Raw genomic sequence first — 72,089 nt, 5'->3', positions numbered from 1 at the left:
GAATCAGGGAAATGTGCAGGTACAACTTGGGACAGGGTGACACCAGGGGTCAGTGTAACTCACAGTTCAGTCAAATTCACGTTCATTCTAAAGTGAATTTGAATAAAGTTTACATTATTATATTGCCTTAAAGGGGAAATCCACCCATTTTCAATATTTAACTATGTCATTAATATAGCATAAAGGAGTTGTGTGGAAATAAGAAAAAAGTTCCCCCCTTTCTGTGTTGCCTTGAACTGGAGGATTGATTGTGGGTTTAACATTGCAAATTACAACATGATGACTCATCATGTTGTAATTTGCAATGTTAAACCCAAAATCAATCCTCCAGTTCAAGGCAACACAGAAAGGGGGGAACTTTTTTCTTATTTCCACACAACTCCTTTATGCTATATTAATGACATAGTTAAATATTGAAAATGGGTGGATTTCCCCTTTAAGAATGAAGTCATTTTGTAAACTGGATTTCTCTTTGCAGGATACACAATGTACAGGCGCAATGGTGAGTGTTCAAAAACCTCCCATTTCCACTGCTGCTAATGTGGGGAGACCAGAACCCAGCCAACTATAATGAAACATGCAGAAGTGCGCAGCGACAGCCTGCACTGCCTGCATCGCTTTGCCAGAGTAAGTGATGCACATGAACACACCAGAAGGAGTGGTCATAATCGTATTACCCCTAAACACAACTTAAAAAAACATTGGAAAAACACATTGTACAAATACTGCTATAATTAATCTATCCACTGTCACCTTTGTAGCCTCCACGTGGCCTACTCAGCCTGCACTGTCGCCCCAGCAGCCTGCACTGTCGCCCCAGCAGCCTGCACTGTCACTCCTGCTGCCTGCACTGTCACTCCTGCTGCCTGCACTGTCGCCCCAGAAGCCTAAGCCGTCACCTATGCAGCCTCCCAAATTGCCACAGCATCTGTAGCCACCACTCCACTCCAAGCCATCAGTTGCAGCAAAGTAGTACAGTCAAGGGCCAAAAGAACAACATGCTCTTTTTGTATGTCTCTCTCAGGCCTTCGCTACACGTACATGGATCTTTTACTAAACGGATATTTTAGTCCTCCGTTTTTAAAAAGAATCCCTGGCCACATGACAAAGATAAACAAAAATCCCTGTCCACACGTAGACGCAGAAACGCATTGATCAGCTGCATGTTTCAATTTTATATCAGATTTTATATTTACATTTTTTTTATAATTATATATATGAGGGGCCAAATACAAATACATTTGTAATCACATGTTAAGGCCCAATACTGCAATAGCTGCATTACTTTAATAGCATACGTGAACAGCATACGTGAGCATAAACGAAAACAACATTATTAGGGCGCAGCTGCAGCGCAAACAGTAGCCATGGTTCACATGACGCTGTCGAGTCTCTGGTTTATAGTGGTGTTCGTTTTTTTTTACATTGCCAACTCTCACATGTACATAAACGTTCAGATTTCAAATATAAAGTGCTTACCCCTGAGCCACGGATGTTACAAGGCAATCCGGACCGTGATAAGTACCCGTATCTCCCGTATTGTTCAATAAAAAGCATTTTAATCCCATCGCCGGCCATTTTCTTTTTCTGTTCTTTTATTTTGGTAATGTATCAGAGTGCAATACACCTTCCAACCATTGGTGTCGCATGGTTGAAAGCACGTCCGTGGCTCAGGGGTAAGCACTTTATATTTGAAATCTGAACGTTTATGTACATGTGAGAGTTGGCAATGTAAAAACATCGTACACCACTATAAAGCAGGGACTCTCGGCACCGGGGCGATTGTGTTTTAGGACGACAGACCCCACATTCAATCTGTGTGCGCGCCGTGTGTTCTACTTGGCGCAGAGAAAGAGGGTTTTCGTCACACAGTGAATGAGCTACTTTTCCCACCACTGTCTTATTATTAAGTATGACATTATTTAGCCATAAATGAGCGTGCCTTGTTTCATAGACTGTAAGTTTTGGTCATTATTATAATGACCATGAGCGGTCCGGTGTTTGTATTATTGTATTATTTATTATTATAATGACCATGTGCGAATGCGCGATGACGTCATCGTTTCTCAAATCTCCGGATTACATGTCCACACAGATCCACTGAAACGCATGTTTTGGAAAACCTTCACTTATTTATCCGTTTACAAAAATATCCGTTTTAGCGGCCAAAAACACCGTTTGCGTGTGGCTGAAAGGCCCAAACGCACACAAAAATGTGCGTTTAGAAAAAGATCCATGTACGTGTAGCCAAGGCCTCAGAGTCTCATTCCAGACATGTGAAAAGTGTAAATGAATAAGTTACACTTTTGTAACTTGACTTTCTTTTCAAATGTAAACCTTACTGTTCATGTCCTAAGGTTATAATGTGTTTTACACTTTTTGTTTATGAGTGCACAAACACATGTGTCATAAATGAGTGTTTAATTGAGTGCACGCATTGTTTAAGGGGTGCAATACGTTAGTCCGACAGCGCATTCCTCCGACAGCGCAGTGCTCCGACATTAAACAGTCGACGTTAAATCATTCTTTCAGAAGAATCAACCGCTTGAGGAAGGACCAGATCATCCGAAACGTCGCGAATATGAATCAACTAGGAGCAAACCGATATCAGAGAACAAAAAACCAGGAGAGGCCTGGTCCATGGAGCAGACCGCACCCTCAACCAGGGATGAGAGATCAGACTTGGAGCCACAGAGGAGATCACCATTACCCTGAGGGCCATGGAAATCACTGGAGCCAGTGGACCCACCACAACCACCGGTTTCGAACGGACCGCTGGAGACAACAGACCCACTGGCCTCCATGGAATTGGAACCAAAGGATCCAGCCAGAACAGAGACAGGACCCCAGAGTACCACACCCTCGCGCCGGTCAAAACCAAAGACCAGGGACCCGAGGGTACATAAACCAGACAGGTACAGAGGGCCAGAACACACATACACACATAGACCCCCTTGAAAGGGACCAATTCCTGAAAACAATTAGATTGTTAAACAAACTCATAGTCTCCACACATCACCTTCAGAACATTACAGGTTCTGAAAAGGTGCCAGCCAGCATAGCCAAAAAAACACAAGAATTAATGACCTTAATTAAACCGGCACAGCCAAGCCCAAACACCACCCTTATGCTGGAAGGGAATGCAAAAAATTGGGAATACTCCACACTTCTGATTCTTGAGAATCACTACATGGCACATTTAGCAGAAATCAAACAACAGCTTGCCGACTGCTTAACAGAGGAATGGAAAAAAGCTTTTTCCATAGCGATCAAATGGGCTAGAAAAAATCTAGGCAAAAGATTAAGACAAACAGACATAGATCTAGCCCAGACAAGTATCACTGAGCTGAGAACGGTCACACAAAACCCCCCCCCCACACCCTCCTCTCCCCACCTTTCCCCTCCTCCCTCTCCCTCTCCTCCTCTCTCTCCTCCCCTACCCTCCCCTCGATCCTCACCTCCCCCTTCCATCACCCCCCCTCTACCTCTCTCCCCTCCATGTACCACCCTACCTGACCTAAATCCCCGGCTAATCTTGACCCGCATAGCTATCCCAGCCACCCCAAGACCCTCTCCCCCTCCCCACACCCACACAACACCTCTCTCTCTTCCCACAACACCCCCCACGAATCTCCGTTCTCCCCAAACCACAGGTCCACAACAGAAGACTCCCAGAAGGACACCCACGCCAGGACCCAACACACTACTCAGGGGAATAGCAGTCCAAGCCCAAGTGATCCGGGGAGCGGAAGATCTAAACATGAGCCTGGTAGAATTCCCGGAATTAACAGCAGCGCCAAAGAAGACCCCACCTAGGAAACAGAGGAAGCAAAGGAGCCCTAATAAAACACGGGAGGACCCGGATCGGATCTCGCCAGTGCCAACCCAAACCACGGAGACTCGACCCAGCCCAGACAGCACAACCCGCGGGGAAGGACACACAGAAGACAGCCCAAGACGAGGACCATCGCAAGAGACCAGGCAGGCACAGCCCTTAGGAAGACCCTACAGACACCTAGAATCGAAACAGGACTGGAATTGCCACGTAAAGGAGAAAATCTTAGTCTTGGGGGACTCCAACCTATGCAAAATTCCGCCATTTGCCAGAAGCGACATCCAAGTCGAGTGCTATCCAGGAATGAAACTCCACACTTGCCTAGATCTCCTGAAAGCCATCAAGGTACCACATCCCCAGGTAAGACACCTACTCCTATCAGTGGGAATCAATAACAGGCAGTATGATGCAGCAACAACAGCTCCAAGAACGCTGTCACAAATCAGATATTGGGCAGAGAACATTTTCCCAGGGGCAAAAACCCACATAGCTTTAATTAACTACTCAAAAGGACTCCCAAGGAAGGACCAGCTGAAATTGGATAAACTAAACAGAGAAATCAGGGAAGGACCACATATCCCCAAATTGGACGAAGAGGAATTCCAGACTGGTCCTGATGACATACATTGGTCATCTGAAACTGCACAAAAAATGTTTCAACATTGGATTACTAGTTTAAACTGCTAAGCCCTTCAAGCCAAATACAGACAGGGCTAAAAACAAGTATAATAAATTTATCACACTACTTTAGACCCAACCAAGCTCAAAAAGAGATACTAGAAAAAGGCCTGTCATTTGTACCCACTGTAGACATTTACAAACAACAGACAAAACGTTTGAAAAAAGATGTTTCAGATTACCACAGGAGATTAAAATTAGCCACCCACTTTGGACTGGAACAAAGGCAAGAGAGAACTCCATTCCAGCCAAAATCCTCCTGGGAACCGACGGAGGATTCTCTACCAGCCAGCCTCACACAACTTCTCCTACAAGACAGTGGGACATTAGACAGAATTCCAGGACACCTGAAGGAAACAGACAATCTAACCAAACAACAGGTAAGCGCTCTCAGACAACTGGCTAAAAATGAGGACATTATAATCAAACCAGCTGATAAAGGCTCCTCGGTAGTAATTATGGATAGACACCAGTACATTTTCGAAGCGGAGAGACAGCTCGGTAACACCAACCATTACAGAGTATTAACAACACCAATGTATAAAGACACGGAACTTGAAGCCAAAAGGATTGTTAAACAGATGAGAACAAAAAAGATTATTAATAGCAAACAGGAAACCTATCTCCTGGGGCAGGACACACCACGCGCCAGAGTGTTTTATCTATTAACAAAAATACATAAAGATCCCAGCTCGTGGACAATTCCTTTTGAAGTCCCACCGGGCAGACCAATAGTCTCAGACTGTGGGAGTGAAACTTACCACACAGCGGAGTTTGTGGAATACTTCCTGAACCCTTTATCAACCCGACACGCTAGCTATGTAAAAGACACATATGACTTTGTAGAGAAAATCAAAAAAATAATAATGCCAAAAACAGCATTCTTATTTTCAATTGATATAGACAGCCTTTACACGAACATTGACACAGAAGCGGGCTTAAAAGCGGTGCAAGAAGTCTTCAACAAATATCCAGACTCTGGACGCCCAGATGAAGAACTTTTGCAACTTTTAAAGCTCAATCTGACCAAAAATGATTTCCAATTTAATAACAAATTCTACCTACAAATCAAAGGCACGGCCATGGGAAAACGGTTTGCACCGAGCTATGCAAATTTGTATATGGCCATGTGGGAACAAACAGCACTGGAAAAATGCACCCTAAAGCCAACACATTATTTTAGATACCTGGACGACATATTTGGGATTTGGGAACACTCCAGGGAGGCATTTGAGGATTTTATCAAAACCTTAAACACTCAACACGAATCCATCACAATCAAATATGTCACAGATCCAGAGAAAATAGATTTTTTTGGACGTGTCGGTCTACAAAGGACCACTCTTCCACACTAATGGCAAATTAGACCTTAAAGTCTTTTTCAAAGAAACAGACACCCATGCACTATTACACAGATCGTCCTTCCACCCACAACACTGTTACACAGGGATTGTGAAATCACAACTCTTAAGATTTCACAGAATTTGCACACAAGAACAGGATTTTAAAATAGCTTGCAAAACACTCTTTACTGCCCTACGAGACAGAGGGTACACACGCACCTTCCTGAGGAAAGCCCAGAACACCTTCCTGGAGATCAAAGACAGATACCAGGGCCCACAATTGGCACTCGTAACCACTTATTCCTCACAAAGTAAACTGGCAAACACCAGAATAAAAAGAAATTTTCAGAACAGGGCAGACACACTATTAGAGGGTTGCAAAATAATCTCGGCCTATAGGAAAAACAAAAATCTCAAAGATTATTTAGTCCACAGCAATCTTAAAAGCTCCAACACACCAATTAAAAGAACACCAAACTATTTTGAGATGACCCAAATGGTGACTAACAGACAAAACCAAAGGGTTTTTGGCATCACTCAAAATATACAGGCCAACACCAAAAACTGTGTGTACCTAATCACTTGTAGCAAGTGCAATCTACAATATGTAGGAGAAACAGGAAACAGCATTCTCACTAGATTAGCACAACACAGATATAATATCAACAATGGGAAAAAGACACACTTAGTAGTGGTTCAACATTTTATGTCACATGGCCTAACATCACTAAAGGTGTCTGGATTGCAACACAATCCAAATTGGTCAGTGGGACAGAGAAAACATAACGAAAAACAATGGATCAACAGGCTAAGCACAGCCTTCCCAGAGGGACTGAATATGGCCACCTCTTAAAACCTAAAATTTAGCCACTTGATAAATTAGAGCACTAGGTGGAATCAGTGAAGAATCCTACATTCTAAATCCCAAAACCTAACCCTAACCCTAAACCCTAACCCTAACCCTAACCTAAACCTGAGTGGAGGGTGATTAGGCGGGTGAACTCAGTGAAGGGGAATTATTAGGTTTAAAGAATCAGTGGATACTTTTAAATCCTAAAGCCTATACCTAAACTCTAAACCCTAACCCTAACCTGAGTGGAGGGTGATTAGGCAGGTGAACTCAGTGGAGGAGAACCATTAGAGGTTATCAAAGACTGGGGACCACTTAAGGTAATCAGAGGGAAATGATTACTGGGTCAACTCAATTGGCACACCTCTCAAAACCCCCCCTATAACCTAAAGTGCCCTTACTGGCAAACAGTACTTCACACCCACAGGTGTAAAGGGAACTCCCCTCTATTAAGAACAGCCCACTCAACCCTTCAAAGGGAGAAAGGGGAGGGAAAATTAGAGCAATTGGAAAGATTACACCAAAATGAACTTTGCCTATCAATGCAAAGATCTTTAGGACTTATAAAACTACAGTGATACAAAATAAATATAACTAAGTAGACCTAAAAGCAGTTCAAGTCAAAACCAAACTAACCTAAGATAAAATAGTTAGAACAGTCCCCAATGAATAGGTCCAGAATAGCTCACGTGAACCTATCCACTTAAAATAGATAGAATTAAACTGAAAGACTTAAATGTAAGAAAAAACACAATTTAAATCCAGTTCAAACAAACTAAACTTGTAAGAATATAGTAATCACAGCCCATTGGGATATATACACAGAAGGGAACTCAAAGTTATACTTTCCCTCAAATTAGATTTAAACCATTCATGGGAATAATAAAAAAAAGATAAAGTTAACTAGAATTAAAATAAATAAGGGTAACCTGATGTATTTTAATTCTAGAAGTAAAATAAAAATAAACTTAAAAGTGAAACTGGAGTTCAGAAAGAAACCTAACTCCTTAAAAATTGAAATAAATAAAAGTTAGGAACGGGATATTTAAATATAAAGAAGCTAAAGTGAAAAACTTAATTGGATAAAAAACCAAACAGCCCATATAAGGGTAACTTAAAATAGAGATAAAAAACAAATAAATAGACAATAGATAATAGACAAAATAGGAGCTTTTAGAATCAACACTTTGGTATGCGGTCTAAAGTGGACGGACTCAGGGATATGGACGCCCCTGCCATGCATAGCCTAGTGAACATACAATTCCCAAAATATAATCCACAATATAACTTAGTCTTAGACATTCATTTAAACAAAGCAAAACCCTTAAAAACAGACTTTCTTTCAAATGAAGATGGCGAATGCAAAAATTCTTTAATCTGTTTTTTTATGTCAAGACGCCTTGACTGAAAACATTTTACTGAAGTCCCGGCGAAGAAGTCCTCCGCTAATCCTATCCTAACCGCACGCGGATGCCACATAGTCGGAGAAAAGGTCTGTCGGATTAACGCATGCCTCCCGTCGGTGCAACACAGTGTAAACGGCCAGCTCTGTCCTAGCACCGCCTGTATGACAAAATAGACCAGCGTGAGGACTCATTCATTTCATTCATAAAACTAGTTGTACTGATGCAACACAATTAAAGAGCCTACCTCTAGACCCGTGTGTGAACGCACACACACACACACTAACAGGGCTCTAGTTCGGCGCTTTGACGCACGTCTTCTAACAGAAAAGATAAAGATAAACATGTATATAAATAAACTGTTGACTTAAAACTAAAAACAGGTAACGCTAGGTCATTAAAACAAGGCTTACCTCGACGCTATGAGCACACGTACAAACGACCCGCCATGAACAAGGAAGTGGGCGGGGAACCTGGACAAACGCAGTCTGACACTCTGCCTGGCCAGCTGACTCATATAGTGCTCTTAAAGGGGCGGTGTCGCTGGGCGCACCGGTTACCAGTCCCACTGACTACATTCATTATAAGTTGTTTTATTTGAAAACATGCACAAAACGATCTACCTCTAAAACTATTCTACCTCTGTAGTTGGTTGATTTGTGTTTCACAAGGTACACTTGAAAGCATCACTTGTACAGAGCAGCAGTTGTGGTTTACAAGCACACTTGAAAGCCTCACAAGATGCGCAGTGAAACGTGACGTCACCACGTCAGCACGTTCTTTCACACCGCGACTTCAACCTGAAAACACCCAGCAGTAGCTGAGAGATAAAATAATTAAATAAAAACGATATAATATAACTAATAACAGATACACCAGCTGTGGCTACAGTGTGGTGCTGTGTCTTAGCTTCACAGAGGGGAATCCTACAGCCGTTTGGTGCAAGAACAACACGTTAGCCCACTCGGTGAGATAAACAAACAAATCTACACATGTTGACTGTGATGCTAACTAGCTAACTCAATGCTACATGATGCTAATGCTAGCACCCTGTTTATACAGGCAAAACCCCTTGAGAGATTGAGTCCTGTCCTGACGTCGTCAATACAGGAACATTGGATGAGATTTGGTGAGATATTTGGCTGTTGAAGTGTTGCTGCTGTAATGTACTAGTGTTGTGGAAAATATAATGTGATTGTAATTATTACAAAAACGGATTTAATTCAACTTTATTTTATAAAGACGCACTTTGAAATGGAGTTGTAACTCCTTATATGGTAACTCCTTATATGGTACAAATGCACTGAAAGGGCATTTTATATTGTTTTATCATAAAGGGAAAAATCACACCCTGTGTGAAGGTAGCGGCGCCTTTGATACATTTTGTCATCGATATGTGTTTATAATGTGTTTATAGCCATGTGTCACGTGAAGCTTGACCAATCACTTTGTTGACGGGTCTGACCAATCAGAACGTTGACGGGTCTGACCAATCAGAACGTTGACGGGTCTGACCAATCAGAACGTTGACGGGTCTGACCAACGTTGACGGACCTGACCAATCAGAACCTTGGCGGGCCTGACCAATCAGAACGTTGACAGACCTGACCAATCAGAACGTTGACGGAAAAGCCAGGTATAGAGCAGGACGGCGCCAGCGCCGCTAAAAAGATAAGATTTATTTTACTGACACTGTGAAACACAGTCAGTGTTGATTGGTGCCTTTGGGTGCTGTTACAGAAGCACTAGGTGTATTTTATTTTGCACAAATTATGTTTTGAGTTCATATTTGATATAAGAGGTATTTGATATTTTTGTATAATTGATACACTGGTTAAACTGACGCAGTTTAATTCATTTATTTTGTATTTAAACCAGTTATTGGTTAAAAATATGCCAAGCATATGTGATATAATTCTATAATTCATTTAATTTGGATTTGGAGTTAAAAATACAGTTCATAGAGTATTTGAATTCATAAATACTCAGCTGATGTTGATATTAAAATGTTGTACAACCAGAAAAGAACAGAATAGAGATACAGAAGGTATTTAATTCATAAATAACTTAGATTATAGACTAAAAGACCTGTTTCATTTACAGGTCAGGTTTTTAGAACGAGTTTGAAGATCCATGGAGACCAGATGGCGAGCTACCCAGTTGATGATCCCAGGATTCCAGATCTGCCTCAACTACGTTGAGAGAGAGCAGACGGACTGTCTGTCATGGTAGGATTGTGTCAGTCATCCGACTGATACAGATTGAACATACGTGAAACGAGTGCACTCCAACGAACCTTGACTTTCGCTATTCCTGTCACAAGGAGTGAAGGAACAGGATCAGACCTCCGTCTGATTCCAACTGACAATTGACTGATTATTACAAACCTTTGACTTGACTTTTGACTTGAACCGAGTTACAGAGCTCTACAAGTGACAACTTCACTTAATGACAATTCATTTTCTCTTTTCTATTTTATTTGGGGGTTATTGTTCATGCCGGCTTATGTACCATTGTCAAATGTATTTCATGTTGCACTATTTCTAATTGCTAAAAATACTAAAAGGGTGCCAAGTGGTTACCCAACCAAAGCTATTGTGTCAATCTGATGTGTTGTGTGGTCATTGTACATCGAAAACACCTCTTCACGGACCTAGAACGATGCGTCCACCATAATACACGGTAACGGGGTACAGGTGGGGGTTACAATAGCTTTAACTTTGAAGCTATTTGTATGATGTTCTGCATAGTAGTGTATATATGTCTGTTTTTTAATGTCTCCATGATTTGAGGACGTGGGGATCTCATTTGAAACAGGGGCGATCCATTTTAGTTGACCTTGTATTGTAAACTGTACTTCCATGTGCTTTTTCCATGTCTTTCTAAATAAAGTATTCAATCAATCAATCCCAAATTAGCAACTTTTGCGGGGGAACGCAACAACAACATGACAAAACATGGAAAAAACACTCATGCTTATGGTTTTTATTAAAGTAATCAATTGAATACAATAATAAAGATAATCAAACACAATGATGACATGATTGTGAAGAGAAGGCAGATTACATACCGTAGGCACAAATGGTTCATATAAACAGTGGTGGAGAAAGTACTCCATTTTACTATTTTACTTCAGTAAAAGTAGCAATACCACAATACAAAAATACTCTGTTACAAATAAAAGGCCCGTGTTCAAAATGTTACTTGAGTAAAAGTACAAAAGTATTGGCCTCAAAATACACTTGAAGTACAAAAAGTCAAAGTACTAAAAGGTTTGAAAATAGCAGATCTACAAGCTCACAACGTGTCGCGATGCGACGCGTTGTGAGCTTGTAGATCGGCTATTTTCAAATAGCCTAGGTATAAATTAAGGCTAAAGTGGTTAATGTAGGTTTTATGATGTAATACCTTATATCTGAGAAGTAACAATAACTAACGTTTTCAAATAATTGTAGCAGATCTACAAGCTCAACAACGCGTCGCATTGGAAATTGGAAATACTCAAGTAAAGTACAAATACCTCGTAGTATTTAACTTAATTGTACTACAGTAAGTAAATGTACTTAGTTACTTTCCACCACTGATGATAACATGATTGTGAGGAGAAGACAGATTATATACTGTAGCACAAATGGTTTATATAAGGCAGGGGTTCTCAAACGCTTTCTTTTCAGGGACAAGATTGATACGATTTTGGCCGCGGAGTCGCGGACCCCCATCTGAAGATATCTCGTGGCAGGGACCCCCATCTGAAGATATGTCATGGCAGGGACCCCCATCTGGTTTGCCCACTTTATTGTGCTTAAAGGAGCACTTCACTCATTTGGTATTTGGTATATATATATATGATATTTATATCAAAAGCCCCAGACAGTTTTTATAAACACATCGTAAAAGCTCCAGATATTGTTTTTCTAAATGAAAGCTCCAGACATCATGTTTCACAATAAAAGCTATAGTTTTTTCAAAATAAAATTCCAAAAACCAAAAGAAAAAGAAAAGTTCCATACATTTTTATCAATCCCCAAATAGTTTTTTCAAAATAAAAGCCTCTTTTTTCTTTTCAAAATAAAACCCCCTCACATTGTTTTCTTTTCAAAATCAAAATCAAATCCCCAAAACCAGTTAAAAAATAAAAGTCCCATACATCAATAACAACAATCCCCAAAAAAAAAAAATCAAAATAAAATAATCTACAAAGTTGCCCCCAGATCTAGTATTTCTTTCGTTTTTTCAAAAATATAAGCCACTAGAGGCCCGCACGCCCTACGGGCGCCCTGCCCCCTGGTAGCCTGGCCACGAATTGTGTGTGTGCATTGCTTGTTAGTCGCGCAATACCTGGAAACCTGGCAACCCTGTGGCTGCGTGGCTGCTCCGTTGCAGACAGCCAGAGCATCGCGGACCCCTTGGGGGTCCATGGAGACCTAGTGTGGTCTAGCTCTGAGATTAATGGAGTACACGGACATTATCGCGACTGACTACGGACATTATCTCGACTGGCTATGTGCAAGAGAGAAAAAAGTAAAGCGAAAGCAAAGCTAAAGGGCTACAGTGGAGACGGACCAGAGAGACGGACATATTTCAATGGCCGCTGCTTCGTTTTCGCTCGGCTCTGGTCGGCTGCACTCGGCTCGGTAAGACCCGTATGAGCGACAGAGACACACGGCAAACAGGCAGAACAAACAGCCACGCATGCGTACCACTCCCAACTGTAACATAGAGATAGATATTGTTTTTAAAAAGTGAAAGTTACAAATCCAGTTTTTCTAAATATAAACTCCACACAGGTTTTTTTTTTTAGTTTTAAAGGAAAAAGATACCATGACATTTAGTTTGACATATTAACGTTATATTCTCATTAAAGTCTTGACAAATATTTGGGCCCACCTGCAAAATCCCCCACGGCCCACCAGGGGGGCGCCGGCCCACAGGTTGAGAACCGGTGCTATAGAGAAGCAGGTCTGTGTGTCATGTTTTTTTTTTCTCCTTTTTCTTTTTACCTTTTTCTCCCCAATTTACTGTGTGTTGTCACTGTGTTGTTTCCTACTGACTCAGTGAGGAGCCCCTACCGGGAGGACCTAGAGCCTTCATCCTACTCCTCCCATCCAACACTCCCTGCTGACAGCCCCCCCCCCCCCCCCCACGCCGTAGGAGTACATACAGTGACAAATCCCCCCCCCCCCCCCCCCCCCCCCCCCCCCCTTCCCTGGCTTCCCTCCCCAGAACACGGGTCAGTGGTGTTGGCGTAGACGCTCCACAAAGCCGGACGCACGGCGCTGGATTCAAACCCACAACCTCCGGGATGTTTAGGTTGACCGGGGTCTGGTCAAAGCCTCCAAGATCTGACTGAGAGCATTCTCCACCTAGTGGACACAAACAGTAAGAACAGCATAAAGGCGTGAATGTCAACGTTTAAATGATAAAACTCTGTGACAGAACGGTGGACAACATGTGTAGTAAACTGTTCTATGAGGATTCATTACAGATCAAACAGAACAATGGTTATCCATAAGAACAGACACTGAGGAGAGAAGAGGTTTGAATAAACATCTGGACGTTACCTTGGTCTCCAAAGCTCTCTGTCTCTGCTCCATGTTGACTGTGGTTTCGGTCAGTTGTTCAGACAGTTGTTTCAGTGCATTGTCCACTTTGTCCACTCTGCCAGAACACACACGGATTGATTGATTAATTGATTGATTGATTGATTGATTGATTGATTGATTGATTGATTGATTGATGTTGAAGTAACACATACATGTAAAGAATGTACAGAATAGTGACACATTGTGTCACTATTCTGCATCTCATTAGATAGTGGAGTCACAAATGGAGGTTCCGTGACCATCCTTTGGCAAGGATGGTTTGACGATTGATTTGACCTCTATGGACCCTTTAAAAAAGATTTAGCCCCCAGGTCCCTCCCAAAAATCCCGGCATTTTTTGCTAGACAGCCAAATTCAAAATGGCGCCCGGCGCCGTCTCTAAAAATTAACTTTTGATCTGGATGACCTAGAATCATGTATGAAGGCACTTTTCCATACAAGTCAACCATGAGGATTCCAAATCTGACACAATTTTAATTGTAAGACCTCGTTTTGACTCCGAAATTAAAGATGGCCGACATCCAGTAGAGTAAAAACTTATACCCAGGGGGCAAAGGGGGGTATGCTGCATTTGCCCTGCCATAAAAGGTTGGCCACCAGAAATAATATCTATGACCCAGTAGGATCACAACCTATATGGACAACAAGGTCACCTTGCTGCTGGAAATCCAATATGGCCGCCTCAATATTATCAGAAAATAGCTTTGGCAATAACTTTTGAACCAGATGGGCTAGAAATAAAAACTTGGTGTCTATTTCATGGTTTCAGAGCATGTGAAACTCAATGGAATACTTATCTTTATGATTGGGTGTGTCTGGACCTTTCATTTGCATATTTCCAAGATGGACGCCACACGAAAATGAGTTTTACTATGACTTTTACAGTGACAGCTGACTATTATGGCAAAAAGTCTGCTTTTTAAGCAATATGAACACATTTGGTCAGTTTGAGCTTTAATTTATATGTTGTCAATATGGCTGCAGTCATAAATAATGTATGGTATTACATTTTCCCTCAGATTTATTGATTTATAGATCTATAGTTGTGGGGATGATTGCAGAGAAAAATCGGAGAAAAAGCCCACAATGTATCTTATGTATCATTTTAATAAACTAAATACAATATAAACAGACACATGCACACTCCAAGACTTGCCAAAAACTTAAACTTTAGGGCTATACAAATTAACATAGTGGTATGCATTCAAGTAACATAACAAAAGATAGAGTACTTAGTGACAAATAGAGTAAAGGCGGAGTTGAGGTTGCCTACAAAAGGTTCATTTTGACCTCTATGGTGCTGTCTTGCCTGCTTCTAAAGCCAATGATACTATGGTACAATGCTATTCACTGTCACTGTTGTCATGTGTTGCACTGATCTTGCTGCATCATGTCTCTAGTCCCTGGCAACGGCATCCTAAGTAGCATGGAATTGCCTTCTTTGCACGGGAACAGTTTTTCTGGCAGCCTTTGATACAGTTGCATGATATTGCCTTGTTCATTGACACAGGTCAGGCTGGCTCGGTAGATGCAAGGGGGACTGCATTGCTAGCACTGAGAGACCATCCATACTCTGTGAAAGAAGGAATATCTGGCTTGGCGATATGTGCACATTTATCTATTATGGTTGCTAGAACAGCTCTTCTCAGGTGCAGGTCAAAGGCATTCTCTGTCGGGGGCAGCAGCTTTAAGAGGGTTGATCTATTATTGAGGAACTTGTACACTCTAAGCTTACTCAGGTCAAAATCCTCCTGGTGGTCCGCTTTGGATGTATATACAGCAATTGTGAGGTCTCGTGCCTTATTGATGGACGTCATCTGAGAGGGAATCATAAGAGTTTTCACCAAACTCCTCAAGTGCAGAGATCCAGACGCATGATGGCCTTGAACCATGCCTTCTTCCCAGTGAAGAAGGGATAGCTGGTGGTACAGTATCTCTGCCACTTAAACTATGGATAAAGGGCAGGGCACGACACTGTGCGAGCCCCAGTGCTGATACCATTTGATGGATAGGAAGGTATGAATTTTGCTCTGTTCTCACCCACAGCTCTGGAAGGCATCTGAGATGGGTTGCTGCATAGTAAAGGCACATGATGATGATGTCTGTGTCATTGGCATGGATGACAACTCTGTCAACTTTGTCATTCTGGACACTGTACAGGGTGTGGAGTATTATTCTTGTATCAGCCTCCTGTTGTGTGGATTCTAGTGCAGGGACATCTTCAATAGACCCCTCCTTGATCACCACACTCCTTGTCTCTTCTTTAAACCCCCCACCCAGGTAAAGATGTGTTGGACCAAGGGCTGACTTAAGTTTCTCATTTTCACACCATTCGTCACAGAGGAAACTCAATAGGTTTGCCTTGTTAGCTGACACAGCAAAAAACTCCTGAGGATCTGGAGCTGTGTAATGCATACTAACTTCATATTCTTTGGTAGGTTTTGGTCAAGCATATCTGTGTTCTTGCTCAGCTGTCTTAAGACTAGGTCCACTGTACCGGTCAAAACAGAAGTGAATGATCTCTGTGCCAGCAGGCACATCATTCAACAGCAGACGTTGGTATCGTTCAGCGATTGTTCCAAATGCTTCACCTTTCAGGAACGACCAATGGCGCATGGCATACATGGCATCAATAACTACTGCTGTTTTTATGTCTTCTGTAGGCAGGTCAGGGATGCATGCAACTTTGGTCTCCTCTTTCAGGACCTTAACAAGGCTTGCCTTGGTACCTGTTCTCATCCTGCCATCTTCCTGGAAGAGGGAAGGGGGGGGAAGTCACTGCACTCGTGGTTGCCTATAAAGTCAACAAGGTTGAGTTCTCCACCACTGGCTATGATTTGGGTCATGCGCAGGAGGGCAGTGATTTCATTGCTCTTGCCAGGTGCTGAGGTTTTCCCCTTAGATTTTTTAGATTTTGTGTTTTGAGTGTAGAAAGTGTTAAGCTTCATTATGCTTGTCTTCTTCTGTTCACTGGACAGTAGACTGAGAGAACGAGAGCAATCCATGGTCTCGAAGGGCGGATCCAAACCCAGGCGCCCAGAGCAGGCGCGTCCTCCGATTGCTTCACCAATCTATGTCCCCACTGCTGCCTTGACTACCATCTCTGCATCCCGGATTACACGACTCTGACCAGACTCATGGTGTGGGTCTGCCATATTGACAACATATAAATTAAAGCTCAAACTGACCAAATGTGTTCATATTACTTAAAAAGCAGACTTTTTGCCATAACAGTCAGCTGTCACTGTAAAAGTCATAGTAAAACTCATTTTCGCGTGGCGTCCATCTTGGAAATATGCAAATGAAAGGTCCAGACACACCCAATCATAAAGATAAGTATTCCATTGAGTTTCACATGCTCTGAAACCATGAAATAGACACCAAGTTTTTATTTCTAGCCCATCTGGTTCAAAAGTTATTGCCAAAGCTATTTTCTGATAATATTGAGGCGGCCATATTGGATTTCCAGCAGCAAGGTGACCTTGTTGTCCATATAGGTTGTGATCCTACTGGGTCATAGATATTATTTCTGGTGGCCAACCTTTTATGGCAGGGCAAATGCAGCATACCCCCCTTTGCCCCCTGGGTATAAGTTTTTACTCTACTGGATGTCGGCCATCTTTAATTTCGGAGTCAAAACGAGGTCTTACAATTAAAATTGTGTCAGATTTGGAATCCTCATGGTTGACTTGTATGGAAAAGTGCCTTCATACATGATTCTAGGTCATCCAGATCAAAAGTTAATTTTTAGAGACGGCGCCGGGCGCCATTTTGAATTTGGCTGTCTAGCAAAAAATGCCGGGATTTTTGGGAGGGACCTGGGGGCTAAATCTTTTTTAAAGGGTCCATAGAGGTCAAATCAATCGTCAAACCATCCTTGCCAAAGGATGGTCACGGAACCTCCATTTGTGACTCCACTATAGATGATGATTAAAATGAGGTTGAGTTTCTACAGTTCAGAACAATGTTACTTTGTACTGTGTACCTAGCAGAGTCACCGATGTCAGGACAGCAGAGTCACTGATGTCAGGACAGCTGAGTCACTGATGTCAGGACAGCAGAGTCACTGATGTCAGGACAGCAGAGTCACTGATGTCAGGACAGCAGAGTCACTGCCCATCTCTCACCGCAGGCTAAAAACCCACCTCTTCAGGAAACACTACCCTTCCTCTTCGCCTTGTCTACTTGTTGTTAACTAGTTGTACAAACTCTTGTTTTATTGGATCTTGTTTATTTGATACACTTATTTGTTTTAGCTCTTGCTCATTTGATTTTGCTATTTGTCTCATCTGTTTAAGACAGTAGGTAGCTGATATATTGCACTTTTACTTTAGCACTAGGTATACTCTTAGCTGGTTTTAGAAGAGAATGCACTTAAGACTTCTGGTGATTAGTAGTTTTGTTCCCTACCTATGTTGAATGCACTTATTGTAAGTCGCTTTGGATAAAAGCATCTGCTAAATGACTGAAATGTAATGTAATGCCATCTCACCTGTCAGTCATCATCTCAATCCTCTGGTCAATGGTTTCTGTCACCTTTTTCTCCAGCACACTGCCCACCCTGTCAATCACACACAGTTTGATTGATTGATTGAGAGGTTGAGTGATTGATATGGGATATGTTCTAATGTAATGTATGCTGAACAGCTGACTTTAGGATAGAGGCTTACAACTGTATCATCACTTGAGTTATTGAATGGAACATGTCTGCTGAGCTTCAGTCGGACGCCAGCAGGCAGAGGACTTTAGTGGTTTAGCATGTCCTGTGTCCATGTGGGCTCTGGGGTGTAAAGTAACTACAGTACATTTAATCAAGTACTGTAATGTTGAGGTACTTTTACTTTACTGGAGCATTTCCAGTTTTCAGTACTTTTACTTCTACTCCACTACATCTCAGAGGCAAATATTGTACTTTTACTCCACTACAAGTATTTGAAAACTTTAGTTACTAGTTACTTTGCAGACATAAATGACTACATATAAAACATACATAAACCACTTTAGCCCTATTTTATACCTAGGCTTTTTATTTGAAAATAGCCGATCTACAAATACTTCACAACGTGTCGCATCGCCACACACACACACACACACACACACACACACACACACACACACACACACACACACACACACACAGACACAGACACAGACACAGAGACAGACAGACAGACAGACAGACAGACAGACAGTCTGGAGAACTTCCCTAAGACCGTACTACTCTATACGGGCTCTCACGAGAGCATCGGTGGGCTTTTTCTCCTGCTCCTCGTTCAGATGTCAAACAGTCCTGGCTCCACATGAAGGAATGTTTAATATCATTTAAACCTTTTAAGTACATTTCTCTATTTTGAGATGAAACATGTTTGTTGTCAGATCTACTCTGTGGCTGAGTGAACCTGGTGTATTAATATTATCTATACATTTTAAGAACTATTTAGACTGTGATTAAGGCTGAATGAGATCTAAATGTAACCTCAAAACATTTAATCTAAATTGTAAATTAATTTAGAACACGCCTACATTATGGCATTTGTAAATCTGACCTGACTGGCATGAAAACTCCCTAGATTTCATTTGTATTTTCTATTTTTATTTAGTATTTGTTAAATAAACTGAGCAAATAAAGGGAAGCATTTAAAGTAAAACAAAAGCCTAACTTCTGAGTTAGTGCTACAAAGATAAATAGACTAAGTTTCTTCAGAAGGACAACGCTACGACCTTGGATGAGTATCGGAATTCAACACGACGACTATTACACAACTGATACAAACTAACACCTCACATAGTGTAGGTAGAGAATGTAGCTGATGAGAGGATGTATGCAATAACTATGAAAGTTAAAGTTGTTAAAATGGTCTTTTTGACTCTTTTAAATGTAACTAGACTTGAGACGAACACAGAGTTGCTCCATATAGTATGTAAGTATATATATATATATATATATATATATATATATATATATATATATATATATATATATATATATATATATATATATATATGAGGTAAGTATATGAGGAGAGTTGGTTATGGTGATCTTCAGCACATTTCTCTAGACAGAGGAGTAGGACAGGTTGTCTCGTAAGAGCATTGGTGTATAGTAACTAAGTACATGTACTCACGTGTTCATGTGTTTATAATGTATCAAATGATTTAAGCATGTAGCCTACGTGTTCATGTGTTTGATGTTGAAATGGTTATGTTTAGCACCATAGTAGTGTCGGTGTCGGCTCTCAGGTGCGTTCAGTAACTTTTTTTCACACCTTCCAACCGACTGATCTCCAGAATTCATTGGACTGCCAGTCTGTTGTATTCTGTTTGGTGGAGAGCCACCTAAACATGTTTAAGTCTAAGCCTAGAGCTTTCACTGTCAAGTAGGATACAACAACACTACATAAAGTAGTCTTATCTTGTTGTTGAGACGCACTGAGAACAGCGAGCAAACTCTCTCTCTAAATAAAAATTAAAACTAAAACGCTGTGTTGTGTCTGATCAGAATAGCAACCCTCCTCTCCCCTCGTCTCTCAATTCAATTAAACTTAGATTAGCTTTGCGGCCCTCACAGGACCGATCCGAGGTTGGTCCAGACAGCACTGGCCTAGTCACTCTGCACACACGTCATGCGAAGTCCGGCCCCTCTGGCCTCTCCTCTCCTCTCCTCTCTCTCCGCTTTGCTTTGCGGCCCTAACCTCTAGTCCCAACCTCCCAACCTCGGTCACGTGATAAAGAGGTCAGACTTCCTGTATCTGGTTGCTATGGCAACCTGCCAGATCAGGCTGAGGGTCTGATTGGCAAATCAGAGAATCAATCAAGCCGAGAGTCTGATCACTGATCGAGGTGGGGTAAGATGTGGGGTAAGATGCCTAAAACATAGCCATAGCTCTGATCAACTGTGACGGGTCTTGGAGGCATGTGGAGTGATCCTGTGCTTGCGAATCACGGACAAACTTTCGGAGCTTTTATCAATTATAGTAGTAAGATTCTAATTCAACTCAAAGCGTCTATGTCTGTCTCTCAGCCTCAGAGCTGCACTGACTGCCCAGTAAAACCCTCAGTGTTATATTATTAACTCAGCTGATGATGATGCCACTGAGCTTAACCTATGGTGGATGATGATGTCATCACTGAGCTTGACCTATATTCCATCATTCCGGAGCACACAGCAGAGCTGAGCTGTTTGTTACATTTGGTAAAAGACAACACTCAGTTCCATAACTTTCTTTCCTTCCATTCATTCATTCATATTCCATAAAGCGTTGGGAATTGTTTATAAGTCAATGAGGAAAGACAGAGGACTCTATTCTACTCATCATAAGTACCAGGTCTTATGACTTAACTTCAGACCTGGAGGCGTGGCCAATGCTGTTTGGCCACTCAAAATAGAGAAACAGCATTGTCCACGCCTCCAGGTCTTAAGTTAAAGGTAGGATTTTCTTTGGTTAAAATAAGTGTTAAATAGCTCTATATTCTGATAGTACTGATTGCTATAGAGTGTTTGTTCAGTAACAGGAGTCTCCTTGTCTCTCCAGCTCTTTATTAAACAGAACATTCATTTTCGTTTCAGTTTCATTTCCAATTGTATCCAATCAGGACAGAGAACTCAATCAGGATATAGATTAAACAAGTGAAATTGGAAGTGATGACACTAAGAAATGAGCTTAAAAATGGGTACTTTCTCCTGATTGGCTGAGATTTTGACACCTACCGGAAAATGCATTTTCTGTTTATTAAAGAGCTGGAGAGACGGGGAGACTCCTGTTACTGAACAAACACTCTATAGCAATGATTACTATCAGAATAAAATATCACTTACCCTACCTTTAAGTCATAAGACCTGGTACTTAACACATTGACTGCCTGAGATTAAAACATTGTTTTTTTATCCCCATGCCATTGTTTTTTACCCTAAATTGACGATCTTTGAAGAGACGCAGAAGTGCAGAAACGCAGATGTAACAAAAAGTGTCTGGGGGGTGGGGGAGGGTCTGGTCTATCCACTGAAACAACATTATTTTACCGCGATCGGCCATTTTGGAGCGATTGCCCGTTGAAAATGGCTGGTTTTCACAAAATAAAAAAAGAATCCGAGCTAGAAGTGTTTTTCTACAAATCCTAATATGGGCATGGACGGAAGGGAGTTTTTTTGGGATGACGTCACATGCATCCATTCCTTCTAACAGCGACGAGGGATCATTCCTAAATTGTGTTAGAGCGCCCTCTTGTGGAACTTTCAAAAAAAATGTGTGAGTGATGGATTTGAAAGAACATACGGTATATGTGTTGTTGTTGACTGTCATACTGTAACATGCACAAAGACAGACATTACTACATGTCTCTCCTCTCACACACACTGTAGAACCATCTCACTGACCACCAACACACAACACACAACACACACACACACACACACACACACACACACACACACACACACACACACACACACACACACACACGACTAGTGTTGCGCATCTTCATTGGCTTCATTGGATTCAATTTGATTAAGTGTGTTTGTGTGTGTGTGTGTGTGTGTGCGTGCGTGCGTGCGTGCGTGCGTGCGTGCGTGCGTGCGTGCGTGCGTGCGTGCGTGCGTGCATGTGTGTGTGTTTCTCCTCGTTTCTTTCGGGTCGGTGCAGCAGAGAGACATTTAAAATCCTCTAACCTTCAAAGTGTAGTGACCTGACGTGACTCCTGTCCTTGATGCTTTCTACCTGTCAGGACCTTTAGTGATTGACATGAAGTTAAACCACATTTAATATAGTATTTATTATCTCACTTGTCAGAAATCTGCTGAATCCTCTGGTCAAAGTTTCTGCTTTCAGTCAGCTGTTCCTGCACACTGTCCAAAACACACACACACACACACACACACACACACACACACACACACACACACACACACACACACACACACACACACACACACTTTAATTTCAATTTCAATTTGAGTCCACATTTATAAAATACATTACAGGGGCACAAATATTTTTCAGTTGCTTTTGATGTCCCGCACACTCGAAACAACATGTGTCCCAGTGCTTCAGTCCAAACAAGTTCAGAATATAAACAACAAATGCACATGAACTTATTCACATTTAACATTGGTGATACACTTCAGTCTGCCATATTACCAACACCTGAGAAAGATTATGGGTACAGGAAGCACCTTCTCCTCCAAATAGATCGACTGCCTATAATGGAGGAGATTGCAAAAAGGGCAATCCATATGATTGTCCACTGAATATGCCATTTCTGAAGTACACCCCGTTGAGAAGTGATACTAATCCCATCCACTTTCCCGGGTCTGCAGACGAAAAGAAATGCTGTTTTTGTTGCAATTTCTTTGCGTCCAATGTTTCCCTAAACGCTCTCTCTGCCGTTTGGAAATCATTCCACTGAAGTTCATTCATAGGCCCAGAGAGTGTTGAGAAGTCTGTGTAGGGAGTTGGTCTACCCATGGCGTCCACGGTGGGGTCGTAGACAGTCCATGTTTGTTGGTAGATCCTGCCACTTCTCAGTGCTTGCTTGTAGGCGCATCTTATCGCCGACACAGCACACATGATTAAAGCAAGTTTGCAGAACATCTCTGCAACTGACTACATTAACGGCGGCAGTTACGACGGGTGTGATTGTTTAAGATGTTATGCACGCACACACACACACACACACACACACACACACACACACACACACACACACACACACACACACACACACACACACAGTTCAATACAATACAATACAATGCAATAACCAGCCATTTAGTGATTAACATGCAGTCATCATCATCTTACTTGTCAGAAATCTGTTTAATCCTCTCAGAGTCACTGCTTCTCTCTGTCTCCCTCTGGGCTGTCAGGAACTTCTTCTTCTGATCCATCTCCCATTCCTTAACTTCTTCTGCCGGGCCAAAGACCCCCATGAGTCCTAACCATTGGGGGAAATGGTTAAATGATTATCATGCACCATGAACATAATGTATTCAGTATCTCAGCAGCTGTGAGCTGATGTTGGGCTGAAAAGCTTGGCCTGCATGATGTCAACAAATCGAATCATTACATTGATTACCACCATAATCAATGTAATGATTGGTAGATACTAAAAACACAGTTACACATTATTCTGTACAGATGAGATCAGTTTGTTAAGATGAATGCCTCAGGAACGACTCCCATCATTGTAACCTGCTCATTCATGCATTCATATATTCATGTATTCATGCATTAGTATATTCATTCATGCACAGACAGACAATAAAATAGACAGTTATCAATGATTCCAAGTGGTCAAATCACACTATAACCTTTACCAAAAGATACAAGATGAAATAAGTATTTGTTATGTTCATTAGATTTTGTTATTTGATACAAATCAAATACTGACCACAGTCGGTGCAGAACCCACAAGGGTCGTCCTTGTCACACCAAAGGCGCATCAAAAAGCGTAAGAAGAAGCGACGAAGGTGTGAGAGGATGATGAACGGAGGAGCCAAAACAGGACGGGACTGGTACTCCATCACAAGGTTGTAGTGCTGGAACCTCCAGTAGAGGTCGCTCTTCTCCTCCACCTTGTTGAAGGTGTTGCTGCATGGAGGGTTGAAGGCACAACACAACAAACTATCAAATCAAACCACAACAAAACCAGTGGTGCCTCCTGGCTAGAAAGGCTGAAAAATTACATTCTTTCCGGACATCCCGACTGATTAAAAAAACACTGACATTTCTTATTATCACTGTCTGCAAATCAGACACATTTCAAATCCCCTGCACCTCTCTGCAGCTGCACAAATCAAGAACAATACACACATTTAATTGAAGATGAAGCAGAGACAACAGCTGTCCATTTCAGCGTCAGGTCTCATAGCGCGGTTAAACCAGGAAGATGGAATGCACACACGGTCCCAACCCGTCCTTAAACAAACATTATACACTTGAATTTAAGTTTTGGAGAATCAGGAGACTGTAGTAGAAGATCACCCCTAAAGCTTATTCAACTTTCCCAAAGTTGCATCTAACATGGACGCACTCCTGACATAATCATGTCACCATATGACCATATATGGTGAGTAGCTTATATTTTGATTCATTGCTGGCCAGATTCATTGATTGATTGATTGAATATTTTATTAGGCAAAAAATGTACAGCACAGTTACATTTAAAATACTTTGTCTAACAGGTCCGTTCATGAAAGTACTTGCGGTCTTGTTTCCAATGAGGGCCTTGGTATTCAATTCATAGACATATATAGTGGCACCAGAGTTCGAATATCAATACAAAAAAACAGAAAAAGATAACACTGTGTACAACAAAAAATAATCAATCAACCTTATGAAAGAATTGCACAGACATTTAGGCTATTGCTCATTATTCTGAGGAACATGTGTTGGCATGAAACTAATGATGCAACATGGGGGTTCCTACAGCTCCGCAGACAGCGACTCTGGCAATACGTCACATGAAACATACTACTAAGGAATTGTGAATGGCGTAGTAGTTGTTTTACTGACAGACTGCTTTGGCTTTTTAATAACAACACTTTCCCGACAAATAATCATTCTGTCACAGGCAATTAACCAGGCTTTGCTGATTCAGCAATTCTAATAACAGAAATATTTTTAGAATTAAGTGCAGAATCGTCATGCGCACAGGTTGCAATGTAATATCAAATAGCCTAAACATAATAGGATTGGCTCACACACAGTGGCCAGCAGGCTATATGGCACATAGACCGATCAGAACAAATAGGCAATACAGTATGGCGAGGCACCGATTATCAGAGGTTCAGAACTTATTATAGTATGGCTGTTGGCAGGCACAGGAAACCAAGAAGAAAGACAGAGTAATATTAATGGAGTCACAGACAGAAGGTTGGTTCTCTACCTGAAGATGGAGATGAGCAGGTTGATGATCAGTACGTTGGTGACCAGCAGGAAAACCACCAGCAGAATGATCACCAGCCAGTTGTTGTACTTGCTCTTGCAAGGCTCAGCACCACCCTCTATCTGTGTCACGTTGTTAGTGCAGGTAATGTCCCACTCTTGTCCCCCTTTGATACAAACAAACAAATACATTAATACTTGTACTACTACTACTACTACTACTAAAACTACTTCTAATGATAATAATAATAATAAGCGTTGGGCAGATTGTAGTAAAATAAAAACTTGTATACTGGAACTAAAACAAATATAAATATAGCTGCAAGCAACAATAACGGGGACGAAGCAGCACAACACGACAGCATGTGGACCATCAACTTCATATTCTAATATTGTCATAGAGGTGCTCTAATACCACCTTAGAGGTCAGTAGTAGTACGAGACACTTTGATTGAAAAACTTAAATACTTTGGTTGTGATTTTGACAAAGTGTTATACACAAGGTGGTCTACTAAATCTTTGGATAAAGAAATCCTGCAATTGTTAGTGTCAGTTTTAATAAAGCTTCAGTTTGATATGCCTCTGAACTGAACTTCAAAAAAAAAATCTAGTCAGAATGGTATTGAACCTTTATATGTTGGCCCTCCCATGATTATTGTACTGTCTAGTGACTAGACAGTACAATAATCACAGCAAAATACATTTTTACTAGAGAGACTAGACTCTAGTCTCTCTAGTAAAAATGTCCTGCCATAGGTTTAATCAGACTTGCAGGAAATGCTATTTGATCACAATTTGTTGAGGAAAAAAAGAAAGAAATGTGCAGCCCTAATTTTCATGCACTTTGTTCAAACATCCTATGAATAGAAGGAAATTAGGTGTTTATCATGAGCTCGCTAGCGCCCCCATGGGGTTGTCATGGACCAGTAATTGAGTTTCAACCTTTGCTCATTTCTGCTGATGAACAGACAAAGTGGGTGACCATGTGGTGTTACATGAGAGCATTTATGCTATTTGTCTTTTTGTGGAAAGCAACACTCAACAATATTCATTGGCTCATGGAGGCTTCATTTTCTGACGTACAAACATTTCTATCACTGGGATTATACAGATTGGTCCATGGATCATGTGTTGGAAGTTTTGTGCATTGCTCAGATATCTTAGAAGGAATATGAATGTAAGTGTTTTTCCAAAATGGGTCTTTGAGGCAAATGTGTTCCTCATGAGGAGAGGGATTGTGTGTTAAATGTTTCATGACTGTAGGTCATCACATGTTTGCATCAGCAAAATGGTTCAATCGTTTTTTGTTTTTTTTTCATGTTTTATTCCAATCTACGTGCAAGATAAGGGACAACTTCACTGTATAAAAATCCCCAGGGCTTAATTAATGCCGGAGCTAGGCGGAGCACGGCTCCGGAACCTGTCACTTAAGCTCCAGAACCTGTAGAGGGCCCTCAAATGCACCTACAATGTATTTTTTTCATTGTGGGCCACTCTTCCGGTTACCCCTAATTGGAAAAAATCGCCAGAACAGAACTACGGTAGACAAAAATAACCCCGGAATCAAAATTGTTGTTGTGAAGTCAGTGAAGGACCTACAGTACACACAAAGAGTCAAGACACAATACAAACAAAATATCTAAGAGACAGAGTCATATTTTACATTTCTTCGGCAAAACCACGCCAAAAAGCATAGCAGAAATGAGCCTCTTGCTCCACCCTCTCCGCCACCACCCGAAGCAGCAGCTGTTGTTGTTGTTGTGGATGAAAGAGAAGTGGACATGGAGTCAAGTGGGGACAGTGAGTCGCCAGAAGATGAAGATTATGTGGAAAAGGGATCCGATACGCCCGGGCCATCCATTATCTGGACTGTGGAGCAGCTTAAAGTCCACCAGAAAGCAACCATGGCTAATTGGAAAAGGAGTTAACTTTGGCTGCACAGCGTGTGGTCAGGTAGGATCACTTGGTCCTGGGAAGAAAGGTGTGGGAGTGGGTGTGAAACTAGCTAAACAGTGGGTGACAGGCACTGTTAACCCTACTGCATCTGACATGAAGAAAAGGGAGAGGGCCATGAGGGAAAAATGGTGGAACATGAAGACACTAAGGCGCACAGTGGCAGCGGTGGCCTAGTGGTTAGAGGGGCGGCCTTGATACCGGAAGGTCCCTAGTTCGATTCCCCAATTCATCACATCAATCATGAATCACCGCTGAATAGCCCTTGAGCAAGGCTTCCATGCGGTAACCGTCTTCCACGCCGACATCTCGCCACTCCGACTAGTGGCTTCCGCGTGCGGTTAGGGTTAGGGTGAGGGTTAGGTATAGGGTTCGTTAACGTCGGAAAGGCGACATGTCGGAAAGCCGCCATGTAACCCTTCCATGCAGGGTCCGGCTGGAAACAAGCTTCGTGCTTAGTCCGACACCCTGGGTAAACAACAAACTTTGCTTTGCTTTACAAGGCTGCATGTCAGAAAGCAAGCGAGAACACTTTGGAGCAAGTCATCGTTAACGCCCAAGCACAACAAATATCCACAACAGCTAATGTTTTCCATTCTGCATACAGGGAAGCTAAAAGACACAGGCCAGCAAATGGATTTGAGCATGAGATGGATTGCCAGCAGTTAAATGGTGTTGACATGGGCGAATTCTGCATTCCATTGTTGCATGTTCCAACATGCAGATCTGTGCTATTCCAATGTTGCATGTTCCAACATCCAGGCACACATATCTTCGGAAATGAAAACAAAAACATTCGCCATCATAACACAGTGCGCACCAAAAATCTACCTGATGTTAGATGAGGCTACGGGTCTAAACAAACACCCTGCCCTGATTGTATATGCGAGAGTCCAGCAAATGTTTTTGTGGACTTGGTTAAATTACATGATTGCAGTGCTAATGGCATTGTCCAAAGTTTGCTGTCTGCATTAGAAAAGGTACATTTCAATGAAGAATTCCTCGCCAAGTGCCTTGTTGGTGTGACATGTGATGGTGCGTCGCTCATGTTTGGGCGCAAAAGTGGGGTTGTGGCACGACTGAAGGAAATATTTCCCAACATCATAGGATGGCATTGCTGCGCACACAGACTAGAGCTCGCTATCAATGATGTCGTTAAAGAGATGGGAGCGATAGATCATTTCAAATCATTGCTTGACAGCCTCTGCTCACTCTACAGCACATCAGGAAAACATTGTATGGAGTTGAAAGAATGTACAGACGCTCTTGATATCCAGCTGTGTAAAATTGGCCGTATTCTAGATACACGGTGGGTGGCCTCCAGCTGTCGAACTGTTGATGTAGTGTGGAAAGCCTATACACCTGTTTCCACCTTAGCATCGCTGCTCTTTCTAAACCTTGTTGGACCACCACTGAAGAAGTTCAACCCAGTACCCTTTGTCAGATCATGGATTGCCAAAGGACATCGAAGCAGTGAGCGGAGCGGGTGGAAATGCCGCACGGCGCTCCAGGGGGCTGGTTTCATGCTCGCTATTCGCTCATGTTGACCCCCCTCACGTGTCAAAATCACGTCAATCCACTCCTCGCTCCGCTCCGCTCACATGCTCTACATCGAAGTGCCACAAACACACAGAGTAAAGCTACAGCGAGGACCACACGGGAGCAGGAGGCATGGCTGTGCTTTGGGCCCTTCTGGACAAATAAATCCAAGATTTCATCTAATGGCTAGCCTAAATGGGTAAGTCTAATGGATATTCTTATTTAGAAATGTATTTCAAATGCTTAATAGAATGTTAAAATAACAAAATATAAGTTTAAATGTGGTGCAGAAAAGTAGGTCAACAACTTAATTATGTATGGCCGCAAAATGGGACTACTTTTCTATACAGGGCATTTAAAATAATATTTTGATATTTGAATATTGTATTTAGCATTTCAAATTACTTTTATACTGCCAATCTTTTCTCAAAATTCTGTATTTCTTCATGCATGCCTTCTATTAAGGAAATAAACACTATAAAGGCAAAGTTGCGCAGTCGGTAGCGCTGTCGCCTCACAGCTAGAAGGTCCTGGGTTCGATTCCCGCCGGGGACGCTGGGGGGCGTGTCTTCTCCTCTGCGTCATCAGCGCCCATATCCTAGGTGGGGTTGGCGAAAGGGCCTACTCTGTGTGGACTCTGTATGTTCTCCCCGTGTCTCCTAGGTTAGTTAATACCCTCACAAAAACATGCAGTAATCCTGCTCGCTATACCGCCTCCCCCATGACAGCCGGGGCGCCTGATGGAGGTGAAGGGAACTGTTTGGAATAACGAGTTCCTTTCACCCGCTACGTCCTACCGGGGTCCCCCCTGTCTACGTCCTACTGGGGAAACTCCCCCCTGTCAGGTGACAAGAAGCTACGTCCTACTGGGGAAACTCCCCCCTGTCAGGTGATAAGAAGCTACGTCCTACCGGGGAAACTCCCCCCTGTCAAGTGATAAGAAGCCATGTCCTATCGGGGAAACTCCCCCCTGTCAGGTGACAAGAAGGTCAGTTGGCTCTCATGCATTGAAGGAGGCATGAGCTCGGCTCTGGGCTCCCTAGGCTGGTGGGGTGTAGCGCCCAGGATCACTTAGAAAATTGGCACCGGGTGAAAAAGGGTTACAAAATCGTGGGATAAAAAAAAGATAAAAAAATAAATAAAGCCAAAGTTAGTAAGACAAATATTTATATGTGCTATGAAACCGATTTTAAAGGCTTAATATTATAGTAGTATAACTAAATCTTATTTTAAATCCTGATCACTCTATTATATCCACATTACATCAATTATAGGCATGTAGGCCGAATAGTTGTTTCAGCACCATGGATTATTCGCGTATTCGGCGGTGCTTTTCCACCGCCGAATACGCCTGCCCAGCATGGTACAAATCAAGCCACGCTTGCAAAATAGACCCTATCCTCAACGAGACCTGCAGGATAGTTACTGGGTGCATCAAAACAACCCCCATACCCTGCCTTTATGCCCTCTCTGGCATCGCCCCCCCCTGGCATCCGCAGAGCCGTCATCGCTAAAGCCGAGCGCACAAAGCAGGCCAATGACAACCGGCATTTACTCCATGAACACACCGCCCCCAAGAAACGGCTCAAGTCCAGGAGCAGCTTCCTGGATGCCACAGCAGAACTGGAGACCACACCACCTGCTGCCAGGATTACTGAGTGGCACAACCAATGGGACAACCTGGGCAGCCAGACAACCCAGTGGACCGAGAGAGGCATCACCCCAGATGAATGTCTCGCTACTGGCCACGACCAACCTTGGACTGTCTGGAAAACCCTGAACCGTCTGCGGGTCGGCGAAGGACGCTGCAAGGCATCCATGAAGAAATGGACATTAACATCTTCTGATGCATGTGTGTGCGGTGAACCACAAACCATGGACCACATCATGAGCTGTAACTACGCTCCACAATGTACTGGAGTTGACCTGGCCAAACCAAATTCCGCTGCACTAGCCTGCGCCAACCACTGGAAAGACGAGATATAGAAGATGGCCGGACACGAAAGAAGAAGAAGCACCATGGACAGCTCTGGTTGTTGTGTGTACTGTGTTGCCGCACACACCCTGCACACACCTGAGGTCGATAGATAGGCAAGCAGACCGAACGCATAAATGTTCGATTTCTTAACCTGCTTGGTGGTTAATAGAACATTCATCCCTAATTTCATTCCCCCCTCCCCTCTGAATCAATCCTACGCATTATAGATAGAGAAACAAGAGAAGTGAAGTCACAGTGGACGAGAGAGCAAGGGAGAGAGGGCGTCAGAAACGCGCCTGCCCTTCCCCAACTTTTTTTTCTTTTTTTTACATAAGCATTAATACATTGAAAATACAAATTATTGTTATATTTTGCATTCTGCTACATTCTTATGTACTGCTTTAATTAATAAATGCATTATTTGAAGGAAACAGAAACCTAGTCCTTGTTGTTTCGCTTATCTGAGGCTACTATGGTTAAATAATGTCTTTATGTAACGGCACATGTACCGAATTAACCAAATTAAACAAATTAAAGTAACAAAAAAACTAAGAAAAATAACAAACCCGAAAGAAAAAAAAAACATTTTTGTGTGCGCGCACACGTGCGTGCATGTGTGCCCGGCTCCAGCACCTATTCATTTACAAATTAAGCACTGAAAATCCCTTTCCGCTGATAAGTTGTTGTGTCACTGAAGCACACTGAGTGCTAACGATCCACAGCTTAGCTAACTCAAGCCAACCCACTATAACCACTGGGTTCTTGCCGACGCAATTGATTGAGATAATTGGTAATAAAACAAGATATGACACAGTCATATTATACCAGGTTGCGGCATGGCTATTTTCAAATAGCCGACGGTTGAAAGTGCTCATGTGGCCTATAGTTGCTTCTTTTGGGCGTGTTGGTTGTTTATTTCTCTCACTAAACATGGCAACGTTTCTCTCACTAAACACGACAACGTCGTGTCATGTCTGTGTCTCTCTCTCTCTCTCTGTTTGCGGGACCACAGCGGTGCAAGGGGAAGCACGCTCGGGCGCGCACACACGCACATACACGAAGCAACAACGGCGCGCACAGGAACACAAACTCTGGAGGGAGCATGGTCGAGTGACCATCAGTTTGTATTGAGAGAGAGAGTAGACAGTGTTGCCATGTCCATCAATTGTAAGCGACTTGTAAGCGACTGTGAGCGAGGAGGAATGGAGGCAAATGCGTCGTCCGGAGGAAGATTCACAGACCGGATTGCTTATTTCTCTCGCGCAACCTGGCTACAAGGGCGATACCCACGCTAAAGGGAACGAAAGGGTGATATGTTGTGATATGTTGTTGTTGTGTTTAGTGCGAAACAACGAAATTAGTGGCGACGGGAAATGAATGCTAACGGAAAATAGGGATGGTATCAGACCGAATCGTGTTGTGTAAAATGAAATCCTTATCAAATCATTATCAAACCACAATGTGAACAGGGGTGAATCGTAACGCCAGGGCCTTCAATGTATTGTTAATATATCGTTTTTCGCTGACAGTGTATCGAGATGCACCGAATCGACCTCAGAGATGAAGATTAAGCACCCTAGTGCCTACACATCTGTGGTGCATGGCCCTCTTATCTCTCTCACTGACGCACGCACGCACGCACGCACGCACGCACACACACACACACACACACACACACACACACACACACACACACACACACACACACACACACACACACACACACACACACACACACACACCATCTATTTCATGAAGATTCATATCTCCAAAGATGTAGAGGTAAGGTCTGTAGAACACTCGACGGAAGATACGTTCTGGGTTGGGATCATAGGAATAGAGCAGCGCCTGATTGGCTACTCCATATGCCATAAGCCACACCCCCAGGAAGAAGAGGAAGAAGGCGACATCTTTCATCTAAACAGTGAGAAACAAGACATGTTGTGTTCATCATAATATGTATTTATTTCTCAATAATGACCTTTTCCCCATTGAGTATCCCACTTATTACACAGCTACTTAATAAAGAAATTAATACATTGACCCAAAAGTAGGGATGGAGCTCGAAAACCGGGTCCATTATATACCCGGGCATGAATTTATCGAGACCCGGTTTTCGATAAGCTTTAGGCTTGTCGAGCCTGTTATCGAGTGTAGCGGCCCTTGACGTCATGTCTAAACTATCAAAACAAGAGGCGATCAAGAAATAAATCTAATCACCCACGCTGGCACAAACATGTTGGTCTAAAAGTGTATTGATAGCTGCAAGTTGTGCCAAACAGCGCTGTCCGTCCCTCAGTCTATCGTTGCCGAAAATGGCAGATCTACAAGCTCACAACGTGGTGCGAACAGACGCAGTGTGAGCTTGGAGAGCGGCCATGTTTGGTGCGTGACACCGTCGTACGATGACGTATACATTGCGCTTTCAAAGTGACAGTACACACATTAACCGTTTCTTCAATATTATTTTCCAAAAGTAAAAAGGTCACTTGCCTTCTGTCTGTTAGAAAAGTACTGTATTTGAAGGCCCTAGTAAAATGTAGTGCAAGTGATATATTTTGGTTAAAACAAAGAAAAAAGAATAGAAAAAATAACTATGCATTTTTTGTTTATAAAAAGTTGAAGAGACATGGAGATTTTATAGTAATTATTACAGTACTATTCATAATATAAAGCCATTTAACACTTATTGCACATTATATGAATGGTTGTTTTAATGATAGGCAAAAATATTTTTTACTTTTGTCATCTTCATTTAATTTTAGATAGTGGTCAGCCACAAACTCACTGTCACAACTGGCCAATAAAAAAGATACCCATTCTGTTCAGAATTTTTCGCCTCACGTCTTTTTTCTTAATAATAGAAAAAGATCGATAGTGGGCTCGATAAAAGCTCGGTTCGATAAGCAGGCTCGATAAGGTGCTCATTATCAATAAAAATTAACGAGCTCCATCCCTACCCAAAAGTAACAACAACACTTCATTGCTTATTGTAATGAGAGTATTACATTAAATTATACCAAGTGTGTCCATTGCAACGGGTTGCCTCGGAAAACAACGTGTAGTGTTGTTAAAATAGAATACATTTATGGTTACTGCTTTGTCTATTTCTCACTTCAAATGTTTTCAAATACATTCTTGAGCGTTAGCTGTCAATGACATGGTGTGATTGTTTAAATGTTGGATATGCCACAAAATCAAGCAGTGTGTTCTGAATCTTTGATTAGACAGAGGTCTGTTATTGAGTTCAGTGGTCATTCATTATTCAAAAATAACACACCGCTGAATTCAGTGATTGACCAATCACAATCCATCATTCAAACAAACCGTGTAATAAAACAGCATTAATATCATGTCTTATATCTTACCATCTTGCCAACAATGATGATTTTTGGTCCCATCTCTTTGTGAACAGCAGAGATGTGAATGAGACGGACTGTGAAGACCATGTAGTCGATACACAGGACACATCGTCCAAACTCAAAGGACCATTCGAACATCCTGAAGCACACGAGCACATTTTAATCAATGATTTGATGATTATTATCACGGTTTCTGTATTTCTCATAACTCTCTATTTACTTCCAGTCAGTGTTGGGCAAGTTACTTTATATTTTTAATAGATTACTTATTACCTTAATTTTAACGTAATATATTTCGTTACGGAATATATTAAAATGACTTATTACTTTTAAGTTACTTTTTACCAAAATGCCCAACTCTTTTATTAAACAAATATCAATAAATAATCATTATATTGTATGCTCATATAGTTGTTCTTCATTTAGGCACTACTGTATATAGGCCAATTGATTCATTTATTAAATGCATGTTTATTTATTTGACTTAAAAAAAGAGTGAATAAATCCCATAATTATTTTTTTAAATATTTTGGACAAAATAGGCAATTTTACATCGAGGTGCCTAGATGTCCCTATTGTGCCCAGTGCCCACCTATCCTGTATTCCTAGTAGGCTAAGCATTGACACCTATTTAGCTCTAGTATTAAATATGCAACGAATATAAATAGTATTAAATATGCAACAAAAATGATCAGATTGATCAGATTTAGAACAAGATGTTCCTATCATATCGGGAGATGCTTGGGGTAGCCACCGCGTGACACTGCTGCTGGGGTGTTCTGTGTTTCTGACGTGACGTGACGTTACGGGACTGTTTGCTCTTGTTTTGGGCGTGCTGTTTGATCAGACAGACCACCATGTGTTAAGCCGTTTACACATTAACTTTAGCGTGCGTTTTCTCTTCAGTCGTGGAGATGTGTTGGAGTTAGTATAGGCTTACAGCCTCGATCTCCAAGCTTTTATTTTCCTTCGCGTTTTTCTCAAAAATAGTAGGCTTAGGCTTACTAAGCTGTCATGGGTCTAAATTCCCAGGCGCACAGTGGTTACCATGTATACCAGAATGCTCGCCCCAAAACACAGTCGCCCTGGGGCAAATCCGGCGGTATTCACCTGGTATGCCAGTAAACTCAGTAAACTATGCTTAAACCTAACCTTATTCCTAAACGTTATCTCAGTAAAACTATATTCCTAACCTTATCCTTAGTAAAACAAATACAAGAATACAAGAACAGCTTGTCTGCGAATGAAATGGGGGTGAAGTGTTTAGGGGCAAGTCTTCCGTTTACCGTTTCCATCCTGACAGTGCGGCCAGCAGAGCTCAGACTGAACATAATGGCACTGGAGGTCCAACCTGGGTCCTACGACAAACTTACTGGCCTTCTCCTTGTGTTTTATTTTGTTCCTTACTGTTAAATTCAGTGTTGATGGACAGGGGGGGATGTTTATTAAAATATGAAACAAATTGAGTCCCATAATGGTTCAAAACGGGACGATGGCTAACGCGGCAAGTAACTTGGCTAATTATGATGGTAATTCTAATTTATTACTGATTGGCGTTTCGGTAACGCGTTATATTACCCGTTACCGCAATTTGGTAATATATTACAGTACCGACTCGTTACTGTAACGAGTTACCCCCGACACTGCTTCCAGTACTATAGTAACTAATAATGAAAATAATTCTGTACCAACCTGCAGATGAGACCAATAATGAACAGAATGATGGCAATGAGGTCACACCTGTTCCAGAAATCCTTCCAATAAAGCCTCATCTTCTGGCAGAAAGTCATGTACTGGTAGCCCACAAAGTATGCCTGAAAGTAATTAAACACATCATTCAAACTGAATCAAGTCGATAGATTACAGTTGATAGACAATCAGCTGTAAGAGGACAATATTTGTCACATGTACCTACATTACAGCTGTGGTAACATTTTTTTTTACTATTATTTTACTTCCTCCCTCCTCCTCATAAATGTGGACAAATAAAATTAAATATGAAGCTTCAAAATAGTCATAATAAGCTCAAATTAAATACCTAAAAAGCAGTGTTAAACTGCATTTTCTGTAGCCACATTATGCAAACATACACACTTGCCAACAGAAAAATAACTTATATTCTCATTATAATGGTGAATATTTGACAAATGAAGGCAGGTTTTGTTCTTATATTCTGTTTTGTTTATTTGTTATATTAATGACATACGATACAAACCTCATTCCACTGTTGTACTATATTTATTGGATGAGTGGGGAGTGTGTGTTAACACAGGAAACGCAATAAGAGAGAAAGACGCTCCTCCACTCACCTGTCGGATCTCCTCACAGAAGAAGGTGAACACCCAGAAGTACAGCCAGCGTTCACTGATGGACGGCCCACTAGGGGGCGGTGGCTTAAAGTCCACCAGCAGCATGTAGGCAAACAGGAAGAGGAAGAGGATGTACATCACTGTATTCCACACAAAGACAGAGACTGGAGCCGCACAGGGGAAGAGAAGGCTGAGAAGGTATTCCCACCATGTGTCGCCTCCACCCCACCAAACCTGAGACAGCACAGACTGTGAAACAGAACGGTCAGTTTTTTAATCATGTCTGTGTTAATGTAACACCAGATGAGTGTAATTTAACTACTGTATGTCATTTGATTTGCATAAGCTACAGTTTATTCCAAAACCATTTCTCAGAACTAAAGGGGATAATTAGTTTCCCAGGTAAAAACAGTCCCATGTACAAGAACTCATTTGGACAGTATGTCTTCTCAGTAAAGTGGAAAAGACTTTGGAACTCTTTCGTTATCAGGGTTAAGGTTAGATCAGATAACTCACGAATAGATTGAGACCACTGATATCTAGATATGTATTCACTCATTCTATAGTCTCGCGTCACCAGACTGTTGCCTCCCACAATTTACAAATGTTTCCGGCATACAGTCTGGGACTCGGAAGCTCTAAAAATGCTTAAGGGGAAAGCGGAAGCCCCTCCCCTACCCACTTCCGTTTTAGCATTGTGCAGTGGCGCAAAGGAGTCCGACTGGAATCAAAACAAAAAGTGTTAAATAATATAAATATGATATATGTATGAATATATATACAAATATATATATGTATCATATATGATACATATATGAATATAATGATAAACAATCCTCGCACAAATAACATGAATCTACCTATGACTCCCTATGCTTCCGCCTCAGTTCTGTTTCCACTAGGACTACAGGTCCGTGGGCACCGCGTCGTGATTGGTCGAATGTTTTTCCGGTCTGAGTAGCTTCCGTTAAGCAGCTTTCGGGAAGTGGAGTTCCAGACTATATAGCATTCAGAGATTGTGGAATAGTTGTCTGGTGACGCGAGACTACTCATTCTATGACCGAATGAAAAAGCTATAGAAAACGACATTTTCAAATCCTACTATTATTGTGCAGGGTAGGATTTGAAAATGATAAAGCAATGTAATTTTCTTTAGCTTTTTCATTCGGTCATAGAATGACCACACCTGGAGATGAAATGTAAATGCTATTGAATTATACATTAATTTGTGTCTCAAAAAATGCATTTATTAGCTTAAGAGTAAGAAGCATTAGCCTTATTTAATTTACATTTTCAAAATAGCCTTTTCATTTTAGTACTGTCCATAATTTAGCGGAGCATTTTTTTCAGATGTTAAATCAAATGACCTTTTATGTATTCATTTAAATCTGTCATAGAATGAGCACACCTGAAGATTTAATGTAAATGCTATTGCATTATATATTTATTTGTCTCAAAAATGCTTTCATCTGAAGATTAAAAAGCATTTCTCTTATTTCATTTTAATTATCAAAATTCATTTTAATATTATCCACTATTTAGCAGGACATTTTTTGAAAATTGAAAATCAAATGATCTTTTATTGATAGTTTTAATTCCGTCATAGAATGAGCACACCTGTAGAGTAAATGTAAACGCTATTACATTTTAAATTGATTTTTTTCTCAAACAATGCGTTCCTTTCCTGAAGATTAAAAAGCATATCTCTTCTTTCAATAGAATTTTCAAATTTGCCATTATGGCAAGTATTTTAAGGCTAGAATCAAGCCATTCAGACTCCTGGTGAATCATGACCATAAAACATTTGATTATGTGAAAAAACATATTTGAAAACTGCAAAACAAAGGTTATTTATTAAATATAGTATATCATGTAATTAAATATTCAAGAACTATGGGTTAGATAAAGATAATAATAATAATAATAATGACATTCAGACAGCCCTGAGCATGTAAATTATTAACAAAATATCTAGCGGGTGCTCCACAGCTAATTACTCATCAGCTACACAGCTAATTACTCATCAGCTACTCATTAACTATTCTATAAAATGTAGGTAGTTATCCAAGACTCGCATATTAACTAATAATTAACTATCAATTTATTTGCCATTTGTTCATTAATACAAACATATTATTAGCTATTCTGGCCTGTCATTAACTAATAATCAACTAGCTGCGGGAGTGCGGTGCCCGCCGTAGAGTACTTTGGATATCTAGTAGAGGCCCTAGGAGGGGTCCACACGCACCCTCTTATTTTTAGCGGCGCTAGAGCGGATCCTGCTCTATACCTGACTTTGTCCGTGTGCGTACGTCAACGTTCTGATTGGTCAGGTGCGTCAACAAAGTGATTGGTCAAGCTTCACGTGACACGTGGCTATAAACACATTATAAACACATATCGATGACAAAATGTATCAAAGGCGCCGCTACCTTCACACAGGGTGTGATTTATTTTTCTAGTTTTGATTTTTGGCATCCATAGGACCTCTAATATAGGGATTTTGATGATCCCAAGAAAAAAAGTGGTCCAAAGTGTAGTTTTTTTCAATGTTTTATTACCCCTATGAGACCTGCAAGGATTGCTGGCTGAAACGCCGGCGAGACTGTCTTTTGGAGACTGTGGCACGTTCAAATTTAGTCGTAGCCCAAAGATAGAGATACCATTTGATTCTAGACAATCTCAGGTTTCCACTGGGACCAACCTCGTCATGCTACCTTGTCGGTAAGGGGGCTAAATACCTAATGATTCAAAGTTAGACAACATTTCGTTGAGGGAAAAACGGCCATCACTATTTTCCAAATGGTCCCCTGAGCTGTCACCTCGATATAAGTGAATTGAAATGGGTTACCTGTATACCTACAAGCCTCCCCAGTGCATAAATGCCACATTTATGCCAATCTCATGCAGTTTTGGGCAAGAATCATGCAGTTTATTGCATGCAGTACAAATATGTAATTTCCACCTATTGTAAAAAGGAGACCACTTTACTGTATCTATAGCTGTATGAGACCACTGTACTGTATCTATAGCTGTATGAGATCACTGTACTGCACCTATAGCTGCATGAGACCACTGTACTGCTTCTAGAGACCACTGTACTGCACCTATAGCTGCATGAGGCCCCTGTCTGCATCTATATACCACCATACTGAATCTAAACCGCTGTACTGCATATACAGATTACTGTACTCCATCTATAGACCACATACATTGACCACTGTACTGTATCTATAGACCACTATACTGCACCTCAACTCAACACAACTCAATGGGGGGGTCCACAGATGCACTACATTGGTCTACAGATGCACTAGAGTGGTCTACAGATCACACCAATGGTCTACAGATCACACCAGTGGTCTACAGATGCACTAGAGTGGTCTACAGATGCACTAGAGTGGTCTACAGATGCACTACAGTGGTCTGCAGATGCACTAGAGTGGTCTACAGATGCACTAGAGTGGTCTACAGATGCACTACAGTGGTCTACAGATCACGCCAGTGGTCTACAGATGCACTAGAGTGGTCTACAGATCACGCCAGTGGTCTATAGATGCACTAGAGTGGGCTAGAGAGGCACTAGAGTGGGCTAGAGAGGCAATGCAGTGGTCTACAGATGCAAAAGAGTGGTCTACAGGTGCACTAGAGTGGTCTACAGATGCACTAGAGTGGTCTACAGATGCACTAGAGTGGTCTACAGATCACGCCAGTGGTCTATAGATGCACTAGAGTGGGCTAGAGAGGCACTACAGTGGTCTACAGATGCAAAAGAGTGGTCTGCAGGTGCACTAGAGTGGTCTACAGATGCACTAGAGTGGTCTATAGATGCACTAGAGTGGTCTACAGGTGCACTAGAGTGGTCTACAGGTGCACTAGAGTGGTCTACAGGTGCACTAGAGTGGTCTACAGGTGCAATAGAGTGGTCTACAGGTGCACTAGAGTGGTCTACAGATGCATTAGAGTGGTCTACAGATGCAATAGAGTGGTCTACAGGTGCACTAGAGTTGGCTAGAGAGGCACTAGAGTGGTCTACAGGTGCACTAGAGTGGTCTACAGATGCAATAGAGTGGGCTATAGATACAGTACAGCATTCTATAGATACAGTAGGTAGTCTATAGATGTAGTACAGTGGTCTCATACAGCTATAGATACAGTGCAGTGGTCTATATATACAATACAGTGGTATATAGATGCAGTAGAGTGATCTATAGATGCAGTACAGTGATCAAGATGCAGTACATGATCTCATGAAGTTATAGATGCAGTGGTCTCATATAGCAAGAGATGCAGTACAGTGGTCTAGATACAGTACCGCGGTCTCTAGATACAGTACCGTGGTCTCTAGATGCAGACAGTGGTCTAGATACAGTACCGCGGTCTCTAGATACAGTACCGTGGTCTCTAGATGCAGACAGTGGTCTCATACAGCTATAGATACAGTACAGTGGTCTCATGCAGCTATAGATACAGTACAGTGGTCGCATGCAGCTATAGGTGCAGTACAGTGGTCTCATACAGCTATAGATACAGTACAGTGGTCTCATACAGTTATATATACAGTAAAGTGGTCTCCTTTTTACAATAGGCGGAAATTACATATTTGTACTGCATTCAATAAACTGCATGATTCTTGTCCATAACTGCATGAGATTGGCATAAATGTGGCATTTATGTACAGGGGAGGCTTGTAGGTATACAGGTAACCCATTTCAATTAACTTATATCAAGGTGACAGCTCAGGGGACCATTTGGAAAATAGTGATGGCCGTTTTTCCCTCGACTAAATGTTGTCTAACTTTGAATCATTAGGTATTTAGCCCCCTTACCGACAAGGTAGCATGACGAGGTTGGTCCCAGTGGAAACCTGAAGTTGTCTAGAATCAAATGGTATCTCTATCTTTGGGCTACGTCTACATTTGAGCGTGTCTCGCCGGCGTTTCAGCCAGCAATCCTGCAGGTCTCTTAGAATATATGGGCATATACTGATGACATCAGGGATCTCCATATATGGGCATAAAAGGGACATGGACTGACAGATACATATATCTCCATATAGGGCAGGGACACAGACAGAGGGGTACAACAGGTACTCTGACAAAGCCCCAACAGTATATGACTTATTGGTTGGATCGGCCCGAACCTCTAGTGTTTAAAAATGACTTTCACATTGTTTATCTTTATTTTAGCTGCAATAATTATTATTTTCTTTATCGACATTGGTAGATAACCACATTATAACCACACTAGAGATCACATTATCACAGCGTTATCACAGTGGATTTTCTGAACAAAGTTCCTGCACGAAAGAAAGAAAACCTTCTGGAAACGATATAATAGGGCTAAGATGGCAGTCTCTACTCCTCCTGACTTAGAGTAGGAGTCAGTAGGAGTTAGGAGGAGTCCGTAGGAGTCAGGAGGAGTCAGGAGGAGTCACTAGGAGTTAGGAGGAGTCAGGAGGAGTCAGTAGGAGTTAGGAGGAGTCAGGAGGAGTCAGGAGGAGTTAGTAGGAGTCAGGACGAGTCAGAAGGAGTCAGGAGGAGTCAGTAGGAGTCAGGGAGAGTCAGGAGGAGTCACTAGGAGTTAGGAGTCAGTAGGAGTTAGGAGGAGTCAGGAGGAGTCGGGAGGGAGCGGCTAACAGTCAGTCAGTAGAAAAAGGCAGGCTCTCTGCCTAGAGGTGATCTATACCACTAAGATGGCTGCCGGGGGAACCAAGGGTGGCGGGGCCCCTTAGCGTAACTTTCTGATAGTATTTTCTCCCCATCATGTTCTGTTGTGTGTGTGTGTTGTGTAAACGGGGAACCTAGAAACTTTTTTTAGGGTCAACGGGGAACATAACCTTTTGTTTGTTGAGCAGGAAACATAGAACCTTTTTTGTTAACGGGGAGCATAGAACCTTTTGAACATAGAACTCTTTTTTTGGTAAACGGGGAACATATAACTTTTTTTGGGTAAGTGGGGAACATATAACTTTTTTGCAGGGAAGTGGGGAACACAGAGCCTGGGGAACATAGATACGCTCCCGTAAGAGATGGACCAACCTCTAATCCATCATGGTTGAAGAAGAGGAGTGATTCAGCAGATATGGCCATCTGGAAGCAGTTTGTTCCCCAGACTGGAGACTCTGTGTTGAGCAACTTGAAGGACTTCTTCTCATTGCTCTGGCAACATGAACCCAACACACCTGAGATGAAAAATACCACACACAATAAAATATTATGATTTTTTTTTTTTTTATAAAAGCATCATGTAATGTGTGTGTGTGTATATATATATATATATACACACACACACACACACACACACACACACACACACACACACACACACACACACACACACACACACACACACACACACACACACACACATATACACATGGTGACTCAGGTGACTGAGTAACTAATAGGTGGAGCCAGGCTGGTGATTGGCTCCTGTGATGATGGGCTCATCTATAAAGCATGGCTGGCACCAGCGTTCTGTGTTGTTGTTATAATGTTCATGGGTTAAAGATCTGTGTGTGTAGGGGTGGGTGAGGATTTTTGTGTTATTAGTTTGTCCTCTGTTTTGTAGTGAGGCTTTTATGAATGTGTACAATGACTTTTATCTTAAATTATGAAATAAATCCTTAATTCTTGGGATTCTAAACCTGTGTGGTCTGGCTGTTTGACTTGGAAGGAGGGAGTCCACTTTTTTGTTACGCCTTACCCGGGGCGTAACAACCACAAAGACACCGATGTACCTGTCAAACTACTTCACAAAGTATGTCAAAGACATCCACAATCACAACACCAGAGGGAGCTCCACAAATCACGTTCATTCCAGATTTGGCCCAAACAAGGGGTTAAATTTGTTCTTAACACATCGGGTGCCGATCACGGTCTGAACCGTGTTTTCACATAGTAGCGCTCTGGTGCCGTTCACGGTCTGAACCGTTTTCAGTCTTTTTGTTTTTTTTCGTTTTTCTCCACACGGGCGGGGCTAGAGCAGCTCTGGGAGTACCCATTGTGATTCTGAGAAGGAAGGGCCAGATAGATCACCGGAAACAAAAACATGGCTTCCATCCGCTTCCTGTCTATTTCCTTCTTTAAAATGCCTATATCTCCGAATCTGTTTCCGGTGTGGAAAACGCGGTGCGCGATCCGTCCCCGTTGTAACTTGCGAGTGAAATGTTATCGATCCAGGATGTAGCCAGGGTCATCGCTCAACATGAATGGATGCTTTTTTTTACGTGGATTTGCTCGTCGCGGAGTCTAAAGCTTTAAACAGCAAAGCGCAGTCAATGGGGAGATGCTGGCACCCACGGTAAGTTGTTATGAAAGAATGCTGGCACCCGATGTGTTAAGAACAACTTAGAAACTTCAGTTTGATGATATATTCAAGGTCTCACCATGTGCCAGGTTCTCAAACTTCTCTGCCAGCTCTTTCATGGAAAGTTTGGTCGTTGTCCCATGTTCCATCTTTGACATCTCTGTAAGCATCTTACAAGCACTCAGAGCATTCAGCACTGAGTGCTCTGCCTGGGAGACGGACAGAGAGACAGATGGACAGATACAGACAGATGGACAGAGGGACAGAGGGACAGATACAGACAGATGGACAGAGGGACAGATATAGACAGATGGACAGAGGGACAGAGGGACAGATACAGACAGATGGACAGAGAGACAGAGGGACAGATACAGACAGATGGACGGAGAGACAGAGGGACAGATACAGACAGATGGACAGAGAGACAGAGGGACATAGGGACAGATACAGACAGATGGACAGAGAGACACAGGGACAGATACAGACAGATGGACAGAGAGACAGAGGGACAGATACAGACAGATGGACAGAGAGACAGAGGGACAGATACAGACAGATGGACAGAGAGACAGAGGGACAGATACAGACAGAGGGACAGATACAGACAGATGGACAGAGGGACAGAGGGCTGGTTACAGACACGCTACACACCATATAAATGTACATGTAAATAAGAAAATCCTTCAGCCTTCTGTGAGCATCAGGTGTTTTACCTGCTTCTCCCAGAAGAAGACAGCCATGTCACTGTTGTTCTGTAGGACAGCCCAGATAAAGAGATGAAACCAGGGGGATTCACAGCGCTTGTTCCTGTATGAACGTTCTTCTTTCAGCAGCTCTTTGGCACTCTGAGATGGAGAGAAGAATAGAACTATGAAGAGGAAATGAGAGATATGCTTTAAACCATTAAAGTCAACCATAACAACCCCTAACAGTCCTTTTGTAATTTAAAACTAAATGCCAGATGCCAGGCCCAATCTGGGATTGTTTTAAATTAGGGTTATATTAGGGTTGTATTCAAATACATTCTTACAGAGTTTGATATAGCGTTAGTCCTTAAATCAAGACCTAGAGAATAAAAAACATTCATGTTAGTGTTCATTTTGCTTCTACTGAATTATTATCTGAGAAAACTGAAAATTGTGAATGTAATTTGTCATTTAAGATTTGAGAGATGCAAATGTACTTGAAAAGCATAGATAGTAGGCTCTATTTAGACAATGGAAACTACTATGAGCTTGCACTTAGACTTCTATGAACAATAATTTAGGCAGTCAACAATACAGTGTGTCTCTCCGTAGTACAGATCATTTGCATAACTTCCTTCAAATCACCCAATCACCCAAAAACCAGGGAGGGGGGCAGGGAAACAAGCCTGCCTTCTATGATGTCACTGAGCAGCCTGAAGGTACCCAAGGACCCACCCACCTCACACATGTGATAACCCATCCCATTGATTGTATGTGGTGTTGTTTTGGTATGATTGTATTGGTCTCTGTTCATGTGTAGGAGGAGGGGACCAGCCTGCAGGTGTGTGGCCTATAGAGGACTGTTCATGTGTAGGAGGAGGGGACCAGCCTGCAGGGGTGTGGCCTATAGAGGACTGTACATGTGCAGGAGGAGGGGACCAGCCTGCAGGGGTGTGGCCTACAGAGGACTGTTCATGTGCAGGAGGAGGGGACCAGCCTGCAGGGGTGTGGCCTATAGAGGACTGTTCATGTGTAGGAGGAGGGGACCAGCAGGGGTGTGGCCTATAGAGGACTGTTCATGTGTAGGAGGAGGGGACCAGCCTGCAGGGGTGTGGCCTATAGAGGACTGTTCATGTGCAGGAGGAGGGGACCAGCCTGCAGGGGTGTGGCCTATAGAGGACTGTTCATGTGCAGGAGGAGGGGACCAGCCTGCAGGGGTGTGGCCTATAGAGGACTGTTCATGTGTAGGAGGAGGGGACCAGCCTGCAGGGGTGTGGCCTATAGAGGACTGTTCATGTGTAGGAGGAGGGAACCAGCCTGGAGGGGTGTGGCCGATAGAGGACTGTTCATAGACATATAAAGGTTGACGCCTCCTCTGGCTCTGAAGCGTCTGTATGGCGGACACGCTTCCGCTTCTGGGCGGGCAGCTGGAAATTTCCGCGTGCGTCACAGAAGGGGGCGTTCAGTAGGCCAATCAGAGGCAGGTGTTGCGGGACAACTAGATTCTGACAAGTCCTGGAAAAGACGCGCTGTGATTGGCGCAGTGCCCGTTCCCCCCATTTCCGGGGGGGAACGGGCACTGGCCAATCACAGCGCGTATGGCGGCCACCATACGAAGCAGGTCGCTCCAACAAACTGCAGAGGCCAATGAGGTATCTAGTTTTCTATGGGACTGTTCATAGGAGGAGGGAACCAGCCTGCAGGGGTGTGGCCTATAGAGGACTGTTCATGTGTAGGAGGAGGGAACAGCCTGCAGGGGTGTGGCCCATAGAGGAAGAGGCACACCTGACTCCAATCATCCTCTGGAGTATTTAAGCAGGCTGGTCAAGGTCATTATGTCTCTCTCTCCTCACAGGAAACACTGTTAGCTTTTGGTTCCTTTGAGTTGGTTTCTAACTACTTTGTTTCTGCACATAGACTACATTTTCACACATCCATACATACACTACACTACTGATCTAACTGACTATTCACACCACATTCTAATTATTAAGTATTATTTATGTATTTTGTATTTACAAATAAAATAAGTTTTCATTTAATCCTGTGTGTCGTCTCCCATGTTTGTTGTGATTGTCACATAAAAATCACCCAACGTTAGTGTTCTAGGGTTAAATCCTGGATGTCTTCATTCTGCTTTTGTGAAACAGGCTCCAGGGTTATTATGTGTTTAATGTATAATACTGATTTAACTGAAGAAACCAGTTATTTGATTTGATTAAAAAAAAAGAAAAGAAAGTGTCACATATCCTTGAAATATTGCAGCACAGTAGAGGCTGACTATTTAAAGATTAGATAAAAGAACATAACAGTATTATATATTCAGAAGAATACCTCCAGAGCCTTCTTGTCAGAGGTGAAGTCTTTTAGACCCAGAGCAGTGAAGTAGAAAGGCTTCACATCACCCATTAACTTCTTCAAGACACCTGACACCTGGAGACACAGAGCATAAGACAAACCTCCATCATCATCATCATCATCATCATCATCATCTTCATCTTCTTCATCATCATCATCATCAAGCCCAAATGTCCTCAAATCAAGCAGCTTTGTCAAAATCTTACTGCTTTTTTCAATGTATTTTTATATTTATATGTATATGTCCAACTTTGTCATACAAGAATGTTGTGTAAAAATAGCACCAAAGAAAAGCAACAAGTGAGATTGCAGATCTGCTATCTTTCCTATTTTTTTTAAGTTATGAAAGTGAAAAAGGTTAAGTGTGTCTGTGGGTTTCATAAATATTGAACCAATGAAAAGAGCTTGTGACTAAATAATGATTATATTGTAGCCAATAGGAACACAGGTTATTTTATTATCAATTTCCATACAAAGTTTCTGCAGATATTTTCAACCTGTAATATGATTTCAAGATCATATTATTGACCAAATAATTACACATTTGATTTACATTCCAAGTAGATTGTGCTGTTAGTTTATATGCCCCCCGGCCCCACCACCACATTACAGCATTAAGTAGTGAGTGAAGGTCATCTCTTCAGAACCACTGATCAATCAAGGGTCATAATATAGATTTCACTAAACCCAAACGCACCTCAAACAGGCTGATCTCTTTCAGAGAGTCAACTGAGGTTCCCAGTCGCTCGTTCAGACATTCCAGTAGCAGCTTGTAGACCAGTGTGTCTTCATCAACTCTGCTGTAGAGTTCCTCCAGGACGCCATAAGTCAGGAAGTCATCATCACTGATGTCATCATTGAAGAGCTCTCTGATGGCAAAGTCCATTCTGTTCCATCTCACTGCTAGACTCAGCTCCTTACTGTAAGGGAAGGTATTACCTGATGCACGGTGCTTACTGGCTGAACACACACACACACACACACACACACACACACACACACACACACACACACACACACACACACACACACACACACACACACACACACGAACACACACACACACACACACACACACACACACACACACACACACACACACACACACACACACACACACACAGCATGTTAAATGAACATCATAATGTTCTGTAGCCCACAGTGTTTTTCCTATAAAATATAATATTAATTATTGTTCTATATTGTACCTGGGATCAGGGCTTTGATCATGACTCTACCAAAGTCTTCTGATCTCTCCTGCTTTTCATGGTAGAATGTTATCAGCTTCCTGTTCTGGTAGATGCTCTGAACCTGAGGGTCAATGTCAAAGGTCACATGATGGGCAAATTAGACATTTCTGCAAAATAGGAACTTGTAAACCTTTGTGATATTCTGATGGCATTTAGTTTAATAATACATATGAAGTGTAATGTATTTTCTGCTCTGTTTGGCACTACACAGCGGATGCAACACATGTCATCAGCCAGATTCAAACCTGTGACACATGACGTACTGTACATCTCCACTCACTGAGCCAACAGCCAGACCCACTTTGGCAGTTTTTATAAGACAGGGGTTATTGGCGTCTTTTTGGTTTGTTTTATTTTATTTGTATTCTTATTTCTTCCTCAATTTTGTTTAAGAATTAATGTGCTATCCATGACATGCTGTCAGTTGACCAGTTCACTGTCTGTTATTTAATGATGATCGAATATTGGCTAAATGTTTATAATTTCTTCTGTCCAAACAATGAAAAGCACTAAGAAAAGGCAAGTGAGTCTCTCTTTAATTAAGCATGATGAGCCATGTGTTTTCCACAAAACAATTAAATATCATTGAATATAATTTCACCCTTGTCATTACTACTATGTTATTATAGCTTTCAGTAGGCCACCACAGGCACAGACAGTGCGTTTTAGCGCAGCGCAGCCTGGCACAGCGCGGCGGAGTGGTTGCGTGCGGGGGGTCTGAGGGGGGTGGTTACGGGGGGCTTTCGTGGGAGGGGGGGATGTGTGGATCAGAGCTTAACCCTAAAACCAAAATAAAGTAACAAAAAAAAACTCCAATCCGCTCAAGACCCGCGCTCCCCCACTTCCAAAATTAGCACTAGCCTACAACACTGGTCCAGTCTCTTGCCAAACCGGTTATGTTAATGATATGCTGCCTACACTATCCAAATAAGCTGAGGAACTCTGATATCAGGTTCCCCCTCCCCCTACAGTACCTCTGTATCTCTTCTATCAAAGTATTTGTTCAGATACAAATTCAGCGCGGCCAATTTTGATATTTTTAATGCACCAATTGGCCTACATGAAGTTAGAGGGATGGGCAGAAATGGTGTAGGCTATTTCCACATTTCAACTGTTAATGGGTTTTTCTTTCTTCACAAATGAATTCTACTTTGTTGTACAACAGTGTCCCATAAAAGTAGTGAAAATAGCCGATCTACAAGCTCACAAAGTGTTGCATCATGATTTGAATTCCGGACTTTTATTTGTAACGGAGTATTTCTATATTGCAGTATTGATACTTTTACTTAGGTAAAATATCTGAGTACTTTTCCCACCATGCACTGACCGTTGTAGCCTACGTTGAAGCATAAATTGGTTGTTACTGGATGGTTTGCAGCTGCTACTTATGGAGAGAGACAGACTGCTTGAGATCGCTAAACATTAATCTCCTAGTTAACAAGAGAAATTACACCATCCAAAAGTATAAAGAGTATAAAAATGTATAAAAGATATGTGACAGTGCTGAAAACAGGGCATTTAAAGATGAATATGGACACATTGGACAGCACAGTGCGTTCGGAAATTGCGCACCAGAGCACACTCGTTCATAAGACGATGTTTATGCCCGAGATTCGGAAGTTTATTGCATACGAAAAAATATGAAAGTAAAAAAAAACATTTTATTGATTAAGGACAGGACATTTTTAATTCAGTTCAAACAACAGTAGGCTACGTAGTAGACCTACACGTTTAAAATCACTGATCACGGTTCGAGTTTCAAAAATAGCAGATCAGCATGCTCATAGCGTGGGATTCGAACTCGGGTCGTAAAATCATTGTACTTCAGCTTTAACCACTACACTAACTGAGCTGTTTCACTATCAGAGGAAAGAAGTAAGATATATACTACACAGCAATTGATGTCTGTCTCTCTCTCTCTCTCTCTCTCTCTCTCTCTCTCTCTCTCTCTCTCTCTCTCTCCACGGACTTTTGAGACAGACAGACAGACAGACAGACAGACAGACAGACAGACAGAAACCAATGTGTGTCTGAACATTTCTAAAATGACAGAGACGCGTTCCTGCCTGACGCTGAACAGAAAACCCAATCCAAATTTAAACGATCTAAGCACACTTAATTATTGCTAGTTATTATTATTATTATTAATAATAATAATAATAATATAAGACATCTATCTGTCCGTCTGTCTGTCTGTCTGTCTGTCTGTCTGTCTGTCTGTCTGTTTGAAACCAAAAAAGTGACTCTAAAGCGCCACCTCGTGGTAGTATTTGGAACTAAATGTACTACGTGAGCTGGCTTGGCTGCATGGCGCAAATGAGACAAGTGATAGTCACATGAGAAACGACAAACTCACTAGGCGCCAACTGTAAGTGCAATATTGGCTGAGATATAGTGAAAATAGATATTTAACTTTATAACATAGCTCATCATTTCAGAATATTTGTCCAATCAGCAAACACTGATTAGAAGTATATTTCCGGGGGATGCATGAAAACATCTTCTTCCCACTGTACTATGTGAACCCAGGCGCGCGGGAAGTACTTAATAGCCAGGGGGGCTGAGCGTCGGGGGAATCCGCTTGTCCCGTCCGCGGACGGCCCGTCCGCGCGTCCGTGTGCGGGTATGGGTGGGTTTTGGCACTTTCTTTCCTTTACTTTATTTTGGTTTTAGGGTTAGGGTTAGGGTTAGGGTTAGGTTAGGGTTACGTTATTTAATTCTCGCTCTCATAAATAAAATAAAAAAAATGAAAAAATATATACATATTTTTTTAAATAAAAAAATCCCTTCCCATCACCAGGGGGGCTGCAGCCCCCGTAGCCCCCCCCCTTCCCGCGCCACTGTGTGAACCAATCACTGCTTTTACCTGTTCAACAAGTTGATCTATCTGGGCTTCAGAAGGGAAGTGTCTCCTGATCACTTCTTTCACTCTGGTGACATCAACACCAGCAGAGGCAGGTGATTGGTTCTCCAAGATGTCACTCAAGAGGTCAGCCACACCTCCTGAACCTGCCAGCACCAACCAGGGTGTGGAGTTCTTCAAAGACACGCCCACCCTCTGATGAAGATATGAGAGAGAGAGAGAGAGAGAAACAGAGAGAGAGAGAGAGAGAGAGAGAGAGAGAGAGAGAGAGAGAGAGAGAAAGAGAGAGAGAGAGAGAGAGAGAGAGAGAGAGAGAGAGACGGGGAGAGAGACACATTTTATTATCATCACTTTACCCAAATACAGCTCAAGTGGAGTTAGGCGGTTTTTCACCATTAATGTGGAGATGTTGTTTTGTTCATCATTGATCAGAATGAGAAGGTGGAGTTAGGAGAGTTGACTGACAGTTTGAGGATCCAATGGAGTTAGGAGGTTTAGTCTGAAGAGCTTTTTAATACTTTTCATTGGTTCAATATTTGTAAAACCAACACAGAGACGTAAAGGGTGTTCAATAGCCAGTGATGCTATGCTCATTTGAGAAGTGGTTGCTATCTATTTTAATGACGTGACGCACACGTCGCTTAACACCTACAGTACAGGTCACACAATGGACAATTGATATGCATATAGGCTAATTCCTATGTTAATGTACCTGGCGTGAGTCGGGAGCCTTTGTAAACTTTGATGAAGTGTGAATTTAAAGTAGTTTTAAATCTATGCGTGTGCCTGCGCGTCCCCCTGGCCAAATAAGTGGTTGCTCGGCGTGCAACCCCGTCCACTGAGCATTGCACCCCTGTCAATAGCACTGATTTATTAAAGAAAATAAAAAAAGTAGAACAATGGAGATTGTTTCTGCCTGACAGCAACAATATGTAGAAGAGCACAGACCTAACATCTGGAGCTGTTAGCTACATTCCTGTAGCTATGATAATAATAAAGTGACAGTAATACTCCTATAATGCTCCTGGCTCATAAAAGTCAAGTTATATTGTATACAATCATTGCAATGTAAATGATATTGAATGAATGAATATTGTATAAAGTATTGATTGTACCTCCAGCATGGATGGCTTTCCTGATATGAGCATGTTGAGGACAGCAATGTTGATGCTGCTGCTGTCTGTAAGAAAATATGAATATTATTAAATCATAACTCCCCCCTCCCCCCTGTATGTCTTGATGATTAATTGAATACATAGGACCACAATGTTTCTGCCAGTGTGAACGCAGCATGAGATACATTCTTTTCACAATCAAAAACAAATACAATAATAATAATAATAATAATAATAATAATAATAATAAAAAACACCCTTAAAGTCTCTGATTACAGCTTCTTAAATGTCATGGTTTGCTATGACAGTCAAATTAATATCTTTATGTTGTGGACAAAGACATTATGTGCTCACATTTGGACTTTGGGAAATACATATTTAACCAGCATTTATGTTATTTTATAGACCAATTTAATGAATAAAAAAGAAACAGATGAATTGTTTGTTGCAAACATACATTTACATTTTCACAGCCAGGAGTATGTCCAACAAACGATCTTGAAAATATAAATAATATTTTACATCTTGTAGCTGTTCAACATCAAATCAAATACAGTTAAATGATTAAAATGCTGCGTGTTTCACTACTTTTAACTGAAGTCACCTTTTGACCTGGTTATGGTAAGTGATACCATGATTATTTTAATTCCGGTGACATAACGTCCATCATCTCTTACCTCTGATGTGTTGTGTAGAGAGGTGTTTCTCTAACTTGACGCTGAAGTTCTTCTCTCCTCCTCTACGACCTTCACTCCCATCATCCACCAGCAGGAAGCCACGGTGGTTCTTCTCCAGAGAACAGGAATCACTGGTTCTGTTCTCAACAGAGTACTGAACCTCTCTGCACTGAGATGGATGAAAACAGGAATTACATCTTACAGTGTGTTATCTGGGGGCTTCTGGTGAGTCTAAGATGGGGGGGGGGGGACTTCCTAATTCATGGAAACAAAAACAATGATAACACAATCTTCATCTTAATGTATGTGTGATCTCAGTATTTGTTATTATTATTAGAGAGTGGCAGTAACATTAATGAACAGACATTAATTATCAGTACACACAGTACAGTATTTTACAATGTAAATATAGTGGAGTTTGCGAGAATGATAATTTAATAAATATTATTAATTAGGTGGAGGGAAATCACAACTTGTAAACAGTGTTTGTGTGTCAATACCTGAGAGACCAACTGGTCTCTGTTGTGCACGATGCCCCAGGGAGTGATGCCCACCGCACCGACGCAGTGACTGTCCCTCACCGCCTCTCCTACATATCTCCCTACGCCTTCATCAAAGCCTTCTGTCAGTATCCAGCTCCAGCCTCCTGTGTCTGTGTGTGTGTGTGTGTGTGTGTGTGTGTGTGTTAATTAGTGAGATAAAGAGGGAGAGCGTGTTATTAGTCTGTATGTCTGTCTGTCTGGTCAGCATCATGCATGATGCCATAAGACCATAAAGTAGCTTCACTAGTTGGTTTCTACTTAAACTAGACCATACCCGTCGAGGGATACGAGCACCCAAAGAGTGCAGTTTGGCTTATGCACTGTGAACAGACAGTTGACGTTGTACTCTGTAGTGTGTACAATACACACCACACACACATCCCGTCGCCGTGTCGTGGAGCCACAGAACACACACAATCACCCGCGTAAAGGCTATATAGATCTAACAGCCAGAGCCGTCCCCCATCGCGAACACACACACATGGCCGTCGCGCAAACACAAATAATGTACATTCTGACACGTGCCTCCCCAACGTGCATGCGCACTTGCGTGTCCGCGCATACACGGCCGTGGACACACACACAAACACACACACACACACACACACACACACACACACACACACACACACACACACACACACACACACATACACACACACACACACACACACACACACACACCCCGCCACACACACACACACACACACACACACACACACACACACCACACACACATTTGAAATATGTATTTATGTCCACGTGATAAGAAGTACAGGATATACAAAGGACATAAACACTGCCAGTCTCTGTCCCCTCCCCCCCCACACACACACACAGACCCCCCGCCACACACACACACACACACACACACACACACACACACACACACACACACACCAGAGGTCGCGTTAGTCCGATAATTGCCGGTTTTGACCGTTTTTTTATGACAAAGACCGGAAAAAATAAATCTCTCCGGACATCCTGACCGGTTGATAATGACACGGCTGTTCATTAATTATCACCGCAAGATTAGGCACATTTCAAATCCTCTGCTTTGCAAGCTCTCTCTCTCTCTCTCTCTCTCTCTCTCGCTCGATCGATCGCTCGCTCGCTCGCTCTTTCTCTCTCTCTCTTAACAGCGTGCGTGTGTTTCTGGGAGAGAGAGAGACGTAGAACGAAAATAGTTTGTCACGCGCTGTTAGGTTACAGCTATTTCCTGTTACTAATAACCGGTGTGTTGCAATGTGCTGCATTGGGCGGTAAATGGGAGACACTTTATTGTGAAGGTAGCCTACAACAGGAAAAAGAGAGCTTGTTGTTGCTGCTGCGTACAGACTGCGGTCTCGGCAGTCAGACAGATACCGCGGTCCGGTTACAAGTTACATTATATAAAGTTGTGTATTTAACAGCCAGTTACACACAAGTTGTATCATTACGAGTTAGAATATATCACAGATACTAGGCTAATACAAGGGCACTTGTGAGTAAAGTTGGCAAGTTGCCCTACAGTTTAAACAACATTGCAGGTTGAAGATGAAATCTAACACAGATGCGTAAATACTCTTCACAACAGCTATAGGCTACTGCAACTATGGCATCGAGCTGAAACATGACGTTAATCATAATCGTGGACCTATTTTTAACTCTATGAGGTGGACACGTTAAAACGTTACCACTTTGAACTGAATAGCTCTATGAGGAGACGACAAGATTCTCACAACTCATCAACTTTCCCACGGCTGTCCCAACTAGATTACGGACGGCATCCACTGTCTAACTATACAGCATAACCTCCTCCTGTGAGTGAGTAGTGGTCTATAATGTATTGCCCTAACAGGTCAGCTGAGCCACGTTATGAAAGATTAATCTGAAATGCCCAATTTTGTGCAGTGCCCTTTGATTAGAAAATGCATACAAACGCAATTGATTATTGAGAAACCATTACGCACGCAGCATGCGCAAATGGTAATGTAGGTAATTAAAGTATTTGTGTAAGATGACCCTGCTATATAAAATGTGTATATTATGATGGTTCATGTTCAATAGCTCAATCCAAAATATAATGCTGTAGGCCTAAGTGTTAGGCTGTATTTACGCACCTGCTTGTCATTAATGCATAAAAATAATTATGACCGTTATTTTTGTCAGATGTCCGGTAAATTTGAATCCTTCCGGACATTGGGACCGGCAGATTAAAATCCTAGCGCGACCCCTGACACACACATACGTTGGTCAAAGCACGTTCTGTGTGTGCAACAGTGTAACGCAGTGGGACTGTAGATGCGACGCATGCGCAGTTTGAGCAGCCACCGTAAGCATGGCAACATTCTTTGACATAAAGATGCGAATAAACAGCTGAGATGTAGTGATATCCAAAAACAGGCTTCGCAGTCCCATGCACATGGTAATGGCCAAAGGCTGTGTGCAATTTGAGATCAATAGCTCCAGGCACTGGAGCTATAGTGCAGCGGATAAAAGCAATATGTTGGGAGAATCGTTCACTTGGTGATACAAGCGTGAAACTTGGTACAGATCATCTTTAGAGGTCATTTATCGATTTTTTTAATCGAGCCACTTGAAAATCAAAGATGGCGGCCATTTATTTAAAGATGGCTGCCAAAATGTGTCTGATTTAGCTTTTCAGCGTATTTTTGCCTATGCTTTTGTGATGTCAATCACCAAAACAACAAATAGAGCTCCCCTAGTATACTTCTGAACATTTGCAACATTATTCTTTAGTTTTTTCTAAACTGTTTTTAATGTTTTACAATTAAAAAAACAAGATATAGGCTAAATCGGGGATTAAACCAATAGAAATTAAAAAGAAAATCTCAAGATTTCTGAACATGTAGTTATTTTTAACTGCTGTGGGTGGAGGAGGGATTTGTGAGGGTTAATTGGTCAGCAGGTGTTTCCAACTATCTAATTAAGCTCTCCTCTATATAGGTGCAGGCTGTGACTGCCTCCAGTTTCTGACACACAACAGAGTGAGAGCGAGCGCTGAGCAAGTTGAGCTGCCAGTGACTAGTCTTCTACCAAACCAGCCTTTGAATTGTGGTCAAGGATGGCTACAACAATCAATGTCAAACATAAGACAAACTGGACAAAGTGTTGTCTTTGTCAGCAAGACACACAGGAAACTTTAATGTCACCACAACGAAAAGTAAATAAAAAAGATTCTGGATACAGCATCCTGGCAATAAATATTCCCCTGTTCTACTCCCTCCATCAAATGCCAATTGATTTAGACCCGGACAGGTTAGATGATGGAGATGGTATCGAGGAAACTCTAAGAAAAAATTATGCACAGTATCATCATAGCTGTAGACTTTTATTCAACAATTCTAAACTAGAAAGAGCTCAGAAAAGAGCTTCCTCCTCAGATTCTGAAGCGAGCTCCAGCACAAGCAAGCGTCCAAGAAAAAGTTGTGATAAAAAGGCAATGTTTGCTTTCTTTGTGAAAAGTATGACACAAAGGCATGCCATGACCATGCAGCTGAGTGAAAAGCTTAATCAGTGTGCACTGACTCTTAATGATGGGCGTCTACTTGCATTGCTAAGTGCTGGTGATGCTGTGGCACAGGAGCTAAAATATCACCCTGGGTGCTTGGTCACACTCTATAACAGGGAGCGAGCTCATAAAAATGCAGAAAAGTCAACAAATCAGGTGCAATATAAGAAAGAAGCACATCCAATTGCTTTTGCTGAGTTAGTCTGCTACATTTTTGAGACAAAAACTGCTAGTGCAAATGTTATCGTTCAACTCTTCCTTGTACAGCATTGTGCAGCTGCGATTGTGAATAATACATTAGACATATTCTAGAATCTAGACACTTAAGAAAAAAGAAAAAGAAAAAAAAAGAAGGAAATGTATGTATATAGATATTAAAAACTGAAAAAAAAGAAAAAAACACAAAAAAAAAGAAAAAGAAAAAAAAGAAAAAAACACAAACAAAAAAACAAACAAAAAAAACAGGGTGCAACAGATATCGTGATAGCGACCATTTTGGGGAAAAATGGACGCCATATTGGATTTTTGAGTGGCTCGATTAAAAAAGTCAAAGAGTTGACCTAAAGGAATGTTCATGCCAATTTTCACGCTTGTATCACAAAGTAAACGATTGTTCCTATACTATCTGCTCTACTACTATTGATCCGGGCAGAACAATTTTTGGGCTCAAAGGTTTGTGGAATTATAGGAGGATATTGAACATCAATTGTATGATAGAAGTCAACGGAGCTGTGATCAGGCTGAACCTTTGTCCACATTTGTCATAATATGTCATAAATATAAGAATCTATATGGATCCTGACATACACATATTTAAAGGGTCTACACCATGAATTTTAACTTTTTCTTCATTTTTGTGTGTTTTTGGTCTCCCCCACCTCTCTTCTGTTCCAACAAATACCCGACTTCGAGCATGCAGGCTTTCATAGGCTATCTGTGGTTTTTATGTAAATTGGTCTGAAAACAGTCCGTCAGATTTGTTCCCCCACCCTACGTCACGTCTGGGAACAATTCCTCCCGTTTTTCAGTTCTAAAAAAAAAAAAAAAAAAATGTTTTTTTTCATTTTTATTTTTTTTTCATTTTTTCTTATTTTCTTATATACAGTGTTAAATAGATCTATATTGTTATAATAATAATAATATAAGTAGGTCGGGAGGTGGCTTATTGTCGGTATCAGCCGAGTAACACACAGGAGTCTGTCCCTGTTACAATGCGCTAGACCCCTGGGAGATGGATTGCTGAGGTGGAGCGCCACGCCTATCCTCAGCTCCCAGTACTTACCGCACGACTTGCCGCACCCAAGCCGTGCTACTCATGCGCTGAGTTGGCGTTGCCCGGGATTCGAACCCATGACCTTTTGGTCTGAAGGCGAGAGCTCTACCGACTGAGCTACCCGGACACAAATTCGAGGCTATATTGTTATAGTAATCATTATTATAATGTGTGCGTTCAGTAACAGCTAGTGTTAAGTATCGCTATATTGTGATAGTAATCATTACTATAGAGTGTGTGTTCAGTAACAGTGTTAAATAGATCTATATTGTGATAGGAATCATTGCTAGAGAGTGTTTGTTCAGTAACAGTGTTAAATAGTTCTATATTGTGATAGTATTCATTGCTATAGAGTGTTTGTTCAGTAACAGGGGTCTCCATGTCTCTCCAGCTCTTTAATAAACAGAAAATACATTTTCAGCTTGGGATACTAATTTAACCCAATCAGGAGAGAGAACTTTTACAGGATAAACAAATGAAATTGGAAGTGATGACACAAAGAAGTTCAGGATAGAAAATCCATTTTAATTTCAATTTTATAGTGTTCAAGTTCTATTTTGTCTGCTCTTTGTGTCATCACTTCCTATTTCACTTGTTTATCCTGTATGAGTTTGTCACACACACACACACACACACACACACACACACACACACACACACACACACACACGCGCACGCGCGCACACACACACACACACACACACACACACACACACACACACACACACACACACACACACACACACACACACACACACACCTTTATCCAAGGCTTTGACCAGTCCCCGTCTGATGACCTTCTGAACCCAGGGGTTGACCTCTGCACTGCCTTCTCCTCCCACCACAGACACCACCATGTAGGGTGTGGACAAATACCACCCATCATCTTGGTATCTTGTCATCAGGTCGTAGATAAGGGAGGGTTCAGTGTCTGATGACAGACGCAGGAACTAGGTGATCAAAGAGACAAATCAGAAGATGACAGTGATGACGATCAACATAAATAATGTATATAAGATGATACAATATAAAGTTGTGTGTCTGTGGGTACGTCTGTCTGTCTGTCTGTCTGTCTGTCTGTCTGTTTGTCAAGCATAAGCAGTGTGTGTGTGTCCTGACATCATAGTAATGATGTCATTGGACTCCAAATACTTTGTACCTTTTTGTTCTATATTACGTACGGACGTAGTGTGTGTGTGTGTGTGTGTGTGTGTGTGTGTGTGTGTGTGTGTGTGTGTGTGTGTGTGTGTGTGTGTGTGTGTGTGTGTGTGTGTGTGTGTGTGTGTGTGTGTGTGTGTGTGTGTGTGTGTGTAGTAATGACATATTTGGATTATTCAGTGACATCATCCTCAGGGGCATTCTACTACATACTACAGTATGTGGAAAGAGCAGTATGTGGAAAACTTTAATGTTGCATCTCTTCACTGAATAATGTTAAATAGATGATGTAAGACAGAGTATCATGAACCACAGAGAACATTGATCACATTGTCAGTCAGATACTTACAGGTTTGTACCTCCTCTCTCCCTCAATCCATCCAAAAGCATCAGTGGGCCATTCAGAGGAGTGCAGCTCACTGGTCCACTCAGTGTCCACAGCTGGGTTGATGTGTGTTGAATGATCTCTGGGACGTCCACACTGACACCGACCATCACTGATACAAGAGGACAGGACAATACATCAATATCTGGGGACCCCCAGGGGTCCTTGAGGGGGTTCCAGGGGGTCCCCAGCAAAATGAGGAAGACTTTAAGCTTTGTTCAGCTATTCAACAACATAACACTTTGTAGATCAGCTATTTCTGAATAATGTAACAAAGGTCCCTGTCACTATATCTTTTCAGATGGGGGTCCTCAGCCTCAGCTACACATGGGGGCTGTGACATGAAAATGATTGAGTAGCACCACTGAACTAGACATCCTGTCATTCAATCATCACATTATCTATTCTAATCAGCTCACTTTGTTTCCAATAACTTGTCTGTTCTGTTTAGTGTGTTGTAATAATAGAGGTTTGTTTACCTGGAAGAATCTTTTATGAAGGTGTTGCACTCTCTTTTCTTGAAGTCTGCTGGTTTCCATCTCTGAAAACATATTAGACACAGGTTATGGATGTTATCATATATAACATTTAGGATATTTGCAATGGCTTAGGTGGTTGATTTTTAATATATTTGTGGAGTTAAAAGTACAATATTTATGTTTAAATGTAGTGAAAATCCTCAGCTTGCAAAGAAAACAAACACTCCAAAATGTACTTAGTTACTGTCCACCACTATTGGGCATAATTATGGTGAAATTCATATAGCTAGAAGTTCCATAATGTTGGTTTGTTCTAAATATTGACTTTGTATTTACACAGTAAAGTGTGTGAACAGAGGATGTGATGAGATATTATAGATTATTCTTTATTAATTCACTTGCATAGAAAACCCAACCCTCACATTCCTGTCTGTAAAACACATTTAAAACATTTATTCTTTTTTTTAAAGACTTGTTGGTTAAAGGTCTTCATAAAGAACCAGTTTAATTTCTATGCCCACCTTCTGTTCCTCTTGAAGTGGGTTAATCTCTATTCTGTCAGAGTCACTCCCCTCCTCATGGTGGCGCTGCCCCTCCTCACTGGTGCCTCCAGCCTCCTCATGGTGGCGCTGCCCCTCCTCACTGGTGCCTCCAGCCTCCTCATGGTGGCTCTGCCCCTCCTCACTGGTGCCTCCAGCCTCTTGTAGAAGTGGGTTCATCTCTACACAGACTGAACTCCCCTCTTCAGGGAAACTCATGATGGTTCCTGTTGTGTCCTGTTGTGTCCTTGGTGGACGTTTCAATTGTCCACCAAGCCCCTCGCTCCTTCTCTCTTCCTCCTAGGTTGACAGAGATAATGTTTTATTGGTTTAACATGGTCTAAACCAGTGGTTCTCAAACATTTTTCATACAAGGACCCCCAAATTGACACTTATTAGCCCGCGGACCCCCATTTGAAAAGATATGCCTCAGGGACCCCATAAGAGAAGATTTTTACGGCTCTAACAGTGGTTCTCAAACATTTTTCATGTCAAAGGACCCCCAGTTTGACATGCATTAGGCTAGGGACTCCCATGTAATGACATTTATATCTGTGGGACCCCAATTTATATTGTAAAATCAATGTTAATTTAACTCTGAGTGTACAAATGGAACCAAATGAACCCGTTAGGGTCCATTTGGTTCCATTTGTACACTATCAGAGTTACAGACCCATAAGGGTCCATTTGGTTCCTAACTATCCATCATTTAGCTAGGGACCCCCTGGAACTCCCTCACGGACCCCTGGGGGTCCCGGACCCAACTTTGAGAAGCAATGGTCTAAACCTTGAGGGGAACAGCAGCTCTCTTTAAAATGGACTCACTTTGATTTGGAACACATTCTACTTTGCCCTCACAACCACTACTTTAGTGGTAACACACACACACACACACACACACACACACACACACACACACACACACACACACACACACACACACACACACACACACACACACACACACACACACACGTGGTTAAAGTACTCAAATGTTTTACTTAAGTAAAAGTATCAATGCTGCAATGTAGAAGTAAAAGTCTGGAATTCAAAATTGAGTAAAAGTAAAAAAGTATTGGTATCAAAATGTACTTAAAGTATCAAAAGTAAAAGTGCTCAAATGTTTGAAATCAGCAGATCTACAAGCTCACAATGCTCCGCGACACGTTCTGAGCTTGTAGATCTGCTATTTTCAAATAGCCTATGTATAAAATAGGGCTGAAGTGGTTAATGTATGTTTTATAATATAATAATGTATATATTTACTGAAATCTGCAAAGTAACTAGTAACTAAAGCTTTCAAATAATTGTAGTGGAGTAAATGTACAATATTTGTCTCTGAGATGTAGTGGAGTAGAAGTAAAATTATAGACAACTGGAAACACTCCAGTAAAGTAAAAGTACCTAAAATGTGTACGTAAGTACAGCACTTGAGTAAATGTACTTAGTTACTTTACACCACTGTGCACACACACACACGCACACGCACACGCACACGCACACACACAAGCACATGCACACACGCACGCACACACAGAGTTCGTTTCTGCCTGACAGCAATGATATAATTAGTCTAGATGGAAAGCGGCGTCCACGCGCATAGGGTGGATTTTTTCCCGCCACCTTGTTTTTCTTAAAGGAGTAGTTCACAAACCACGCCCAACTGGTCTAGTCCAAACACCGAAGAAAGAGAGTCCTCCCGGGACTCCCTCTTTGGTGCTTCGACCGTTTTGGTGGTTGCACGCTTTAGGATGCAACCACGCCCACCTGGTCCAAACACCAAATAAAGAGGGAGTCCTCAGCCTGGGCACGTGAATGGGAGGCTGGGATAAACCGCAACCGAAAACAGTGAAAGCAGCCGATCTACAAGCTCAGAAACACGTTGCTATCTGAAAAGTTTTGAGATTGTAGATCGGCTATTTTCAGAATGAAGTATGTCATACATTGAAAATACGTACTCTCAAATATGCATTTCAGGTTATCTTTACCATTTGCACATGTATTCATTGATACAGTCATGTTGTTTGCAATTCAACTTAAATGAAGTCTGCATCAAGTGAGGCTTGAACTGGCGACCTTGAGATTGTGAGGCACTCATTTAAGGGAGACGCCATTGGACCAACAGACGAGGTACTGTGAAAAAGGAGATCAGACAGATGATACAGTTTCACGCAAATAGCTGAAAAATCCTGGGTTTAAGTGTTTTTCAAACTGCTCAAAATTGCGGACAATCTAAGGGCGGAGCTTAGTGGTCAAAGCGATAGATGTGTTCCTCATGAGTCAAGGCACAAGTGAAAGCAAGTTTCACGACTTTCGGCCAAACGAGGCATGACTTTTGCCTGTTTAAAATTTGCATTTTCAAAAAATTGCTATAGCGCCCCCCTTTGGCCGATTGGAGTGAGATTGGTTTCAGTGATATTTGGAATGACTCTCTACATTACTGCGACGTTTCAAAGAAATGTGAGTCTTGCATGTATGTGTTAGGGGCAGATGAATAATTTTCATAAAACTGCAATAGTTAAAATCTGTTTCCTCCTGGGATTTTTGAGTAATCTGCATGAAACATTTTACACATGAACTAGAGGTTACGTAGGTAACCTGGTTCTTTTAGTTTAGGAGTGAGACACTCCCTATGGGAAACAGCGCCATCTGGCGATGCAACAGAGCTACACAATACGCTCCCGGGGCCCATTTATTGGGCTAGAGGGTATGTCACGCGACCGGCCATCCCCTCCCCTCAGCGGGAGGGCATAAGAGGCCCCGGTCGTGACGTCAACTTCCTCTTCCACACAGGTCCTCTGTTCGCAGTGGCGAAACAAAGGGGTGTTTGGGGAGTGTCTCACTCCTAAACTAAAAGAACCAGGCTACCTACGTAACCTCTAGTTCTTTGTCGTTTTGTCGTGAGACACTCCCTATGGGATCTATAAACCCCCCGGAAGCGTTAAAAACATTGTATCCCCAGAAAAACCGCACGTCCCCAACTGGCTCAGGGACCCGCACACGGCGGGCCCCTGCCTCAGGGACGCCCAGGCCCACCGGGCCTGGACACGGCACAAGGGATGAGATAAAAGAAACCCTGACAGACCGAAGTCTTCCCCATTCAGCTAATAGAAGACAAGGCCCGTCACCTACTAACCTCCTAAAAAGGGAACAGGGCCCCCCTGCTCCCGAGGACCAACAGATTGTTAGCCCCACGGGATCACATCAGGGGGAGAAAGGCACCTCAAGTAGATGAGGCTGCCACGCCAAGGACTGCGTGCGCCACCGAGGAAGCCGCCATGTCCAGGCTGTAGAAAGCTGCAAAGGTCGAAGGAGACAACCAGTTAGCAGCCGTGCAAAACTCCTGGACCGAAGCCTCTCTAGAGAGGGCCCAGGAAGCAGCCAATCCCCTAGTCGAGTGTGCCCTCAGTCCAACAGGTACTGCCGTACGGCCTCACCTATCCACCTGGAAAGCGTCGGCTTGGCCATCGCCTTCCGCTGGTCCCCCCTGCCGCGACCTACCAGGCGCCGTCACCTGACAGTAGAGCTTCAAAGCCCTCACTGGACAATGTGACCGCTCATCCTCCGCCGAAGCGAAAGGAGGTGGATGAAACACAACCAATCCGACCGGAGCCGGTGCAACCACCCCTTTCTTGGAAACGAACGCCAAGCTTGGTGTCAGCAGAACCCATCTGCTATCCCCAGAGCACCTCAAGCACTCCGAACTCACCGAGAGTGCATGCAGGTCACTGACCCTCTTGGCCGTAGCCAGGGCCACCAAAAAGACTGTTTTCAGACTCAACACCTTGAGGCTCACAGTCTCGAGGGGTTCAAAAAAGGGGGGAAGGCAGAGTGCATTCAGCACCACCGCCAGATCCCAGGCCGGAAACAGAGGCCTGTTACCCGGCCTGGTCCGTCTGGCCCCGCCCAAGAACCGTCGTACCAGGTGACGATCGCCAACCGTCCCACCTTCGAAACCTTCGTGGCAGACGGAGATGGCATCCAAGTACACCTTGACCGTCGAGAAGGTCAAACCCTGATTCAACTTGCTCTGCAAGAGAAAAAGGATGCCGCGTACCGGGGCCCGAAAAGCCACCACCACTGGTGACTGTCCCTGGCACCATGACACGAAAATATCTCCGATCTCCACACGCCCCAACCTGGAGCAACCGGCAGTACAGTCAGGTCCTGGGGCCTGACCTTCTCCAACGTCGGGCGGAACAACTCCAGCGGCGGGAATGCATGAAGCAGTTCCCTCGGCCAGCTGTGAGCCAACGCGTCCAGTCCCAACGAAAAGTCCGCTGCCTTCACCGAGAAAAAGCGAGAGCACTTCGCGTTCTCTGTTGAGGCAAACAAATCGACCTGTGGTCGATCGAACCTGGTCCAAATCAGGTTCGCTATTCTCGGGTTGAGTGACCAATCCGAGTACCAAGGTCCGCCCCTGGACAGCAGATCCGCTCCGCCGTTCTGGGGACCTGGGACGTGGACCGCACAGCCTGACAGTAGGCGCGGGTCGCACCACACCGCCAGCTTGCGGGCCAGGCCGTCCAACACTCGGGAGCCTAAGCCTCCCTGCACGGTTGTAGTGTTGCCCGTCCCGACCAGGACATGACAACCGCTGACGCGCACCTCAAATTGCTTGAGTGTGAGAAAACACCGTCATCAGCTCCAGGTAGTTGATGTGGGCCGACTGTAGACTGGGGTCCTACACCCCCCTGGCTGAACGGCCCTCAAGAACGGCGCCCAGCCCATCAGGCTGGCGTCCGTCGTGACAGCCGTCCGTGAGATCACAGCACCTCCCCTGACGCCTTCTGACAGAAAGGGTGCGCGTGACCACAGCCTAAGTGAATCCATGCAAGTGGAGACACCAGACCTTGTCGAGGGTCCACGGTAGGCGGGATCCTGAGAGCCCGCATCCACCTCTGAAAGGTCCCAAAATAGCCTACTTAGGCAAGTCAGGTGTATGGCCGAAGTCAAGAGACCCGCCACCAAGCCTGTAAGTGACTGTCTTTCCTACGCGGAAAGGCCTCACACAGGACAGGAAGCCGTCTATCCACTCCTGAGACAGACGTGCTGCGAGCGTGGTCGAGTCCAGTGAGAACCCTATAAGGGAGGTCTGCTGGGACGGAACCAAGACGCTCTTTCAAGAAACCGACAGTGAAAAACCGACAGTAATCGTCCCTCAGGGCTACATTGGTCCACCTGTCCCCCTGACCGAACGTGCGCAGGAGCGCCACGGTCATCAGCATATGAAAACTGAATTTCGTAAGAGACTTGATGAGACCCCTTCATCCAGAGAGGGTCACATAGCCTCCCCCCTCCTTTTTTGGCCAGAAAACACACGAAAACCAGTTGCACCAAAACTGGAGAGAACCGGGGTTACCTAAGTAACCTCTAGGTTCCAATTCGTAGACGGTTTTCTGAAGACGCCCTTGTTCAGTAGAGAGAGTCCCTCTCTCTCAGAGACATGGCTGCATTACCTCTCCGCATGGGAGGAACATCTTGTGTCTGACATAGGAGGCATGTAAAGGTACGTGGAAAACCACATTGTCATCCAGGGGAGCTGACCGGTACAACCACAGTGTGTTACTGCTGTACTGAGCCTGACCAGTACAAAAAACAGTGTAACACTGACGTACTTGCTGCATTAAGCAACACAGTGTTGTCGCAAGCGAGGCTAGGTAGCCGATAGGTGAAAACAACAGTAGCCTGACTGGGGGCAAAAGGCAAGAAGTGGCTGGAGCCCCCTGCCAGTAGCCAACCGTCGATGTACGTCGACAAGTGTATTCCCTGTCTCCTCAGGGGGCTATAGCCGCCTTAGTGCACTTCACGAGAACACGGGGGCTCAGGGACATCCCGAACGGGAGGACCGTGTACTTGTACACTCGTCCCTCGAACCCGAAGCGCAGAAATTTTCTGTGCACCGGGTAGATGGGAATGTGGGAACACGCATCCTTTAAGTCTATGCTGGTCCACCCGTCGCCCTGACGCACCGTGCGTAGTAACGCTGCGTTCGTCAGCATGCGAAACTTGAATTTCGTTAGAAAATTGTCGAGACCTCTCAGGTCCAGTATGGGACGTACATCCCCCCCCCCTTTTTCCTAACCAGAAAATACTTTGAGTAAAAACCCAGGCGTTTCTGATCTGGGGACAACTCTCCTATGGCGCCTTTGTTTAGGAGAGAGAGAGAACCTCCTCTCGTAACGTAACTGCCGCTGCGCCCGTCGCGCTGGAGAAAACACTTTGTTTGACATAGGGGTTTTTATTTTTGCGCGAAATTGCCACTTGTACTTGGTGCGATGCACCCAAGAGGACGGGTGACAGGCTTTCTACTGCGCCAGACAGCGAGTGAGGGGGTTGGGGGGAGTTACCAAGTTACTCGCTCCCCTAACTGTCTGGTCGTTGTCATGGAGACCAGCGGCGTGCTCGCACGCTCTGGCGGTGCCACGCGTGTGACGCTCGCTAAAGACAGTACGGGCGTTACCTGACTGACAGAGGGAATCAAGGAAGTCACGTGACCCCGCACGCGGTGCCTCCCCAATGCTGATATCCGGTCGGAGAAGCCCCTCGTCCGTCTCCGGTCGGAAACGGAAGTAGTTGGATACGGGGAGGTCACGTGGGACTGTACGCGGTACCTCCCCGGCGTCTACATCCGGTGGGGGACGCTCGACGTCCGTGTCCGGTCGGAAACGGAAGTGGTTAGCATGCCTACATTCCGTTCGGCCATCTTAGGATCGGCTGGTGAAACGAGCGTGGCCTGTCCCGAGGAGCAAGGGCGCCCTCTCGTGGACAGAGGTGGTACTGGTTTCAGAGCTGATCTTCTTAGAGGATTGAATGCACTCAATATGTTTCTCCCACACGTATTTGGAAAAACGAGAAACGGCTTTACCAAATACTGTGGGCTCATGGGGTGGTCCCCGTTGTCTCTGGTACACAAGTGGATTCAATATGCTCGTCACACACGTATCCGAAAAACCTAGAAAGGGGTTTTTCGGATACTGTGGGCTCATTGTGGGACCGTCGAGAAAGGGGGGCCGGCAAGAGACCGGTCCTCTTTCTCTCTGGTGTACAGGCATTAATGCAGTCAGATTGCTTGTCCCACACGTATCTGAAAAACCGAGGAGGGGTTTTTCGGATACTGTGGGCCCAAAGGCAGACCATCAAGAACGGGGGGCCGGCAAGAGACCGGTCCTCGTTCTCCCTGGCACACAGGCGGAGTTGGAAAAAGACAAGGTACTTTTCAACGCATGTAAAGCCACAATCACAGGGTATTTCTTCACAGATCTTACAGAAAGTGCGACATGCTCCTCTGTTTGGCTGTGGAGGGGTCCATGACTCTGTCCTCGAGAAATACAAGAGGTCCCTGTCTCCTTCCCAACCGAAGAGGGGGGGGTGGGAGAGACTGGTTTTCCCATCTGCACTGGAGTTATTCAATTCAGTGTAGCAAACACATTGGCATAATGGCGAACATTTATAAAAATAAAGGAGAAACGCATTATACTTAGTATCCCTTCAGTGTTTGGGGAGCCGAAAAACCGGCTCCGTCCAATCACTATGGGCTTAATTCAGATAGTGTCTGATCATGCAGGGTGTGGTGAAAGAACAACCATAATGGCACAAAGACAGGCAATATAAACAATATATTGACAGTGAAAAGCACTATATCGTATCCCAACCGTATTCCAACAGGATTCGAAAAATGCAAGATGTGACCAGTGTGACAGACATATTAGCACAATGATAGGCATTATGTACCACAATATACTGACGTTGATATGCATAATATGTTTTATCCAATAGTATTAGGAGGACGAGCACCGAGGCCTCTACTAGCATTGTGGACTCAAGTCGACATGGTTTGAATAATGCAAGGTTTGGTTCTTTGTAACAATCTTTATTGGCACAAAAAACAGGCATTTATACTTTGTACTGACCTCACAGAATGTGCAAAAATCTACCCTGCTTCTGCTCTGTAGACACTGGGAGGAACAGGGTGGTCAGCGTCGCGTACTCCGCTCACGAAGGGGGTCGGGCTAGTTTACCGCGGGCCACCGCTCGTGGCAGCTGGAGTTGGGGTAGGGAGGCGGGAGTGTCGCGGTAGTGCTGGGCGATCACCGCTAGCACCTTCGGCGTTCCCCGTACAGGCCCTGGCCGTAGCGAGCCATCGCATGGTGAAAGAAAACAGCTGTGGCTGTAGCCGAAACAGCTAAGCTGGTTAAGGTTAAGCTAACCGCTCTATTAGGGGAGTTAGCGCCGCGGATGTAGCCTAACGGCCAAGCTAGTAGCAGCTAGCGGCTAGGCTAAGAAGCAGCTAAAGGCTAACGCCTGCTCACCAAAGGTTAGGCTAACAGCCCTATTCGGGGAGTTTAGCTCAGCGGGAAAGGGGGTTAGCGCTGTGGATGTGGGAGGGTTTCGGGGGAACCGAGCGAGAGCCGTCGGTGTCCCCTTAACTACCGGCACAGGCCGTAGCCAGGCCGTATCTGTGACAAAGCAGCCTCACAGAGACCCGGGCGCATGCTTCACAGACAGACTCGGGGCCGGAGAGCGCGTAGAAGGCGTGCGCGGCACCGAGACAAGCAACACAATTCGAGTGTCGTGGAAAAGAGCGACAAAAAGCTAGGCTAACAGTTCTATTCGGGGAGTTAGCTCAGCGGATAGGGGGTTAGCACTGTGGAAGTAGCCAAACAGCTAAGCTAGTAAGCTAGCGGCTAGGCTAAGAACAGCTAAAAGCTAACGTCGGCTCACAAAAAGCTAGGCTAACAGCTCTATTCGGGTAGTTAGCTCAGCGGAAAAGGGGGTTAGCGCTGTGGAGGTCGCCGAACAGCTAAGCTAGTAACAGCTAGCGGTTAGGCTAAGAAGCAGCTAAGGGCTAACACCGGCTCACCACGAGGTAGAATAAAGTTAGTTTTCTGGAGTTTAGTCGAGCGAGAAAACCCGTGGGTGACTTAACCTAGCCTCCGCTTTGGGCTAAAGCTGGTTTCTCACTTTGGGTCCTGAAGAGTGGAGTAATCGTCGAATAAATGTAGATTTCTGTTTTTAACAAGCGTGTAGCCATGTTATCATCTGCGAACAGAGGAACTGAAGAGGAAGTTGACGTCACGACCGGGGCCTCTTATGCCCTCCCGCTGAGGGGAGGGGATGGCCGGTCGCGTGACATACCCTCTAGCCCAATAAATGGGCCCCGGGAGCGTATTGTGTAGCTCTGTTGCATCGCCAGATGGCGCTGTTTCCCATAGGGAGTGTCTCACGACAAAACGACAAAGAACTTAGGACCTTTGCTGACAAAACAAAAGCGGCGGATTTTCCATAAGTGAAAAAATGCAGAATTTATGAGCCAATGGCTGTTTTTCATATAATTCAAAATGGTGGGCGATCTAAAGGTCAGAGGTCAAAAGTCAGACCACGAAAGTTGTCGGGCATGTATCGAAGTTTCATGGTTGTAGGTCAAACAGGGCATGAGTTGTACCTGTTCAAAGTTGGCACTTTCAATTGAGTGCTATAGCGCCACCCTTTGACGAATGAGTGTGAGAATTATTTCTTGATAGTTTTTCATGAGCATCTACCATATGGCAGAGTTTCGTAAAAAGCGTATGCACGGTTAAGCCAGAACTGCCAAAAACAAGTATTTTTCAAACTGCTCAAAATTGCGGATCATCTACCACCCAAGGAATTCATTAAAGTGGTTATTATTAAGATTCAAGCACATCTTGACAAAAACAGCACAAAAGAAACAGACAATGTTCATATCACACCCCCATTTGTGTGTGTGTGTGTGTGTGTGTGTGTGTGTGTGTGTGTGTGTGTGTGTGTGTGTGTGTGTGTGTGTGTGTGTGCGTGCGTGCGTGCGTGCGTGCGTGCGTGCGTGCGTGCGTGCGTGCGTGCGTGCGTGCGTGCGTGCGTGCACAACAGCACCATCATCATCCATAGTCTCTAATATGGTTAAAGCCAGTGCAGTGACACGTTTGACCTCATTAAATGACATGACCTGCCCGGTGAAACATGTTCAACAACTCTTATGAACGTCTGAACGTGTAGTGTGTTGAAGTAAGTACAGTATGTACATTTTATTTGTATGGCACGCCGCACTTCTCACAGAGAGAACTCAAAGTGCTTATAACACAAATAAAGACACAGCACGAAGCATTCAAATGATTAAAAACAACAAAAACACAAACATCAAAAAACTAAGAATCTGTGACGTTCCACAAATGCTTGTTTCAACAGTAGTGTTTTAAAGTGGTTCTTAAAGATGTCCACAGAGGCTGCAGCTCTGAAGACCTGTGGAACGGCATTCCATGCCTTTATGTGCTGCACGCCCACAGAGGAGAGAGGAGGGGGAGCAGTTCAAAGGGAATTACCACTCATTTTCAACATTGAACTATATCTTTAATACACCTTAGAGCTGTTGTGTGGAAATAAGAGAACCCCCCCCCCCTTCTATGTTGCCTAGAACTTGATCATTGATTGAGGTCATGTGATCAGTGACATACGCAAGGTGTACTTTTGGCTGAGGGGGCGGAGCCAAACGTACACCCTGCGTATGTCACTGATCACATGACCTCAATCAATTATCTAGTTTGAGGCAACATAGAGGGGGGGGGGGGGGGTTTATTTCCACACAACAGCTCTAAGGTGTATTAAAGACATAGTTCAATGTTGAAAATGAGTGGTATTCCCCTTTAAGTGTCTTGCTCAAGGACATTTCGACACTTATGCCATATTTAAAAAATATATAAAATAGAAGATCTACAAGCTCACAACGCATCACAGTTAAGATTGTAGAGCTGCTATCTTCACAATTAGTTAGTAAAATGTACTTTTTAATACTTTTTGCATTTTTAAAAGCACATACTCCAATACTTTAACTTTACAAGTTTGACTGAGCAACTTTCGTTTGTAATTGAGTAATGTTCACCAGGAGTATCTATACTTTGACTCAAGTTCTTTGGTCCATCAGTGTTGCAAGTAGAGCCTCACTTTGAAGCATATAGTGATGTCCAGGACGCTTCACTGACCTGCTACGAATGTGTATAAAATAATAACATATGTGTAATAAAGGGTTAAAATGAACCCCATGGGACATTATTTCAGCCTGTCACCTGGCAGAATCTTAAAACACACACTTCAAGGAATAAGAAACACCAGGTGGTGAAAATAAATCCATCCCTATGCGCATGGACCCACTTTCCATCTAGACTAAATTTAAAATAATGTAAAGATGGTAG

At 43.0% G+C, this 72,089-nt stretch overlaps 1 protein-coding gene and 1 long non-coding RNA gene across 2 annotated transcripts; both read right to left on the bottom strand.

Moving 5' to 3' along the window:
- Window positions 1-13,323: 13,323 nt before the first annotated feature.
- LOC311060549 lies at window positions 13,324-18,259 on the bottom strand. Its single transcript, XR_014602279.1, has 3 exons — window positions 18,205-18,259; window positions 13,671-13,767; window positions 13,324-13,472 (listed from the first exon to the last, which is right to left on the bottom strand). It is a non-coding gene; the product is annotated as an uncharacterized lncRNA (long non-coding RNA).
- A 5,438-nt stretch (window positions 18,260-23,697) lies between these two features.
- LOC311059595 (transient receptor potential cation channel subfamily M member 5-like) lies at window positions 23,698-59,255 on the bottom strand (the record flags this gene model as incomplete). Its single annotated transcript, XM_084077599.1, has 18 exons — window positions 59,085-59,255; window positions 53,496-53,641; window positions 52,996-53,164; window positions 52,319-52,383; window positions 51,207-51,398; window positions 48,299-48,401; window positions 47,788-48,050; window positions 47,067-47,165; window positions 44,760-44,891; window positions 44,126-44,255; window positions 42,777-42,919; window positions 36,736-36,984; window positions 36,119-36,240; window positions 34,433-34,565; window positions 32,807-32,981; window positions 25,596-25,761; window positions 24,099-24,298; window positions 23,698-23,744 (listed from the first exon to the last, which is right to left on the bottom strand). Exons 1-18 carry the CDS (start codon window positions 59,224-59,226, stop codon window positions 23,698-23,700), a joined length of 2,676 nt encoding a protein of 891 aa, XP_083933725.1. The 5' UTR covers window positions 59,227-59,255.
- Window positions 59,256-72,089: the final 12,834 nt, after the last annotated feature.

The sequence above is a fragment of the Gymnoscopelus microlampas genome (genome assembly GCF_963454915.1).
Source record: "Gymnoscopelus microlampas genome assembly, chromosome: 14".
In the NCBI taxonomy this organism is placed as follows: Eukaryota; Metazoa; Chordata; class Actinopteri; order Myctophiformes; family Myctophidae; genus Gymnoscopelus; species Gymnoscopelus microlampas.
The sequence above is the reverse complement of the archived record's forward strand: the minus strand, read 5'-3'. Positions and strand labels throughout refer to the sequence as shown.